This window comes from Salvelinus sp. IW2-2015, linkage group LG19 (genome assembly GCF_002910315.2).
Source record: "Salvelinus sp. IW2-2015 linkage group LG19, ASM291031v2, whole genome shotgun sequence".
Taxonomy (NCBI): domain Eukaryota; kingdom Metazoa; phylum Chordata; class Actinopteri; order Salmoniformes; family Salmonidae; genus Salvelinus; species Salvelinus sp. IW2-2015.
The window spans coordinates 28,683,819-28,755,907 of NC_036859.1; the positions used below are offsets into that span (position 1 = coordinate 28,683,819).

The 72,089-nt window shown below is 41.3% G+C and overlaps 4 protein-coding genes across 9 annotated transcripts in view; 3 read left to right on the forward strand and 1 right to left on the reverse strand.

Moving 5' to 3' along the window:
• Positions 1 to 13,884, reverse strand: part of LOC111979057 (calponin-3-like) — a 39,072-nt gene extending 25,188 nt beyond the window's left edge. Inside the window, exon 1 of the mRNA XM_070449102.1 lies at positions 13,611 to 13,884. Coding sequence (XP_070305203.1) covers positions 13,611 to 13,667 — 57 coding nt within the window. The 5' untranslated portion in view covers positions 13,668 to 13,884. The remainder of the gene's footprint in view (positions 1 to 13,610) is intronic.
• A 14,089-nt stretch (positions 13,885 to 27,973) lies between these two features.
• Positions 27,974 to 35,349, forward strand: LOC111979229 (TLC domain-containing protein 4-B). 5 transcript variants are annotated; one of them, XM_024009622.3, is made up of 7 exons: positions 27,974 to 28,278; positions 30,747 to 30,913; positions 31,162 to 31,251; positions 31,356 to 31,414; positions 31,518 to 31,612; positions 33,498 to 33,571; positions 34,521 to 35,349. In XM_024009622.3, the coding sequence occupies exons 2-7, from the start codon at positions 30,759 to 30,761 to the stop codon at positions 34,834 to 34,836; spliced, it is 789 nt and encodes a 262-aa protein (XP_023865390.1). In that variant the 5' UTR covers positions 27,974 to 28,278; positions 30,747 to 30,758; the 3' UTR covers positions 34,837 to 35,349. The 5 variants fall into 5 exon arrangements, with proteins under 5 accessions (XP_023865390.1, XP_023865387.1, XP_023865385.1 ...); XM_024009619.2 differs by having other exon boundaries at positions 28,138 to 28,278; positions 30,803 to 30,913; XM_024009617.2 differs by lacking the exon at positions 27,974 to 28,278 and adding an exon at positions 28,314 to 28,891 and having other exon boundaries at positions 30,803 to 30,913.
• A 4,595-nt stretch (positions 35,350 to 39,944) lies between these two features.
• LOC111979647 (holocytochrome c-type synthase) lies at positions 39,945 to 44,889 on the forward strand. Its single transcript, XM_024010257.2, has 7 exons — positions 39,945 to 40,279; positions 40,735 to 40,886; positions 41,054 to 41,253; positions 41,585 to 41,733; positions 41,882 to 42,001; positions 42,480 to 42,566; positions 44,201 to 44,889. The coding sequence occupies exons 2-7, from the start codon at positions 40,778 to 40,780 to the stop codon at positions 44,397 to 44,399; spliced, it is 864 nt and encodes a 287-aa protein (XP_023866025.1). The 5' UTR covers positions 39,945 to 40,279; positions 40,735 to 40,777; the 3' UTR covers positions 44,400 to 44,889.
• Positions 44,890 to 45,980: 1,091 nt separating this feature from the next.
• rwdd3 (RWD domain containing 3) lies at positions 45,981 to 56,903 on the forward strand. 2 transcript variants are annotated; one of them, XM_024010502.2, is made up of 4 exons: positions 45,981 to 47,200; positions 49,582 to 50,048; positions 53,322 to 53,434; positions 53,622 to 56,903. In XM_024010502.2, the coding sequence occupies exons 1-4, from the start codon at positions 47,116 to 47,118 to the stop codon at positions 53,731 to 53,733; spliced, it is 777 nt and encodes a 258-aa protein (XP_023866270.1). In that variant the 5' UTR covers positions 45,981 to 47,115; the 3' UTR covers positions 53,734 to 56,903. The 2 variants fall into 2 exon arrangements, with proteins under 2 accessions (XP_023866270.1, XP_023866271.1); XM_024010503.2 differs by having other exon boundaries at positions 49,585 to 50,048.
• Positions 56,904 to 72,089: the final 15,186 nt, after the last annotated feature.

Consider the following 72,089-nt stretch of genomic DNA (forward strand, 5'->3'; position numbering starts at 1 on the left):
GTTCAGACACTACATACAGTGTACCTGGATATCAAGGAGAAAATCTGACTCTTACAAGGTCTTTGGACAGGAAAATGCAAACCCTATTGATGGCTGTGTAACAAAAATGCAAATGTTCACAATTTCCCAATACAACCTCAGTGTGGAAATATATAAATAGATATTTTTTTTAAATGAATTATTATTTCACTAAATATTTCACAAACAGAGATTGTGAGCCATGGGCTATTGACTTCCATTAAAATGTATGGAATAAAAGGTTAGGTATCGAACCTGAACCATACAAAGATATCTCAAAGTAACAAAACCTCCAAGTTTTTATCAAGCTCAAAAACAAAAAGCCATTGGCAATACCACTGGTCTGTTTTCATTGTCTGAGTCAAGCTACCACAATGTCAAAACAGACCCTCTTCAAGGTCTGTGTCTGTGTGTGTGTGTGTGTGTGTGTGTGTGTGTGTTGTTGTGTTGTGTTTAGCTGGGAGGAGCCGAGGTAGATCCAAGAGATCCCTCATCTGCAATTTATTAAACACACACGCTGCACTTGAGTGACACACACACACACACACACACACACACCACACACACACACACACACACAACACACACACACACAACACACACACACACACACACACACACACACACACACACACACACACAACACACACACACACACAAACCAGCACCTCTTGCTGCCTATGGTGAAAATAAGCAAACAAGTAGAGGTTTTCCAGAAGTGTTCCAGAGCCATCTGTGATAGGCCTAATCCTCCACATTCAGAGTCTAACCTCAGCTGAAAGAAGTTTTCAGTTCTCTCAGAAAGACAGAGGGCTGAAATCCCATCAACCTCACACATAACAACTCCCACTTTAACTGTTTCTAACAGTTCATCACCCTTCACACACATAACAAACCAGACTTTTGTGCCTAATAGTTCATCACCCGCCAACATGAGAGTCTTGACAGAGTCAAATCTGAAATCTGTCATCAAGATGAAAAGGGAAAACAATTATTTCAGTATTGCTCAAAGGCTGTGTGTAAGAAAGATGGCCGCCGTTCCTACAAAGACCAGCAGTCCTCAAAAAGGGCAAAGAGTCTTTAATGTGATTAAAAGGAGGGGAAAGTTGGGCCTCCCGGGTGGCGCAGTGGTCTAGGGCATGAGAGCTGCGCCACCAGAGTCTCTGGGTTCGCGCCCAGGCTCTGTCGCAGCCGGCCGCGACCGGGATGTCCGTGGGGCGACGCACAATTGGCCTAGCGTCGTCCGGGTTAGGGAGGGTTTGGCCGGTAGGGATATCCTTGTCTCATCGCGCTCCAGCGACTCCTGTGGCGGGCCGGGCGCAGTGCGCGCTAACCAAGGGGGCCAGGTGCACGGTGTTTCCTCTGACACATTGGTGCGGCTGGCTTCCGGGTTGGAGGCGCGCTGTGAAGCGCGCCTGAAGAAGCAGTGCGGCTTAGTTGGGTTGTGCTTCGGAGGACGCGTGGCTTTCGACCTTCGTTTCTCCCGAGCCCGTACGGGAGTTGTAGCGATGAGACAAGATATTAATTACTAGCGATTGGATACCACGAAAAGGGGATAACATTTAAAAATAAAAATAAAAATAAAAAAAGGAGGGGAAAGTTGATGTGATGTCCCTGAAATAATTAATCCGACTTCGATACCAAGCTGGAAGGGTCAGAGTTCAATGTGAAAGGTAGATAAAGGAAAAAGTGCCCCTCGCAACCTTGTGTCGTGCCAAACAAGCTACGCTATGCTAGCCGTTGCTATGAGACTCAAGTCCCACACAGGGAGTCCTTTTAAAAAATGCCCAATGCAGCCATTTTTCTCTCAATATCAAATCATTTCTGGGTAACAATTAAGTACCTTACTGTGACTGTTTTCACTTAAAATGGCCAAAAAAAGTACAAAAATAGCTTCTTAACAAAGTGCAATTTCTTAAGCAAGAGCTTTGCTAGAACTGTCTGGGAGAGGTCTAAGTGGGGAAGGGAAAACAGAAAATGTGCCATTATTGGCAGAAAGGCTTGGAACTGTTACTTATTGGTCTAACTAATTTACGCATGGTGATGTCACTGTGGATGGTCAAAACTCCATCCTATGGAACGCCGTTTGGGTCTTTGCCTGTCAAAAAAGATACACTTGACACATTAAATAAGCTTTTAATTTTACATGTCAAATAACACAATTCTATTATAGAATGTTGTGTGTGCTGAATTTGCATGTGCACTGTCAAAGCCGTGCAAAAAAGTCTGCAAACAAGCACACACCGGTCACGAACGATGTGTTTACAATACCGCATTGTTAATAAGTCATTATTTGTTTGACCACTACTTCTGGGGTAGCTAGCTAGCTTTAGCTTGGGACCTAGCTAGCACCAATACAACCAGCCTGAAAACAATGACCAGTAGAAACTGCAGTCATTTTCATTATTCTTAGCAATGATTTAGGAATCCTTGCGGGTAAGTATTACCTAGGTAGCCACGTGTTGTTCGCCTATTGAAATGTAACTTCAGTTCATGAAAATAAATAGCTAGCCAACTACGTAACCCCGTTGCCCAAAGCTAACGTTATAAACAGCCAGCTAGCTTCATCTGGTACCTATTTGAAAGTGATGCAGATGGTTACAATTKGTGGAATCATGCCATATTTAGACTAGATAATGTTAAACAAGGTTGGAATGTGAAGCAATGAAATGGGGTATCAGTCTACTCAGTGACACCCACAGAACACAACTGTGAAGAGTTTAGCGTTATCGTGGGACTGTAGCTCTTATCGCGGGATTGTGACTGTGTGAAATCACCTCCCCAGTCAGCCTATTTGTCACGCCCTGACTTTAGTTACATTTGTTTTCTTTATTTTTTGGTGAGGTCAGGGTGTGACAAGGGTAGTTTGTTTAGTTTTTGTATTAGTCTAGGGGTTTTGTCTTGTCTAGGGGTTTTGTCTATCTATGGGAATTTGGTATGGTCTAGGGGATTGTAGGTTTATGGTGGCCTGAATTGGTTCCCAATCACAGACAGCTGTTTCTCGTTGTCTCTGATTGGGGAGCCTATTTAGGTTGCCATTTTTCCATGTTGGTTTTGTGGGTAGTTGTTTTCTGTTTTGTGTTGCTGCACCTTACAGGACTGTTTCGTTTTCGTTCTTTCTCTTTGTTATTTTGTTTAGTGTTCTGTTTTAATAAATATAACATGAACACGAACCACGCTGCGCATTGGTCCGACTACTCTTCATCCGACGACGAAAATCACTACACTATTGTGTGTATTGGTATTCATATTGCACTGTACAGCTTTACCTAAGGACTGGGGATCAACGAAATGGAGTACCACTCTACTCAATACCCAAGATATTTTTWATAAAATAAAATAAAAATATTAAGAAAAAACACAAGGAAGGGGTAACATTAAAGTATTAGAACATGAAGGACAAACAATACAGCATCACTATCAAACATGTATCAGTCTTTCCGCAGCAGAGCCATCCTTATGTGTGAGGGTGCGTGTGCATGTGCATGATAATGATATAAAATATATGTCATAGTTTCCTTTTTCATGATCACAATCTTGTGAAACCCGAACCATCCAAGATCCCCCCACAGTTCCCCAATAGCTGTCCATCAACCATTCGAGACCCCTCCCACAGTCCCCCCTCCCCAGAAAAAAATAAAAATACAATGAATTCCATTCCCCAYCCCCAAGAACCCCCCAATGCACCAACAACCAAGAGAATGAACTAAAGAGAAAAAAAGGAAAAGACAGAAGAAAACAGCAAACAACAATACACATTTTTATTTTATTTTAAATAATACATTTAAAACAAAGGACATCAAGTACAACTGAAATCATAACAGCAATGCCAACTGTATATGCTTGTGGGGATCAACGAAATGGAGTATCAGTCTACTCAATACCCAAGATATTTTTTCCCAACGTCCTCCTCAGAGTTATCAGACTCCAAAACATCCATGCAGTATTGTTTTTCCTCTGGAATAACACTCAATATACATAGTAGGTTGACAATAAATGTGGCTCAATTCAGTTGTTTCATAGTCCCGCAATAAGAGCTACAACACTAATGTTCTCTGGGTGTCACTGAATAGACTGATACCCCACGTCATTGATCCACAATCCATACGTAAGGCTGTACAKTGAAATAAGTATGCCCCCAATGCAATTCTAAAGTCTAATACATCCAGTGTGATCTCAACAGATTTGTTTGTCTTTTGTTGATTTTATATAACCTTGTTTATTATGATCTATTCAATTATAGCATAATTATACTTTTTGTATTCATTTGCATCACTGTCAATGACATACTTTTAATTTGAAGGCTAACCGCAAAGTCCACTATTGTGGCTAAGCCTTATTGTGGCTAGCTTCACATAGATGGTCCGACCTCCATTAATCAAATAACAACAGTTTCATTAATTAGGGTTATTTTTGATGATGACACCTAGCTATATAGTTAGCTAGCTAACTATAGCTACTGAAACAGATTATGTTGTTTTGCTAKGTTTTTGGGGAAGAACATTGTTTGCATCCATGAGCTAGCTAGCTTTTTTAATGACCAGCACTGTAGGTGCGCGAGACAACTTTACCAGCATCATAGCATACGTATCGATGAATCGTTGTGACATGAAATACGAGTGATAGTGTAATCAATGTGTAACAACTACGTAAAAAAGTAATGAACGCGTTAAATTATTATGTGAMGTGCAGTCATATTCAGGTCCTGATTGGTCAACAATAACACGATTTGATGTGTATCTTTTTTTTCTTTTTTACACGCAAAGAACCAAACAACGTTCCAGAATATCCCACCAAAACAACCTGAAATTTCAGGCCGTCTTTTCAACCAGCTCTTACACTAAAAAGTCCATTATCATAATTTTCACAAGTTCACAGTATTATTCCAATCTCAGTGTGGAAATATATACAAAGCACAGGGAAATCACGTTTTTGACTGCCTGGGCCTTTAAAACTTCCCGTGGATGGCTGACAGAGGGGAGTGTGAACAGTTCCTGTTCGGGTCTAGCAATCTCTCCTCTACAGCACAACAATAGCTCCAGTGTTCTTGGGACTTGATAGAGCAGAGCTAGCTAGGCATTCAGAGAGGAAAGAGGGGGAGTAAAGCAGAAATTGATTCATCTTTCTCTTTTCTCAGGCATGCAGAGAAAGAAACCCCCTTGTCTTATACTACCACTCCTGCCCACGCAACTGGAATCATTTCCTGATGGGTCTGGGAAATGGAGAGAACATCTGCACTGAAAAAAGAATGAGAGTGCCGTATTGTAAACGGGCCGCTTCTTATGGATACGACTTTACTGTACTGCATGTTGCAAAAATCACAGGCTTTGTCCTACAAAAACCTCTTACTGTTTGTTACCACAAAACCCACAATCTGTCCAAATATTGGTTATCCATTTATTGGAGAGGAAATAGCATTGAATGGAGCCTTGACAATAGAGACAGCTGGTGAGGCGTTAATAAATTATTAACCTTCCGTGGCTCTGGAAAATGTTCAATGGAGTGGAATGATGCAAGGATGATGAGCGTGAGGTGAGGTAGAAACAATTCACCATGTCTGTTTATGTCGCCCTAGGCCCATTGTCATATTGCTGTTTGTTGTAGTGCTGAGCGATTCACCCATTTTTCCGTTTTTAAACACCTAATTGACCAACTCGGTTCAATTATTTGAATTTCATTTATTTTTTATTTTTATGTGAGCTCAATGCGCACATTGCAAAGTTTCTCTAGAAATACATCAGATCCAGCCTGAACTGTGCCATGTAGTAGAGAGTTGTAGTTTCCAACAGGCCAATTTTCTGCATATATAGTTTAGTGCATAAAACATGGTAATTAACTTCAATGAACATAATCCATTGTGCATCTACGTGTCCGGTCTGTATTTATTTACGCCTGCTACAGAAGAGAGAAGAATGCGCGATCGTAAGGGGATATAGAGAGCAGCTTTTGCTTCGCAAGGTATCTCTACCTRGAAATACATAATCCAAGTGATTGATAGTTGGTATTTATTCAGCAGTCATAAAAGTATGCCTTACTTACTTTGAAGAACTACAAAGTAGTGATTTTGTCAGACAGCAGCTCTATAGAGATGATGAAATAATAAAGTCATCAAATAAAACAAATGTAATATACACCGTTACTGAAATATTGTATTAAAGTAACGTGAATAAATGGTTAATAAGTGATAAGCAGTAATGAGCAGTCACTACCATTATGGGACGTATKAATTGTTTTATTCTGTGTTGTTACAGCACTCAACCCAAATAATCTAAACCAAAATCGAAAATGGTGATATTTTTTTCATAATCGAACCGACTTTAAAAAGCACTAATTGTTCAGCACTAGTTTGTTGACATACAGTAAGAACGTGTTAACATAGTCTCAAGTAAAGCTGGAAGGCGGCCATTTTCCACATTGTGTGAACAATAACGTTTTTCCTTTTCCAATTCAAATCTATCCATCCTCAAAAGTGAGCCATGACTCAAAATGTCACTGTTRTCCTTAGGACATATCCTCCTGACCTAAAAAKAACCAGAAAGGAGAAAAAAAAGGCTACCAATATGTCACAAACAGAAAGTGCTGCTGCTCCATCCTGTGTTTTTCTTGAAGGGCAATTATAGCCCGTGTTTATTTAACAGCACTCAAGGAAGACTCCTTCCTGTTCTCCTTGAGGTGTCAGCGTGGGGTTTAAAGGGCCACTCTGGGACCTCCTCAACGGAGGGAGGATGGCCACGTCAGCACTTTAGAGGAGCGTCAACAAAAACATGACATTCCCTCCCAACAGCCATGCGTGTTGTGGTGGTAGAGTTCATTAAAAAGGGAAGGCTCACACGTGCACACACATAGCCCCCAGTTTGATTAAATATATGAATACTTGAATCTTTTGCATTTACATTCAATTATGCAAAACAGAACAAGTGTCGGGTCTTTCCTGGCAGTTACATGCAAATATTTCCCGACTGATACACTTGAGCATAATCTCTTCAGTCCTCTCTCAAACAACTATCTGCCAAGCCAACACGACAAAACATGTCTTTGTTCTGTGTGGCTGGACATGGGCTACCATTATATACTGTTTTCAGGGGATATATTTTAAGTCCTATGTATGAGGCGTGCACCGTGCACATGATGTTCACCGCAGCCTTATCTGTTGTGAGCAGGAGAGAAAAGTAGCTGCAGACACATAATGCTGCAGATACGATACAAGGACGGTGTGATGAGAGGAGCTTGGCCAAAGTAATTTGAAGTGCGAAAAGGTGTAGGGAAGGTGGCTTGAATTCATCCTTATTGAAAATGACGCAAGTTGCGTCTTCGTAGTGAGATTAACCAGTATGTGTGGAATGTTGAATGTTCACATAAAAGAAGGCACATTCTTGATTACCCTTCTCTTTTCTACGGCCTTCACTTCTTTCTATTTGTTTCCTCGTTCGGTTATTCATGATGTGGATACGTTTGTAGCGGTATAGCCCACTTCTTCTGTATGTACTGTAACTCTGTACTGCATCTCTTAGTAGGGGTGTAGGTTACAGAGGGGGTATAGGTAGGGTGGCAGGTAGCCTAGAGATTGAAAGTGTTGGCCCAGTAACCGAAAGGTTGCTGGTTTGAATCCCGAGTCGACAAGGTGAAAAATCTGTCGACGTGCCCTTGAGCAAGGCACATGTCCATGTGTCAAAACTTCCAGCCTGGTTTTCATAATTGCTGGAGGACTGAAGGTTTAAGCGTCCTGTCCTTGAGCCAGTGCAGATGTCAGGCCATCACAGCACCACTTTATTAAAGTCCTCACTGTGAAGTGACCATACTTATCGTAGGCTTTTGGCTGATATCGTTCAGTACGATAAGTAGCCTATACTAGAGATATGTGAAGTTTGAAATCAAATAAGATTGCTAATATGGGTGATTGTTAATGGGACAATTGTTGGCTACAACCATCAAACTAGTAGTATTTAAAAGGATAATAAAAAATGTGCACATTAATGTTATAAACTTATTGTTCTAATTATTGTGAAAGCATCAATTCAGGCAATTTATTGCGATATGGATTTTAGTCCATATCGCCCGGCTCTACTGTAGCACTAAAGAGAAAGGTATAACCGCAACAATTTCAGCCCTGTATCAGATTCATAATTCCAGCTATTGGCAAAGTTGAAACGTTTTGGACGGTATCAGATAACACAATGCAGGAAGCCACAACTTGCGATATGGCTGAAAGCCAGGGAGAGGGTAATTTACAAAGCAGGCTAATTCACTTTCATCTTTGTTGCAATTACTGGACAAAGCAACGTCCTTTGTAGTGTAGAGCTCTATTGTACTCATGCATGTTAAGTATTCATAAACAGCACAAACAAGCATTTCCTGAGAATTTCCAAATTAATCAAACTGTTAAAGTGCATCACACTAATAAAAGCTAAAAAGGTACATTAAACATTACCTTTCAACATGGAGAACTCACTTAACATGCAAAACCAATTGACAGAGGATGTGTTGAGCTGCTAACAAAAACATAGGACGATGTCAATGCCATTTCAAGTAAGTCAATAATCTATTTCCTGAATCCACTGAGTTGAAATGGAATAGACTCCAATCACCCAAGCCTGCTACACCAGTACAATGTCCTACGTTGTTGCTGTTTGACACAGCCATAGTTGTGAAGATGCTGTGTGGTGCTTTTTAACCATCAAAGTAATAAAGGCTGTGTAAGGTAATGCTGACGACAGCCTGTGACACACACACCAAAGCTCCCACTGTGGTATTGACGTCCAAGTGATGGGAGCCTCCCACTGTGATCAGCTATTTACTTCCTGGAACACATCTGGGTGCCAGCCTGCCAGGAGTTACCATAAGAACCATGACCAGGAACCCATGTGGAGGGCTCTACTGGGGCTTTACTATACTATTACGGACAGTTTCCCAGACTCAATTTAAGCATATTCCTGGCCTAAAAAGCACTTTCAATGGAGATTCTACCTTGAGAATGCTTAAGTCCAGGAGTAGGCTTAATCTGGGTCTGGGAAACCGCCCCAAAGGCTCTGCCTGAACTGCATTACGTAGATCTTCACTAGAAAGAAATACTAAAAAGTTATAAGGGAGGTTGGCTATGAGGTTTTTGTGCTCCGCTTGACAGTTCAGAGACATTCATGGCACTTCCTATGAAACATAATTATTTTCCACAAGTAGACCACTGAAGGGCTGGCATATCTCCGTCAGACTTCTAATAAAGCGTATCTTCTGGCAGACAACGTGGAAAATGTCTCCGCTCACACTGKCAGGCAGTGGGGWTAGGGATGGAAGTTCATGGAACCACTGCTTTGCATGGATGGAATGACACACTTCGAGATCCAATTTAAAAGGGAGTGAAATGACAAAAAGTGTCACGTTGTATAAATGATTGGAGACAGGCGCAGGAATACGTAATAGGGGGTTTTAATACTCCACCCAAAAATACAACATGCCATGAAAAGGCACGGGGACAAAGTCCAAAACAAACACAAAAACACAGGGATGTAACCCAAACAAAAGAGCGAGGTTAAACCTCTAATAAATACACAGGATGAGACCAGTAAAAACAATACACGGGACGAGACCTGTAATAACAAGTGCACAACAATACAAGGGATGAGACCCGTAATAACGAGTACACAATACACGCAGCACGAAAGCCAAAACAAAGCGCAGGTACAAGACCAACGGACATGGGAACAATAACAGACAAAACAATGGTGAACAGAGGGCACATGTATACAATTACTAATCAGGGGGAATAGGAACCAGGTGTGCGTAATGAAACAGTTCAGTGACGCCTAGAGGCCGGTGACGTAGACCTCCGGAGCTGGTTCACGGAATGAGCAGCAGTACCAGGGGAATCTGTGACATTACCCCCCCCTGACGCGCTGCACCAGCAGTGGGAAGACACCAACCTCGAGGACAACCACAGGGACGCGGTGCGGGTCAGTCAGGGCCAGTTGCYGCTGCCGAAGTTGCGTCGGCGTCGGATGGGCCAGTTGCAGCTGCCGAAGTTGAGCCTGCTTTGGACAGGCCAGTTGCCCGAAATTGCGGCGGATTCGGAGGGGCCAGTTGCAGCTGCAGAAGTTGCGGCTGCGTCGGACAGGCCATTCCCGCTGTCTCCATTTAGGGTCGGTTATTCTGTCACGTTGTATAAATGATTGGAGACAGGCGAAGGAATACGTAATAGGGGGTTTTAATACTCCACCCAAAAATACAACATGCCATGAAAAGGCATGGGGACGAAGCCCAAAACAAACACAAAAACACAGGGATGTAACCCAAACAAAAGACAGAGGTTAAACCTCTAATAAATACACGGGATGAGACCAGTAATAACAATACACGGGACGAGACCTGTAATAACAATACACGGGACGAGACCCGTAATAACGAGTACACAACGCACGCAGCACGAAAGCCGAAACAACAAAGCACAGGTACTCAAAAGACCAACGGACATGGGAACAATAACAGACAAAACAATGGTGAACAGAGGACACATATTTATACAATTACTAATCAGGGGGAATGGGAACCAGGTGTGCGTAATGAAACAGTTCAGTGACGCCTAGAGGCCGGTGACGTAGACCTCAGGAGCTGGTGCATGSAATGAGCAGTACCAGGGGAATCCACCGGAGAGGAGCTGRTGCATGGAATGAGCAGTACCAGGGGAATCCACCGGAGAGGAGCTGTGGATATCGGTATAAAAAGATAAAGATGACTGGGGAAAGTTTTTTCAGACTATGTGGCTTGACCTGGGAAAACTATGGGCCATATATATACGGTAGCTATAAGTTGGTCAAGTTAGGTGGTCAGGAAAAACTCCTGGTGTACTGATGATTTCTAGTAGATTTGTACCCAGACAAAGGGAGGTGATCCACCTCTTTAGTTCATGGGACAGACTGTGTGTGGGACAGACTGAACGTGTGGTTGATAGTGGTTGATAGACCTCTGGGCCATCTGGGGTTCTCCCCAGGAACAATGTGCTCAATTGAACAGAAGTAGGGTTGTGCGATATATCAAATTCATTCGATTAATTAGAATTTATGTTTTTGTGCGATGTTCCAAATGCCTGCATCGCAAGAATCTAGTTAATTTTTTATATGAGCGTTTATATCTGTTTGTTCTCATGTTGTCTTTTTTTGTCTCGTCTCCTTCTCTCCTTGTGCTGTGTTCACCTTCTCATTTACACCAGAGATCTGTATATAATGACGAGATGCTCATATCTCCGCTCTAACAACGGGAGTCGTTGTCCCAAAGGCAGAAAGGCAGACGACAAGCTTAGATCCAAAATAAGCCCATAGAAACGCATTGGGCTTATTTGGGACAGATTTTAGCGAGAGTGAAACCTCTCACTTCACCTCTTCCTGTGTGCGTAATCCTGCCATTCACACCAACAAAGATGGGAGATCACTTCTTCCTCTATGACAAGCGGTTTCATCTCGCTATTCGCATTTGGTCCAACAGAATCGTTCATATGGACACCAAAACACATTGAGACATTATTTTGCCGTAATAGTGGAGAAGTTAACCTATTTAACGATACCCTTTTTATGTCTCAACTACTCAAATTGTGCGCAGAGCAGACACTACTCAAACGAGAGTATCTATGAACCTTGATTCTGGAAAATKAATGCTCAGTTTGTCGCACACGGCATTCCAGTAGCTAGTATGGCCTACCGCTAGCAGCATTTTTGCCAAAGACTTATATACTAGCTGTCTAGTCTGTGTTTTATAAATGTACAATAAGCATAAAACGCTATTATATAAAGAATCGGCAACTTGTTCTCATTCTGAGAAATCAGGTAGGGCACTTGATTTCAACATCTGAACAAAGTGGACAGGCATGCTATGCTGTTCAAACAGTTGGAGGCAGACAGAAGGGTGTGTTCATAACAATTAAACTGTTTTGCCTTGTTAGCTAGCAAATCGATCCAAGTTGGCTAAACTTGAAATATAAAGTTTACTCACTAGCATGTGGGCTTATGCTTGAGAGATTGTTTATGAGACCTGAGTTAATTTTCTATAGCTTAATGGATGCTACAAGAAATTAGTCATTATTAGTGAATGTACATTATGCATGGTAACTGTTAAATTTGTAACAAAAAAGGGCATTTTCATAGACGGACTTGAAAACAAGATAAGTGATTATCGCAAAAAAAGCAGGTTAAACTATTTTGACTATTTTATCCTAGTGGTTAGAGCGTTGGGCCAGTAACCGAAAGGTTGGTGGATTGAATCCCYGAGCTAACAAGGTAAAAATCTGTCGTTCTGCACCTGAACAAGGCAGTTAACCCACTGTTCCTAGGCCGTCATAAGAATTTGTTCTTAACTGACTTGCCTAGTTAAATAAATAAAACATATTTTTCTTAGGTATAACTTCATAAACCCTGAATTCATTTGATTATTGATGACTGTTTGAAATGCAGTGTATCCCGTGCGGCTCAGTTGGTAGAGCATGGCGCTTGCAATGCCAGGGTTGTGGGTTAGTTTCCCACAGGGGACCAGTATGAAAATGTATGCATTCACTACTGTAAGTGGCTCTGGATAAGAGCATCTGCTCTTATTCAGAGATATATATTGTGAATAGCCCATAAGTTTGAGAGAAAAAAAATGTTATATAATTTTTAGGTCATATCACCCAGCCCTAAGCAGAAGCCAAGCCAAGAAAACATGGAGGACTTGGCAGGGGGCCCAGCCCATCATTCATCTATTCAAAGCTGAGCTGCATGGTACATCTAACGGGACCCTTTAAAACAATAGTAGCAAACTGATTTCATATGAGATAAGGTCTGACAAGGAAGGCAATGCTGCAGCTTTAGATGGTGTATAAAGTACAATAAACTACAGAGGGGTCAGACGAGGAGAATGCATTGTCGAGGATGTTGTCTAGTACTGTAGACTTCACTCAGCAGTATAGGGGCCCCTACACCGCCCATACAGGCTCCACCTACTATGGTGGAGCAACAATGAGTTGTTGGCCTTGCCATTCATTCATGAAGCTTTCATCCTTTCCTTTGACATGAACCAGAAGCATCAAATAAGATCATAAAGGAATATTGTACATTTGTACATCCCGCATCACTGTGTAGCCTAATTAAAGGTTGCATTTGTGAAAGGTCTGGGAAAAGGGGCCCGAGAATGGACATATTTTTATTACAGCCTAGTTGGTGATGTGTGTTGATCACTAGTTTCCAAGGTAGTGTTCCAAAACAGACATATTCTCAGTGCAGATTCATTATGTTGAAGACATTAAATCACAACCTATTTGCAATTTGTTGTGCGGGGTATTCTGCACTATGTAACCTGGTAGACTATCCCTTTCAGGACAAAATTTACAAGACAAAGGGCACATTGACTGATCATCATTCATATGCTTCTGAAGTACGTGGCCATTTGCCATCACACATTTTCCATAAAAGGAAAACCAGTTGCAGGTCGTATCGAGGGAAATGAATGCACCAACTGATGCGAAGCAGTTTCACGTGGGCCAGATGAATGCAAATAATTCGTTTCCTAAATAAAAACGTACAAAAATCTAATTRCATCAATTTGATAGGTAAAATGGTAGTCCTAATAGTCACGCTTACCTTGCTTCTCAATTCTGCAGTCAACCCGTACACTGGTCCCTTGTTGAATTGAGTCATGGTCCTTTGTTTTGCAAATGTAAAACTGTGTCAATTATTTGCAACAAAAGTTGCTGCTTCTTCCAAGTTTCCTCTTTTACAAAGTAACAAGTTCAGTGCAACAGTGTGAAACTTTCAACCTTCTAAACCGAGATAATTTGCTTCCTCAGCGAGCAGATGGGGAGGGAGAAAGGATCTGCGTTCGTACATAAAGTTTGAGTTGCAGTAGCTCCTCTAGACCAAAAAAAGTGTGCCGCGCGAGAGATACCTGCGGTAAGCCAATCAGAAGCCTTGAATTTCCCTGCGCTCGCTTACTGTTAAATGGAGGATAGATCTATGGATAGCGCTGAATATAAGGATGTAAGAAAGAAAGCCTTCGGACAAACAAAATGTTATTCACAATAACAGATTCAGAATTTGTTTTGTCAAGTTTCCCCTGATTAGGCTATATTATACTTATACCTTTCGATAATGTTGCATATATATCCCAATGTCATCAAACATATAATTAAACGAGAATTACAAACAATCAAACGTATTTATGAAGTTATATAATTTGATTATAGTAGGCTACAAGTCATGAAACATCTGCCTATTTACCTCAAAAACATGGATTAGAATACTAAAGCAAAGTATGGGGGTGACAGTAATACTGCATCCTTCCACAATGCATTGGGAAATGAGAATAAGTACATTTCCATTTACACTGAGATCAGCTCTAAAAATAGTAAAGGATACCTAAGTCTCTGTGTATCCTATCTCTACATTTGCTGTCAGAATGCAAACAAATCCTTTCATCCCAAATCCTCCATCCCTCCCTCCCTCATTCCATGTGTTTCCTGTCCATTGAGCAGTGCTGTCAAGGGACACCAAACCTCCATAAACATGAAGACTGTCCACAATAGAAACTTGCTGCTAGAACTGCTCATCCTGAAATAAACACAAACAGAGCTAGCCCCTGAAGAACTCCCCATGCTATTCCCACTATGAGAGCTAGCTAGGTCTTTCCTCTGAATAACCTAGGGTAGTCTAGGGCTAGTCTACTAGTCTGTTTATACTCACAAAATAGTTCTGGGTTAAATTTCTGAAGAAAAGTAATTTGAAAGGTTGAGGAAATATACAACACTATTTTTTTCAGGATGACAGTCACATACTAATACTGTACATTTGCCTCATAGAAAGATTCAAGTGTTTGTTATTATTAATGTTGTATTGAGTGTTGGGTACACACCGAAAAAGGTTATATTGCTTGCTTCATATATGGCACCCCTAAAGGTTATATATAAAACCCTTTCTTCACTGAACCAAAATTTATTCCATATAGAACCCTTGGGTTCCATATAAAGTTCTATATGGAGTCAATTTAAGTACTATATAGAACATTAAGCGCTGACATATACTGTATGAAGCAAGCATAGAACCCTTTTTGGTTCTATTCAGAACCTTTTTTTTTCTAAGAGTGTACTGTATGTCAAACATTTTCATTCTGTATATGAAACATGCTGAAACATGAAACATAATCATGCGTATGATTCCATTGTTTTGGTTGTAACGTAGGTGATGAAGAGAAAAAAAGTAAGGGAGAGAATTGKTATTCACCTAGGTAGGTTAGAGTTTCCACAAAAGAGAAAAACAAACTGTGAATGGAAATTCAATTGGCTTTTCTCAGTCATTTATCCTGCGTGTTTGCACAAGCAGTACAACTGTAAAGACTCCACTGATCTTACTCAGCTCTTGTTCCTGTTTAACCTGTTGCATAATTATTACTGTGCATAATTTTTTGTTCACCAACAACTACTGCCAACGGCACACTTACTGCAGGTAGTGTACTACTAAATGCTGAAGCAATGTGTAACGGAATTCTTCGTCCTCCTCTGACGAGGAGTAAGAAATGTCGGACCAAGATGCAGCGTGGTGAGTATCCATTTGAATATGAATACTTGAAACAAACAAAATAACGAATAAACTAACGGGAAACAGTCCAGTAAARTGACAACACAAACACAGGAACACAGTAACAGGAACAATCACCCACAACCCACAATACAAAACAGGCTACCTAAATATGGTTCCCAATCAGAGACAACGACAAACACCTGCCTCTGATTGAGAACCATATCAGGCCAAACACATAGAAATAGACAAACTAGACATAAAACATAGAATGCCCACTCAGATCACACCCTGACCAAACAAAACATAGAAACATACAAAGCAAACTATGGTCAGGGCGTCACACAATGACTGTTAACCGTCGTGTTTTTCCTTAGGAAGGAAGTGAGACAGTTAAGACTTTCAGTTTAACGAAAAATGAAAGTGTTTTCCCAAATGACAAACATCCAGTGGTGACCTGTCATTTAGGGCTGCCCCACCTTTTTATTATGATGATTTTTTTAAATACAACAATTTTGGGGGTTGCCTGTTTTGCATGTTATTTTGACATTAATACATGTAACAAAATTCAAAAGGCACTCGCACATCTGAGCAATCTTATTTGCAGGTGCATGGCAACAATTGAACAAGATGAAGGAAAAAGGAAACCGCACACTGCTCTTGATAGTATCACCGATATTTAATAAGCTTACGTAATACTCTGAGTAAAAGAGAATGTTTTGGGATTTTCACCCTCCAGACATTATTTCCTAAAGGACTTAATGATGAAATGCCTATGTACGTTATGTTGTGAATTTGAACATGAAATATGTGTCTATTGTAGATTACTCTGACGTTTTTCGTACGATGTACCCAATGACTAATGAAAAATTGCTATGTCCTCATTGAGGTTTTACAGACATGTTCAATACGCCTTATTTATACACTTTTGTAATATTTATGAAATGCATATTGTTATATTTGGTAGCACTTATTTGTTTTTCCTTTGCCTCCAACCCCCTTCGATGTGTAGAACGGATGTGGGTGGGTCCAGGTCTACATAAGGGTGCAAATTTWAAAAAATCAAAAAAGCTCTGACGAAGGGCGTGAGGCCGATACGTAAGCTTATTAAATATCGGTGATACTATCAAGAGCAGTGTGCGGTTTCCTTTTTCCTTCATTAATACATGTCACATATCAGTTTGCAAACAATGTAAAAAAAATACAAATAATCTTTCAGTTAATAAAGCCGCAAAGAAACCGGGTCTCTTTTTTGCTTTCTTGAGTAAGGCAGCTTCAAAATGCAGGTGTTTCAGCCTAGCTCAGTGCTTTCTGTTGTGGTGGGGCAGCCAGTGGAAAATATGGACCATAGGGGTTGGTATTGTTCTCTAGTTGTGCCGTGATTGGCTCAGCGTTCTGTCACTCATGGGGACACTGCGTCACCGCAAAATCTAAGGGTAGAGAAAAAAAATTCAAGCCACTTGGGTGCTGCCACAGAGTTACATTAAAAGTGCCCATCCAAGAAGGCTCAGGGTCATTGGCCACAGATAAAATGACGTCAAATCACGTTATATCTACAGTAGCTCTGATTGGACTGATCAACATCATACTTTCAAAATCTTAGCTAGCAATCTAGCAGTCATCATCATGAATCAAGTCGACAATCTCCTGGAAAATTATTTTTTAATCCTTGTCATATGAAGAGAAATTATAGTTAAAACTTTTCAGTGCTCATCAGCCATTGGACATAAACATTACACAAGTTGGAAATTGCAAATTCAACAATGAGTGGTTTGGAAGGAATCAGTGGCTAACTGCAAGCATTGCCAAGCAATCACAAGCCTCCTATTCAGTGGAGTGGGTGTGTGGTCCCTAGTTTGGGTTTAAGGGGTCTCTTTTCCAATCTTAAAAGGATACATTTTCAACATTGGCCAAGCTGTCAATCTAGCTTGACTTCTGCTGCGCTCAAAACAACTGGAAACTGGAAACTGGCAAATCTGACTTCAGTGGGTTCAAGACAACTGGGAACTCGGAAAAAAATTWGCTCAGACTGGGAAAATACTTTTGAACCATCATCCAACTCGAAATTACATGCCGGGAACTCGAGCCATGTTCTAGAGCTCCGACCTGAAGATCACTGACATCATCATGATTCGATCTTGAAAGCACCATAAATCAGACAATGCCAGACTTTGATGACAAAATTTGCCCACGAAGGACCGTCGCGCCACCTTCCTGTTCAAGTGAACACAGCATAACAAGGTGAGTCCAAAAATGTATTGTATGCTGCTGCATAAAATATTTAATATGCTAGGGAGATATGTATACTGTAGCTAAGAAAGTAATACTAAGTGTATGTTGTGTAGTAAGCTGTTAATAGCCTATGTGCCTCACCCTAATAATTTGGTCCCTTTTCCACTCTTAATTTCACCTACTGTTCTGATTTGGTGGTGCACATGTGGCCTATAGCCTGTTTTAGAGAAATGTCATCATCGAATATTGTAAGAGCTTTCATTGTCTGCTTATATGCCCCCTTTATGTATCCTACGGTTCTGACTTGGTGTACAGGGAGAATATTGTAAGAATGGCCCATGTTCTGAATCCTGTCGCTGTACATTTCAAAAGTGCTGAACAAATAGTTATATTGACTACATCCGTTCTAGCTCGCTCATTAATGTCTTAATCGAAATTACGGATTGCCTTTTATCCACTCATCATCCCCTTATGCCATAGTTTGCACATCTCAATTGTCAGTAGAAACCAAATTTGTTTAAGCAAGTGAGCCATATCAGCTTTGTTTTCTTTTAAGGCAGTAAATGASGCTGAATGAACTGTTTCGCTGCCAGACAAGGCTCCGCTGATAGCCAGGTGTAGCAGTTGTAATGTTTTGGGACTGCTGTTGGGACTCTTTTGGGACAGCTTTATGTAGGCCCTAACAGTTTGTGGTCACCGTTTGTCAACGTTATAGTGCAATTCATGTATTGTTTAGTGTTGTGTTGTGGCTTTGCTGGCATGMATGTAAAAAAAAATGTTGCCCCACCAAGATTTACATGCTAAAATCGCCACTGCAAACATCTGTCGAAGACATTTCTCATGAAAACTGTCAGTGGGCTTATTTCAGCAGGGCAGAAACCTATATTGTAATGCCAAGACATTTACTGTGAAGTCCATCAGTCATTTTTGTCTCTCTCTACATCAGGTCCTGCCGGCAAATACATGGCATGGATCTTTATTGCTGAGTGTTAAAAATGGGGAGAAAGATATATGTTTTGCATGTGTGTGTGTGTGTGTGCCTATAGTGCTCAAACTCAAATCCAAAATGAGGAGAGCAGAGTACTGGCAACTAGCCATAGTCCGTCAAATACTACCCAATATAATAAAACACAATTTCCCATCTTTCCCATGATGAGAATAGCTCCCACTGGCAAAGATAGTACTGACAATGTCTGGGCTTCTTAGGATTAAAGTACAGGTACTGTCACGTTCTGACCATAGTTCTTTTGTGTTTTCTTTGTTTTAGTGTTGGTCAGGACGTGAGCTGAGTGGGCATTCTATGTTGTGTGTCTAGGTTTCTGTTTCTATGTTTGGCCTGATATGGTTCTCAATCAGAGGCAGGTGTTAGTCATTGTCTCTGATTGGGAACCATATTTAGGTAGCCTGTTTTGTGTTGGGTTTTTGTGGGTGGTTGTCTTCATGTGTCTGCACCAGACAGAACTGTTTTGTTTTTTCAAATTTTTGTTCTTTTTGTATTTTGTAGTGTTCACGTTTAGTGGCTTTAATTAAACATGATGAACGCTAACCACGCTGCGCTTTGGTCCGATCCTTCGTCCACAGAAGAAAGCCGTTACAGGTACTTTAAGTACATATCTCATGATTTATTTCAAATGCCCTTGTATGGTCATCACATATCTGGGAATTCCATGTTTCCCTCTCCTATGCAGTTAGGTCCCCATCCCAACTCGGAATTCTCCCCAACTGTGGCCATTGGGCCTACTGTCATTTATGATTTAGTAGAAACCAAACGAGATCCTCCCAGATTCAGGACTAGATGTATTCAAAAGCCATTTTGACACATTGAGCATCAGAGTATATTTTAGTCATTTAGCAGGTACATTTTAGTCATTTAGCAGGTACATTTTAGTCATTCAGCAGGTACATTTTAGTCATTCAGCAGGTACATTTTAGTCATTCAGCAGATGCTCTTATCCAGAGCAGTTACGTTGTGCCTTGATCAAGGGCACATCGACAGATGTTTCACCTAGTTGGATTAGCGACTCAAACCAGTGACCGGAGTCGAGCGGTCCTATATGCTCACTACAATAGTTGCGTAGGGCTCCGCAAATTACGCAAGKGCCCCGCCTCCCCCTCGTGTCAATGTTTATAACTTCGATGAGAGGATGAAGCGGAACTATCCTTCTGGTCACGAAAAGAGAGAGAAAAAACACAATGAGAGTGAATTGCGGGAACAGAAATCAGGTAAACTTGTGTTCTCTCCTCTCAAAGTTTGATGTCAGCAAATAACAGTAACGTTAAATTGATCTGCTAACTTGCAGTGCATCTCTCTAGTCTGTCTGTCTTGCTAACCTAGCTTGGCAGTGCATCTCTTTGTCTGTCTGTGTCTTGCTTGCTTGCCAGCCACTTCCAGGGCTGTGTTCTGTGACTTTGTGCCTGACAAAAGTGAGAGTGAAATACAACTAATTATTACGTTCGATAAACGCCAACCGGCAACGGCGTTTCTAAACTGCAGCTCGGAAAAGATAACCGCGTTGTGCGTGAACATGCATTTATATGCGCGTGCACGAAATGAAACTCGCGCTTTCCAGCAGCAACCTCTGTGGGGACCAGTCCAGACAATATATGGGCGTGATTGCACTCCTCATAGGCGCACATTMTTTTAAAACAAGACAATGATTATCTAGTTTCTCAGTCAATGTTTAGTTACAACTCTRGACTAATGCAAGACGAAAAGCAATGGATTGACATTGACTATTGATTTATATATTGAATTTAAAATGTTGATTAGCTGGGCAAACTGGGCAATATGGATGCACATCTATCAGTAAAAAAATAACCATCAATTATTCAGCCAAGCCGTAGTATAAATAGTATTTTATATTTGAAAATGTATAAAAGGAAATCTGGGGGAGACAGTTTGAATGGGTCTGATGCAGCTGATAAAATGTATAATAGTATTGTTATCTATAATTTACAGGTGCTATGCTTAAGTTTGTCAGTAGAGGAGATGCTGGATCATCAGCCAGGACAACCACAGACTCAGTACCTGCTGAGGTTGGATGTGGATCAACTAACACAGACCCAGTACAGCCGGCTTCAGCCAGTACTAACACAGACCCGGTACAGCCGGCTTCAGCCAGTACTAACACAGAACCCGGGTACAAGTCTGCCGTTTCCGGAAGCTTCAGCCAGTACTAACACAGACCCGTACAGCCGGCTTCAGCAGTACTAACACAGACCCGGTACAGCGGCTTCAGCCAGTACTAACACAGAACCGGTACAGCCGGCTTCAGCCAGTACTACAACAGACCCGGTACAGCCGGCTTCAGCCAGTACTAACACAGACCCGCTACAGCCGGCTTCAGCCCAGTACTAACACAGACCCGCGTACAGCCGCTTCAGCCAGTACTAACACAGACCCGGTACAGCCGGCTTCAGCCAGTACTAACACAGACCCGGTACAGCCGGCTTCAGCCAGTACTAACACAGACCCGGTACAGCCGGCTTCAGCCAGTACTAACACAGACCCCGGTACAGCCGGCTTCAGCCAGTACTAACACAGACCCGGTACAGCCGGCTTCAGCCAGTCCCACTAACACAGACCCGGTACAGCCGGCTTTCAGCCAGTACTAACACAGACCCGGTACAGCCGGCTTCAGCCAGTACTAACACAGACCCGGTACAGCCGGCTTCAAGCCAGTACTAACACAGACCCGGTACAGCCGGCCTTCAGCCAGTTACTAACACAGACCCAGTACAGCCGGCTTCAGCCAGTACTAACACAGACCCAGTACAGCCGGCTTCAGCCAGTACTAACACAGACCCAGTACAGCCGGCTTCAGCCAGTACTAACACAGACCCAGTACAGCGGCTTCAGCCAGTACTAACACAGCCCAGTACAGCCGGCTTCAGCCAGTACTAACACAGACCCAGTACAGCCGCTTCAGCCAGTACTAACACAGACCCAGTACAGCCGGCTTCAGCCAGTACTAACACAGACCCAGTACAGCCGGCTTCAGCCAGTGCTAACACAGACCCAGTACAGCCGGCTTCAGCCAGTACTAACACAGACCCAGTACAGGCAGCCTCAGCCAGTACTAGCACAGACCCAGGTACAGGCAGCCTCAGCCAGTACTAACACAGACCCGGGTGAAGTACAGGCAGCCTCAGCCAGTACTAACACAGACCCAGGTGAAGTACAGGCAGCCTCAGCCAGTACTAACACAGACCCAGGTGAAGTACAGGCAGCCTTCAGCCAGTACTAAACCACAGACCAGCGGTGAAGTACAGGCAGCCTCAGCCAGTACTAACACAGACCCACGGGTGAAGTTACAGGCAGCCCCAGCCAGTACTAACACAGACCCAGGTGAAGTACAGGCAGCCTCAGCCAGTACTAGCACAGACCCGGGTGAAGTACAGGCAGCCTCAGCCAGTACTAACACAGACCCAGGTGAAGTACAGGCAGCCTCAGCCAGTACTAACACAGACCCAGGTGAAGTACAGGCAGCCTCAGCCAGTACTAGCACAACCAGAGGTGTACAGCCAGCATCAGATACAAGCAGCTCAGACCCTAATAGAACAGTTGCTGCTCCACCAAATGATCCAGATTGGCCCTTAACAGACTTTATAAGTCTTAACAGACTTTATGAGGACTGAGTTAGTGCGTAGAGGTCCATTCAAACCAGGACTGGGTTTTTCTTACCCTAAAGACAATTCTAGAAAAGGTTTCCWTTCAGGCTTATTACAGAGACAGCTGTCWAACRGGGAAAAGATTACCAGGAGCTGGCTTTCATATTCAATCTAAAACAACGCTGTGTATTGTTTTTGCTGTAAGCTCTTTTCTACAAAAGACTACAAAATARTAAAGGAAGGCGTGAATGACTGGTCAAATATCAACACCATTCTGAAACACCATGAGGGTAGTCCTGAACACACAAACAATATGATTAAGTGGAGAGAACTTGATCTGCGCCTAAGTCGGGGACATACTCTTTACCAGATACAAATGACAATTTTGGAGGCTGAAAGAAAGAGATGGTGGGATGTCCTTACACGTTTAATAAGTATCACCCAGTCTCTGGCTGACAGAAACCTAGCATTAAGGGGTTCATCAGATAAACTCTTCCAACCAGATAATGGAAACTTCCTAAAAGAGGTTGAATTACTGGCAAATTTTGATCCCGTTACAGAAAATCATCTCAGCAAAATTTAAAGATGGAGAGACACATGCTCATTGCCTTGGTAAGCGCGCACAGAATGAGCTGATACAGATTGTGACCAATAGTGACTCAAGGAAGAGACTCAAAGTACTTCTCAATTATCTTGGACTGTACACCTGACATGAGTCACCAGGAGAAAATGTCCATTATTCTGAGAAGCGTTGCTTTAAAGGGAAAGCCAGAGATCAAGAAGCCCTTCCTCTGCTTTGTGAATGTTGAGGTTACAACAGGCTTGAATCTGTCCACTGTCATCTTAGATAAGCTGAACGAGCTGAAGATTCCATTTGAAGATTGCAGAGGGCAAGTTTATGATAATGGGGCCAACATGAAGGGAAAGCACCAAGGAGTAAAGCCAGACTGCTCAAAAAAAATCCCAGAGCCGTGTTCGTCTCATGTGGAGCACATACTCTAAATCTTGTCGTTGCAGATTCTGCCAAATCTTCAAAAGATGCAGTTGGGTTTCTTAGGCATGTGCAAAAGCTCTTCACCTTCTTTTCAGGTGAACCAGGTGAAAACCAAATATGGAGTGCTGCTGAACTTTAGCACTGCCTCTCCGATGTCCAGTGACTCTTTAAAAGCTCACTGCATGGAAGTTGAAAACACTCTTAACCTTCAGAGATGACTGTGACAACAGTGGAATGGATCTGACACATGAGATTCAGAATTGACCTGATCTGCCATCAGATAAGATGACTGCCTTAGAGCTGCTTCCCTTTCTCTGTGAGAAAAACCTGGAGGAACTCTATCCTAACCTTTGGATAGCCCTAAGAATTGCAGTCACCCTACCAGTAACAGTAGCATCGGCAGAGAGGAGCTTTTCAAAWTGAAAGCTCATCAAAAGCTACCTGAGKTCTTTCATGTCACAGGAACGTTTGAGTGGTCTGGCCATCATGAGCATAAATCATGACTTGGGGAAACACATGTGCTATGATGACATCATTGATGATTTTGCCTCAAGAAAGTGCAGAAGAGGAAYATTTTGATGGTAAGATTTTAATTCAAACATTAAAATGTTTACACACTTAGTAACGTTTAAAATTGTATGGCAGAAGTACATTTGTGTAAATGACTGCTTAACTAACTATGTGACATACTTTCTCAATTTCTTCCAGACAGTCCAGATAGACTGGTGTCCATGCTGATGCTGAAAATGCCCAGGCTGTAGAGGGAACCAAAGTTAATCACACAGCTGTAAAGGCTTTATTTGACTATTTTGAGACATATACATGTAGCTGCAGCCATAGACTATAGGCTTTGGTTTACATTGTATAGCCAAAGCTAATCACACAGCTGTAAAGGCTTTATTTGACTATTTTGAGACATATACATGTAGCTGCAGCCATAGACTATAGGCTTTGGTTTACATTGTATAGCCAAAGCTAATCACACAGCTGTATAGGTTTTATTTGACTATTTTGAGACGTATAGCTGCAGCCATAGCCTATAGGCTTATGTTTACATTGTATAGACAAAGCTAATTGTATAATATTGTGAGGACTGGACTAATTACCAGGCAGCAGAGCCAAAGCTCAGTGTTATATTTGATTATTTTTTACATTTTATATTTTCTACAATTTCTTGTTAATGTTAATATTCACTTATCTTAAGATCCTATAGAAAATATTATATTCAATAAATATTGTTTGTTTAAACCTCATTCTGTTCTGTATAGGTCTACTTATTCTTAGACCGACAGGATGGAGCAAACTGTTTTAAAGGAGGGAGGATTGTAGTGGGAGCACTGGGGTGTCAGGTGTGACTGTGTGGCAATGGTAAATGGTTTACATGGCTCACGGGTCAGGTAGGAGGGCCCCTTAGCAGAATTTTGCTTAGGGCCCCACTGAGGTTAGGGCCGGCTCTGCCAGTGACCTTTCTGTTACAGGCCCAGCACTCAACCGCTAATCTACCTGCCACCGTTGCGGGATCTACCTGTGGCCATTTGACCCACAATTTTCAAAAATGTCGAGAAGCATCTAGCTGCAGATAATGCGTGCTGATGCTATGTGGTCTGCGAGCCTCAAAGAGCATGCGCTGCGTTTCAGATKGTATTTTTGCATCTCAAATGGTATGTGCACTCAAAGTCGACATTTGTTGGTCTCGTGTATCGCATGAGTCAGTAGCTTTGTTCCAGGGAGTCAGTGTGTTACACCCATACCAGTCGGCACACTAGCTCTGGTCCAGGCCATTATGTTAACCACGGTTGCTAGTACACACTAGCTAAATAGCTTGCTAGTACATGTTAGCTAGCTAGTACACATTATCTAGCTAGCAGACACTCTAGTTAATACACACTAGCTCAGCGTTTCCCAAACTCGGTCCTGGGGACCCCAAGGGGTGCATGTTTAGTTTTTTTGCCCTAGCACTAAACAGATGATTCAAATTATCAACTCATCCTCAAGCTTTGATTATTTGAATCAGGTTAACGCACCATCCTATCTGGCACCATTCGACATTTTGTATACWTCTGGCCCTTCTTTGGACACTGTGTTAACTAACCGCCAAACGAGCTTCCGTGGCCTCCAACTGCTCTTAAACGCTAGTAAAACCAAATGCATGCTTTTCAACCGTTCGCTGCTCGCAGCCTTCCGCCCGACTAGCATCACTACTCTGGACGGTTCTGACCTAGAATATGTGGACAACTACAAATACCTAGGTGTCTGGCTAGACTGTAAACTCTCCTTCCAGACTCATATCAAACATCTCCAATCCAAAATCAAATCTAGAATCGGCTTTCTATTTCATAACAAAGCCTCCTTCACTCACGCCGCCAAACTTACCCTAGTAAAACTGACTAACCTACCGATCCTTGACTTCGGCGATGTCATTTACAAAATAGCCTCCGACACTCTACTCAGCAAACTGGATGTAGTCTATCACAGTGCCATCTGTTTTGTCACCAAAGCCCCATATAACACCCACCACTGCGACCTGTATGCTCTTGTTGGCTGGCCCTCGCTTCATATTCGTCGCCAAACCCACTGGCTCCAGGTCATCTATAAGTCTTTGCTAGGTAAAGCCCCGTCTTATCTCAGCTCACTGGTCACCATAGCAGCACCCACCCATAGCACGCGCTCCAGCAGGTATATTTCACTGGTCATCCCCAAAGCCAACACTTCCTTTGACTGCCTTTCGTTTCAGTCCTCTGCTGCCAATGACTGGAATGAGTTGCAAAAATCACTGAAGCTGGAGACTTATATCTCCCTCTCTAACTTTAAGCATCAGCTGCCAGAGCAGCTTACCGATCACTGTACCTGTATACAGTCAATCTGTAAATAGCACACCCAACTCCCTCATCCCCATATTGTTATTTATCTTCTTGCTCTTTTGCAGCTCAGTATCTCTACTTGCACATCATCATCTGCACATCTATCACTCCAGTGTTAATGCTAAATTGTAATTATTTCACCTCTGTGGCCTATTTATTTCCTTACCTCCATACTCTTCTACATTTGCACACACTGTACATAGATTTTTTTCTATTGTGTTATTGACTATACGTTTGTTTATGTGTAACTCTGTGTTTTGTTTTTGTCGCTCTGCTTTGCTTTATCTTGGCCAGGTTGTAAAGGAGAACTTGTTCTCAAATGGCCTACCTGGTTAAATAAAAGGAAGAGGGTTAGGGTTACGCCTAGCTACAATGCTACAGTTGTCAACAACTGGTGTCCCCGACGCGACTACTAGATGGCGCTGTATGCCTATTCCATTTAGCCACAACGGTAGAAACGTAAACAAACCATCTGTGGCGAAAACCATCATTATAATRTCGGTTCCGATCACTTCTCTTAACAGAAAGGCTGCGTTTAGACAGGCAGCCCAATTCTGATATTTTTTCCCAGTAAGTGGTCTTTTGACCAATCACATCAGATCGTTTTACATCAGCTCTTTTTCAGAGCTGATCTGATCGGTCAAAAGAACAAGTAGTGAAAAAAGATCTGGTTTCGGCTGCCTGTCTTAACGCAGCAATATGGGCCCAGAATTTAATAGAGCATCTGACCAGTTACACAATACTTTACTTCTGTGTTAACCGAGATTACCTCATTGATCAAGGAAATAATGCAGAAAGTAGCCTATTAATCATACATGATGTGACACAGAAAGAGAATCCTACCATCTAGTGGTGATTATAAACAGCTGTACAGGAGAGCAACTGAATGGATGCTGKTCATAATGGGGGCACTAGAGTTCACACAGCACTGTCTCCTTATATGGCTGGTTCAATGACATGCTATGGGTGAATGACAGTAGGCTTGTTCGACATAGCAGGCGACAGTGCAGGCGACTGCTGACTGACTGATCTTCAAACAACCTTGCATCACATATAACTACTCATTATTATGTGTAGATCACCCACGATACATTACGGGTTTGATGCTCTCGAACACCGCCATACAGTAGTAGTACGACACTCCTCCCTGCTCTATTGCCACGTTCAAGACAACTCGGAACTGCAACTCAAAAGCAAGGACTGACACAATTGATTTATTTTGGAGGTAATTCAGTTGTAGATGCCGTAAACTCGGGACCTCTGAGTTTAAATGAACGTTATTGGCATAGAGCTTCCTATTGGTTGATTCTGACACTTCCCAAGTGGAGAACTCAGGTATAATTTTCTATAACGCGTAAGCAAGTCGGAAAGGTCTGAGTTTCCGACATGACCTGAACGCGCCACAAAGATGAGCCCAGAGTTTCCCACTTGGAAAGTATCAGAGTCAACAAATAGGAAGCTCTACGCAAATGTATAACTTGGAGGTCCCGAGTTTCCGAGTTGCCATGAAAGCACAATAAATCCTGGCCCTTGTTCAGTTGCCAAACATTGCAGATAGAAATTCCACAAAAAGAGCCAAAGTGATTAATATTCTACATGTCAGAGAGGCATGTTTATTCTACATAGCCTATTTCTATCTGAACGTTCCAAAACGTTGCGTCCTGCTGAATGCGACCCAACTACAGCAATCTTGTTTCGTCATATCATACCATCTATACACACACACACGCACGGACGTACACACACCGGACACACAGATGGAGAGAGAGGGGGGAATGGAAGGAGGAGAGAGATATGACGTTAAAAGACAAGAAGAGACTATAAAAAACATCAGGTTACAATTATCAAACATCAGATGAATTAATCCCCCATAGCTGATTTCAAAATAGGCATTTTGGGGAAACAAAGCCACAAATGAATAGTCATTACAAATATAGCTTGTATTTTAGCAACCATATTCTTTTAAAATATGGAAAGGCAGCTTTATGATTAGGCAATTTAAAATCCATTCCGTTCTTATCATTGGCTATGTGAAAACAAGGTAAGTTAACAGCTTCACTATTGTAAGCAAACCAGTGTTGTTTACATTTCCTCCTGCGTGTAGATATGCGGATGTCATTTTAGTAATTTTGCTTAAATATGTCGTGCAACCAGTTTTACGCTTTTTTACCAAATTCAGKTAGGTTCCTCCACGTTTCGTTTCGTTTGCTTGCGTTTAAGAAACGTTTTGCAACATAATCGTTGTAATGAATAGGTTTGTAGACAATCTGCGTTTCGGTGTGGAGTCATTTTGGGTAAATATGTCGGCCAACCAGTTTTACGCGTGTTTTTCCAATTCAGTTTCTCAGCCAAGGTGTAGCATAGCCTGTAATATATGTCCTTAACACGACCAACGCCTCTTGTACACATGCTGGGTTTCGACATCACGGGGGGATATTTATATCTCGGGATATGCTGCTCCCCTTGAAATGCACTTGTCGTTATCGCGCTTCGGTATCGCACGATGACGTCAAGGTTAGTATAGGGCGTCATTGCCTGTGCAATGGTGTGCTATATCGACTGAGCAGGCGTCAGAGTCGCCAATTACTCCAACATTTTGTATCTGTACGCGGTGGAATATATAATTTCTTAGAAACTAGTGCGGTGACTGGAGTGTAAGTACAGTATGCTTCTGTCAGTAATGTACAATTTGCTTGCCTTGTATCATCATTTTCTGCCTGTCAATTGACCTATCACACTTTAATGGTGTTACTCTCTTATGCTGCCAATACAGTATCTACCATCATAACCTACTACTACAGTATACTGTAGTCAATGTTTCTGTAGAGATCTTGTTTTATTGTACAGTAGTTATTCATGTTTTAGTTAGTTGCGTCTACTTAAAGCAGATCAGCTGTTCCGATTTCCTGTCTGGCAACAATGTAGGGTATTCCACAATATGCTATAGTTTCTCACAGTTATTGGCTATTTCAGACAGGGGCACACTTGTGATCAACAACTACCTGACCAGACACTTGATGAAAGCATGGAGGTCCCCACCAGGTTGAGGTTTGGGCTGTGGGGACATGTATAGGGATCAACTTGTGCCACTSTATTTAGTTACAAACCGTCAGCGATTTTGACACAGAGCCAGACAAGGGTTGTCATTAGTTACCACAGCCACAAAGTCAAAATGGTTTCTATCGTAAAAATTCATAAAAACAAACATTTACTTTTTGATCGTAATTTAAGGTTAGGCATACGGTTAACAGTGTGGTTAGGGTTAGGTTTAAAATCAGATTTGAATAAGAGACATTGTAGAAATAGGCGAGGTTTAGCCAGATTTATGACTTTATGACTGTGGTAGCTAGTGGCGACGCAAACGTGATCCCAAGAGTTGAGTATACTTTCCAGAAGTAGCCTATGAATGGTTGGTCCACACTTGTTTGCTGAAGGTGAGGTTCGTTTTATTCAACCGTTTCGTTTCATTCAACCGTTTTCTCAAGGGCACTAGGAGGAATGCTTCACAATTTCGAAGAAACTACACAGTATTTCGAAACGGACATGTTATTCTTAGTAGGGCAGGGGTCAGTTTATTTTTGGGAGCAGAATGTATGAGAGTTGTTCTATGAAGAAGAACTAGAAATACTGCAACAATTCAAGTAACAGTGAAGAATGCATTTTGCCATACAGTTTCGCTTCCCTCCAAAATGCCTTGCAAGGTTACAAAATGCCTGGTTTTAAGTAATGTAATGTAATGTCATGTGAACAGAATGTCAGTGTGGCCCTTACAAAAAATATTTCAGTTTCGAAACTGCAGTAAACTTGCAGTAACTACAGTCAACTGTGGTATTTTGGACGCAGTCATTGCAGAATAACTGCAGTGTACAGCAGGGGGTCCACTACAACAAAGGTAGGATCTGGTGACCACATAAATTAGTGTGACTGGTCTATTTGTAAAGGGGGGGGGGGGGGGGGGCATTAGTAGATTGGTATATGGGCTGACCCATGACCTCAACGTGATAATGCAACTAAATCAACAAATATTCCCAACTGTTGCAAGGCAGCCGGTGGTAAATACATGGGTCCTGGCCTGAGATAAGTTAAGCAGGTGTTGACATATTTGGGTATATAGTATCTACAGTTGGTGATACCATATATGTACTGTACAGTACAGTAAAAAAGACACCATAAATGCTTTAACATGCAGCTCTGTTCTAAGCATGCCAAAAATCAAGTCAAATACAAAGTTCAGTTTACGGTCTGTTGCTGCGTGCTCTAGATGTTAGCTACTTTATAGCCAAAACGGTGTCAATCATACACTGGTATTGTAGATTTCAAGTCAGGATTTCTCCCTTTTTGCTCACTGCTCACAGGCCTACAGGTACAGGAGCAGAATATCAGTCAAACTCCTATTGACATGATTCAGTGCATGATGTAGGCAAAAGTCTGACTTACTCTACTGTACGGGTGTTTATCTCACATTCCTATTTGCTTCTCTACTATGAACTGTGTGTTTTTCTCTCTCAGTAACGAGTGGTAATGGCAAGCTTCTCTCCGCTGGTCCTGTCCATCGCTGCCACCAGCTTTGTGACGTTCCAGTGTCTGTTCCATTTTGTCAGTCCCTGTGTCTCTGCTCGGTTCTGCCCTGGGTACCGCCGTCTCAGCCCTAAACACACCATAGAGTGGAACTCCAGGTACAGCATCAGGAGACTGAGAAGTGATATTTTGGTGTTATTCAATCATGTAATTCAAAGCTCCTATCAGAACACATATTGGATTATCATTTTCCCAGTCAAAGTACATTTCTGAGCATAGACCCTTTCAAATATCCTTGTTTAGCATTTTTCCATGGCATGGAATCCCACAGCTGCCACCAAATGTCAAGTTTAAGTTAGTATGCTTTTATGAGTATGTGTGTCTGTTTTTTGTGATATTTTTCTAGAACTGTGTCTACATTTCACGCCTTGATAGTGGGCCTTTTTTGTCTCTACATATTACTATTTGATGATGCCGTCAATGAAGACCCAGTCTGGTAAGAATCTCCCTGACTGCAAAGTGTGCAATTCTTGATATAATCTTATATTTGGAACATTTATCTATATTTTAAACATGTGCTTTGTGCTTTCTTACCAATAGGGGAGATCCGTCACTGGTGAAAATAAATGTGGCCATAACCTGTGGCTACCTCCTATCAGGTGGGTCTCCACTTCAAACATGTCTAACCCTTGTATTACTTTGCATATTTCCATGGATTATGTTGACCCATACAGTGAGCTATCTCCCTTGTCTGTCTTGCAGATATGCTGCTCATATGTTACTATTGGCGGGCGATAGGGGACAAGTTTTTTGTAATCCACCACCTGGCAGCACTGTATGCTTACTACTATGTACTGGTGAGTTCTCTACTGACCCAGAGCAGAATGTGCAGGCAAGATGGGGAAGGGACAAGGGCTAAGGGTGAACAGCCATGTAGTTTGATGGGATTGGTTAGAATGGATAACAAAGTGCTTGTCAGGGATGAAATAGTTTGGTTCCACTTTACATTCAGTATCCTTAATATGTGTAGACCTATATTTGGAACACTTTGATTTACAGTGTTGTTATTGACCTATAAATACACTGCTATAAGTGTTATTACTCAGTTGTTTTGCTGTACTTCGAGTTATTACACAGTAATAGAACACTGTAAACCAGGGGTAGGCAAGTAGATTCAGCCGCGGGCCGATTTTTGTCGGAGCGAATGGTCGACAAAAATGTGTACATTGCAAATTGACCACAACTAAGCCCCAAAAGAGATTGTATTTAAAAATAACAATAATTTCATACCTTAATTACATTGAGACACGATTACACATCTCTTTTTTATTTGTGGGAATACTTGAACAGATTTCCTAAAATAACACATTTTTAACTGAATTCCTGGTGATTTGAGTCTTTTTGAGCAAAAATGACCCCCCCCCCCCAGGTTTAGGCCTGTTTCCAACCCCTGCTGTTGCCGACCCCTGCTGTACACTAAAGTGTTACCCTCCCCTCTTCGGGAAGGTACAGTGTAAGCAAGCGCATATATTGTTCGAAAGTAGTTACAGTTGTAAAACAGTTTTGATATATGGCTTGCCGTTGACGCACCACTAAAAGCAAGACAACCATGTGATGTAGATGTTCACTCTTGGTCCTGTCCTGTGAATCTATTCTGGGCCATCAGGTTCAGTAGCTGCTAAAACTAACGATGACAATGATGAGGACGGGGACCATGTTTTGCATGGAATACGATGATGAGTTGTTGAGCCCGTTTCAAAGCCACAGATTCAGACCAGTCCCGGAATAGAAAACATGCTCACTGGAGAATATCYATTGAATATCATTTTTTTTGTCCCAGACTAGGATTAATCTGTGTCCAGGAAACCAGACTGTAGAGTTTCTGTGCATAATGTATTCTCTTACTTCTCTCAATCTGTGATGGTGATTGGTACATGCTGCCTTTTGGTTGTTTTGACCTTTTGAGCCTATACCCTAGACCCTATACATCACTACAAAGACAGGGTCTTCCTCTCATTTCATTTTTTAAAATCACCACTGACTTTTCTTAGTAAAATGTACTGGATAATTTCCAGTCCCTTTTTTGGGTAATGTTAGAATGGATTGTAGAGTACATGTTTTGAAATGTATATTTAGATATTAACTTAATAACAGCATCCACATAGTTAGTCCATATATTTTTTATTTTCTCTAGAATGTTTTTTTATCTTCTTCAATGTTGGGATGGGGGCTTTTAATGGTGCCCATTTTCACTAGTTGCACATTTCTTCTGTTTAGGTATTTATGTCCATGTCTTTCCTCCACTTACATGTGTGATAAATGAACCCAGTCTTGTGTCTCTAACCTGCTAACAATACAGAACATGCAAAAAATGTCCTAAACAAAGAACAGGTCCGTGTCAAATGGCTATAGAAGGGGTCCCTTCCTATCTTGTCTGTAGTGGATTCTGTTGTGGTACATAGAGCACATGTTGCCTAGTAACAGTATGGATTTACCAGTACATAGAGGTACGAGCATGCACTGCTGGATTGTCACCACCAATTTTTGAACACATTTTGAACATTTCTATGTGACCCAAGTTTATTAACCGTGTCATAACCCCAGTAAGTACACCTAGATGTTWAAATTTTTTGGGATCGTACGGTAGGTTTACGATCATGATGTATCATGAATTCACATATTATTGAAAGTACTTCTCTTGCCATTATTTTCTTTGCACTTTGTTCTGTCTCTCTCTTTTAGAGCATAGGAATGTTGCCTTATTTTGCTAACTTCCGTCTGGTCGCAGAGCTTTCCACTCCTTGTGTGAACCAGCGGTAGGTAACCTCTGTGCCAAATAGACTCACGCACACAMAAACAGAATGTTTACTGGGAAGTAGAGGGAACCTCATAAAATACCCATTTATTTGTCCTTACAGTATTTGCCAAGTGGCTTTTGTCATTGGTAGTAGTGCATTCAACCGTTTCAGAAACACTATTGACCGTTAATGTTTAACTACTTATAGTGAGTCAGACCAGTTACACCCAGCTGAAAGCTCGTACAGTATCTGACATACATCATTAGAGACACGTGTTTCATACTTAATAATACATTTTCAGTCACATACATTTCCAATTGTATACTATTATCCTGATTTAATCCAACAAATACAAAATACAGATTCAATGTTAAACATTTACATTTATATTTTAATCATTTAGCAGACGCTCTTATCCAGAGTGAATTGCAGTTAGTGCATTCATCTTAATATAGCTGGGTGGGACAACCACATATCTCAGTCATAGTAAGCGTATTTTTCCTCAAAGTAGCTATCAGCAAAGTCAGGGATTAGTAGAAAAAGAGTCAAGTGTGAGTGTTAGTTTAACAGGTAGGATTTCAGACGTTTTCAGAAGTTGGGCAGGGACTCTGCTGTCCTAGCGTCAGGGGGAAGCTTGTTCCACCATTGGGGTGCCAGGAAAGAGAAAAGCTTTGACTGGGCTGAGCGGGAGCGGTCCTCCCGTAGGGTTGGGAGAGCCAAGAGGCCAGAGGTGGCAGAACGGAGTGCTCGGGTTAGGGTGTAGGGTTTGAGCATAGGCTTGAAGGTAGGGAGGGGCAGTTCSMTAAGGAATTGTACTTAAAACCTTTAAGTGCTGGGTATACTGTAGATATGTTTTAAGTGTCACCTATTCTGGAACAATGCCAGTTGATATCCATGACTCCATTACAATTGAGTCCAACAACTGCTATCTCACTCTGTAACTATACTAACTGTATCTATCTTTCAGCTGGTTCTTTGAAGTGCTTGGTTACCCAAAGAAATCATTACCAAATATGGTCAACGGAATTGCCATGACGCTATCCTTCTTCCTGGTGAGGATAGCGGTCATGCCGATGTATTACAGCCGGATGTACGCCGTGTACGGGACAGAACCTTTCTACCGGGTGACTTTTGGTGGCCGTTGTGCCTGGATGGGCCCCAGTTTCTGTCTAGACATTATGAACTTCATGTGGATGCATAAAATGGCCCGCGGCTGCATTAGCGTCCTGCGCTCTCCCGGAAAGGTAAAAGTGGAAAAGCTACAGAATGGGAAAGTGCACTGAGAGGTTGCAAAAGGCTATGGTGGAGTTATTTTATTGTATGTCTGATTCAAATGGTTCATGGACATTTTTGGATCAAATGGTTCATGGACTGGAAATGTCTTGAGACTCTCTAGGATCCCATGACCAGCCCTAGGTCAATTGTGTACCACTATACTAATTTGCCCAGAACACTGCCAATTAAACAAGCTCTACAGTCCTCCAAAATGATGGGAGGGGACATGGTAAAGGCCATTGGATTTGCGTCTCCTCTTGGTCCTTACAGATGGAGGAAGTGGATGGAAACAAACAGACAATACTCTAAAGCACAGCTTCTCTTGTCTGTTGGACCCTTTGTTTGTAAATTGTATATGTCCACCCAAAGGTGTCTTGTGTGTATTGTCACAATTACGTGAACTGACATGGAAGAGAATGTTAAAGGAACTCACATAGTTTTGTAATGTTTATGAAGCCATATAGATGGCTCTTGTACAAATATCATGAGATATTGTACGAAAATAAAATCCTTACTTGAAATCTGTGTTTTCACCAGCATTAGGATGTAAAATAAGTATATTGTCAGACTACTGAAGTCTATGCTCAGGAGCCTGCTCATGCAGTAGGCCTAGGAAATATTAGTCATGCACATAAAGTATCAGGGTAGATTTAGACAAACCACAGCAAACAAATGCCAGAATGTATTGTAATTTTATCTCTAGAAGTGACCTTACTGAGTGTGATTCATGATAACTGCAATAAAAGTGCACTTATGTCTAACCGACACACCCACACTATAACTTCCCACAAGCATCTCCACAAGGTTTACAAATTACAGATCAAACTTCAGAAGTCAAGCTTCATAATGTAATGTGAAAAATGTAATTAAAAGGATACTGCAAGATTCTGGCATTTAATCCCATTTTCTGGTTACCCAGAGTCTGATGAACTTGTATGTCTGCATGCAGTATGAAGTTAGAATAGCAATGCTACTGTACCTTTAGACTTCCAGTCCTTGTGCTATCGCTAGTTAACGTTGGCTAGCTAAACTACCGCTATTTCCATCATACTGTGTGCAGAGACATAAAAATGGTATCCACAAGTTCATCTGACTCCGGGTAAGCAGAACATGGCCATAAATGCAAGAATCTCGCATTTTGCCTTTCAGGTTTCCGTGTTGGATCTCTGGGTGAGAATATGCAAGCTATTTATTGTGACATTTACAGCTATGTTAGTTATAATATTTCATTTAAAAATATATATTTTAATAATGTACTCTTTGAGTTAGTTGAAGTGAGTGATTTATTAACTTAATTTTCATACTTGCTTTGATTGTCTTCAGACGACAACACTTGTCTGCTGCTGCTCTCTTGTGGAGACAATGCGGAACTGCACACATCCCCTCAAAAGGAGGATACAGTGGTCAATGAGTTTTGAGGAATATTAATAAAAAAATTATTGATGTTAAAACCTTGGTTTGGCATCATTTGGTCATCACATTGTTTTCTAAAAGTCCCATACCTCTGGCTACTTTTGCCACCATTATCACCTCTGGCTCTTAAAGTATAGATAAAAATGTACAACTATGGATGTAAAAACTTACAATTATGCTTGTTTTTTTTATTTTATTTCACCTTTATTTAACCAGGTAGGCCAGTTGAGAACAAGTTCTCATTTACAACTGCGACCTGGCCAAGATAAAGTAAAGCAGTGCGACACAAACAACAACACAGAGTTACACATGGAATAAACAAACATACAGTCAATAACACAACAGAAAAGTCTATATACAGTGTGTGAAAATGAAGTAAGATTAGGGAGGTAAGGCAATAAATAGGCCGTAGTGGCGAAATAATTACAATTGAACAAATAAACACTGGAGTGATAGATGTGCAGAAGATGAATGTGCAAGTAGAGAAACTGGGGTGCAAAGGAGAAAATAATAAATAAAWAAATAACAATATGGGGATGAGGTAGTTGGATGGGTTATTTACAGATGGGCTATGTACAGGTGCAATGATCTGTAAGCTGCTCTGATAGCTGATGCTTAAAGTTAGTGAGGGAGATATGTGTCTCCAGCTTCAGTGATTTTTGCAATTCGTTCCAGTCATTGGCAGCAGAGAACTGGAAGGAAAGACGGCCAAAGGAGGAATTGGCTTTGGGGGTGATGTTTGGCAGCATGAGTGAAGGATGCTTTGCTGCGAAATAGGAAGCCGGTTCTTGATTTAATTTTGGATTGGAGATGCTTAATATGAGTCTGGAAGGAGAGTTTACAGTCTAACCAGACACCAAGGTATTTGTAGTTGTCCATATATTCTAAGTCAGAACCGTCCAGAGTAGTGATGCTAGGCGGGCGGGCAGGTGCGGGCAGCGATCGGTTGAAGAGCATGCATTTAGTTTTACTTGCATTTAAGAGCAGTTTGAGACCACGGAAGGAGAGTTGTACGACATTGAAGCTCGTCTGGAGGTTAGTTAACAYAGTGTCCAAAGAAGGGCCAGAGGTATACAGAATGGTGTCGTCTGCGTAGAGGTGGATCAGAGAATCACCAGCCGCAAGAGCGACATCATTGATTTATACAGAGAAAAGAGTCGGCCCGAGAATTGAACCCTGTGGCACCCCATAGAGACTGCCAGAGGTCCGGACAACAGGCCCTCCGATTTGACACACTGAACTCTGTCTGAGAAGTAGTTGGTGAACCAGGCTAGGCAGTCATTTGAGAAACCAAGGCTGTTGAGTCTGCCAATAAGAATGAGGTGGTTGACAGTCGAAAGCCTTGGCCAGGTCGATGAATACGGCTGCACAGTATTGTCTTTTGTCGATGGCGGTTATGATATCATTTAGGATCTTGAGCGTGGCTGAGGTGCACCCATGACCAGCCCGGAAACCAGATTGCATAGCGGAGAAGGTACGTGGGATTCGAAATGGTCGGTGATCTGTTTGTTAACTTGGCTTTCGAAGACCTTAGAAAGGCAGGGTAAGATAGATATAGGTCTGTAACAGTTTGGGTCTACAGTGTCTCCCCCTTTGAAGAGGGGGATGACCGCGGTAGCGTTCCAATCTTTGGGGATCTCAGACGATACGAAAGAGAGGTTGAACAGGCTAGTAATATGGGTTGCAACAATAGCAATGGATAATTTTAGAAAGAGAAGGTCCAGATTGTCTAGCCCAGCTAATTTGTAGGTGTCCAGATTTTGCAGCTCTTTCAGAACATCAGCTATCTGGATTTGGGTGATGGAAAAATGCTTATTGAAATTCTCGATTATCGTAGATTTATCGGTGGTGACAGTGTTTCCTAGCCTCAGTGCAGTGGGCAGCTGGGAGGATGTGCTCTTAACAATGTCCCAGAACCTTTTGGAGTTTGTGCTACAGGATGCATATTTCTGTTTGAAAAAGCTAACCTTTGTTTTCCTAAATGCCTGTGTATATTGGTTCCTAACTTCCCTGAAAAGTTGCATATCGTGGGGGCTATTTGATGCTAATGCAGTATGCCACAGGATGTTTTTGTGCTGATCAAGGGCAGTCAGGTCTGGAGTGAACCAAGGGCTATATCTGTTCCGGGTTCTACATTTTCTGAACGGGGCATGCTTATTTAAGATGGTGAGGAAAGCACTTTTAAAGACTAACCAGGCATCCTCTACTGACGTAATGAGGTCAATATCCTTCCAAGATACCCGGGCCAGGTCGATTAGAAAGGCCTGCTCGCTGAAGTGTTTTAGGGAGCGTTTGACTGTGATGAGGGGTGGTCATTTGACCGCGGACCCATTACGGACRCAGGCAATGAGGCAGTGATCGCTGAGATCCTGGTTGAAGACAGCAGAGGTGTATTTAGAGGGCAGGTTGGTCAGGATGATATCTATGAGGGTGCCCAAGTTTACAGATTTGGGGTTGTACCTGGTAGGTTCCATGATAATTTGGGTGAGATTGAGGGCATCTAGTTTAGATTGTAGGACGGCCGGGGTGTTAAGCATATCCCAGTTTAGGTCGCCTAACAGTACAAACTCTGAAGATAAATGGGGGGTGTTAATCAATTAATTAACATATGGTTAATCAATTAATTAACATATGGTGCCCAGGTCACAGCTGGGGGCTGAGGGGTGTCTGTAACAAGCGGCAACGGTGAGAGACTTATTTCTGGAAAGGTGGATTTTTAAAAGTAGTACTTAAACTGTGTGGGCACAGACCTGGATAGCATGACAGAACTCCACCCCCTTTGGCAGTTCTATCTTGGCGGAAAATGTTATAGTTAGGGATGGAAATGTCACAATTTTTGGTGGCCTTCCTAAGCCAAGATTCAGACAAGGCTAGGACATCAAGGTTGGTGGAGTGTGCTAAAGCAGTGGAAAAAACAAAGGGGGCTTCTGATGTTAACATGCATGAAACCAAGGCTTTTACGGTTACAGAAGTCAACAAATGATAGAGCCTGGGGAATAGGAGTGGAACTGGGGGCTACAGGKCCTGGGTTAACCTCTACATCACCAGAGTAGGATAAGGGTACGGCTAAAGGCTATAAGAACTGGTCGTCTTGTGCGTTGGCAACAGAGAATAAAAGGAGCAGATTTCTGGGCGTAATGAAAAATGATGGGATTAAATGGGATAAAGGTGAGTTGAGACTGATTGATCTACAAATCACCTTGCATCCTAAATGACTACTCAATACTATTTCTAGATCATTCACGTCTGTCATAATTTACCAACGATACATCACGGTTTTGATGCTCTCGAACAAAGACAGTACAGTATGAAGATTTGCAGAAACAGCTTCTCCAATAGACATTCCCATTGTATACGATGTCATGGCGACGTTGGATAGCTAAACTCGGTCGTACTAACGCGTCTCTCGCGCCGTCAAATCAAAGACTTGTTTTTTGACGAAAATGAAAACGTGTCAGTTTATCACTTTCAGAGGTTGGAGTAAGAACAATTGTAACTTCTTAAGACACTGGATCGCATTTAGGTGGTGCCTTTCGAGAAAATGAACAACTAAGGGGGAAAAAATAACTTCTCCAATTGACTTCTCAAACCCCGGCCTAGTCTGCTTGGTCTGTTTCGCAAGCGTGTCCGGAAATTGGTTTAAAAACTCTTTGGTTATGATGCTCTCGAACACGAGCATCAAAACCGTGATGTATCATGGGTAAATTGTGACAAGACTGTCTGGTTCTCTCCTGTCTGACCTGCAATGGTTTTTGAAGTCGACCGTTCTTTGTTCTTTATACCCATAGAGATAGATACAGGACTCATCTTTATATCTGTGCCATTATAGCGTATGTGACAGTTTAGGAATGGAAAGCGCCATTGCGGCTACAACTCATAGGAATCCCGGTTAATTTCGTTCTCTGTTGGAGAGGACGCAAAGTGGAGACAATTGAGATTCTCCCAAAAGTAACCAGAACATTCCCCCAATGCATTGTGGGTGTGTAGTGTTTGCTAACTTTCACGRCATTGCAGCATAGACGGACTACCTTCATCAAGGTAACACGTTTATATTTACTAGATTAATCCATAGTAAAATCGTTTGTTTTACTTATATATTTCAAAAATAGGCAACGAGTTTAGTCATAAAATGAGTCTGTCATTTCTAAACCAATTTCAAACCAGCATGGGATGGGAGTACTACCGCTGCAGTATCAGGCAGTTGATATGGTCTAGAGTGCATGCAAGGTCGTGATATTTACATAATCGTTGCTGTTGCAATGCTAATTTCAACAGTTACTGTAATATTCCATTTAGGACAACTGTCATGTGTTACAGACATATGGAAATAACAAGCTAGGGGTGCTGTTGTTTCAATCTTTGACCATTAGCTGTATGACTGGTTAATTAACAGGCTAGATGTGGGATGAGCTAGCTATGAGGCATAGCAGGAATTAATGACCCTTTACACATTTCTTCTTTCTTAACGTTAATATCTGTTATATTGCTGACAGGTCTGGGGTATAGACCTTTCCAGTGACTAACTTGTCAGGTAGAATGGATCCCATGTCCGGTTCAACAGTTAAAGCAGAGGACTTTGTGGTCGCTCACCCCTATGCTGGCTCACCACCCCAGGGATGCCCCATGCAAAAGGAGACCAAACCAAGTAAGTCTCTTCAACTGTGTCAGGTTGATACTGTTTGTGTTTGTCTATTGGTTCTCTGTTGTCTGCAATTTATACCCATAACCCCATCAGCTGTCACACCTTGCATAGCAATAACAAAGCAGATATTGTTTTTCATTGTACTAATGTATTTTGACCTGTCCTCTCAGGTGCACCATTACCACCACCAGAGTGTCCCATGCACAAGGCGTCCGCCCCGGCCCAGGTTGAGAGCGCGGCCCCCCCAACAACCCCAGCTTCAGACCAGGCAGGGCCAACACATCAGGATCGGGCATACGAGTTTGTGGAGTGCCCCATGAAAGCAGCCAACAGAGAGAAATTTGTGTCTGACATCGATATCGCAAACATGGTACGCAAAGCAGCTAAAATACTTTTACATGCACTGTGTATTATTCTTACTACTATGTAATTACAATACTTGTTACTCCTACAACTATAATTACGCTGTGATAAGAACACTAAAGTGAAGTGTTACAGAGTTTTTAAATAAACTAATGTACTAAATGTTGTTTTAGTGTACCTCTCTTTTTTCATAACCCAGGAACTGGTTGACTAATAGGCTAAAATCGAATCAAAACCAGTCAATTAGGAGATATATGACACTACAGCATATATTGATGAGACTTAAAACCCTGAAGGCTACATCTCATCTTTATGTTTTGTTATTTCTCTTTATCCAGATGCCCCCACCCAACCAGCAGCCTGCCCCAGGTCAGCCCTTTGATCTGTCAGTGAACAGAGAGGAGTCCCAGATCCCCCGGGGTGGTACGGTTCAGAACTGGGTCTACCCCTCGGAGCAGATGTTCTGGAATGCCATGCTGAGGAAAGGGTCAGTCGACCAATCAGAACACTGAAGAAATATGGCTTGGGCATAGAGATAGAATGTATTGAATTGATAGAACCTATAGTTATATCTCTATGGGCTTGGGTTTAGGGTTTCTACTGTTGTGTACTGACTCATTAAAATTGTTTCACAGATGGCACTGGAAGGATGAAGATCTTGGTCAAAAAGACATGACAAACATCATCAAGATTCACAACCAGAACAATGAGCAGGCATGGCAGGAGATCCTCAAATGGGAACAATTCCATAAGAAGTGAGTAACCTCAGAGAACAATCAACATCTCAGACTCTGGTACAATACCATGTAAGGTTGAGCGCACTTCAATCAATCAATCAAATTTATTTGTAAAGCCCTTCTTACATCAGCTGATGTCACAAAGTGCTGTACAGAAACCCAGCCTAAAACCCCAAACAGCAAGCAATGCAGGTGTAGAAGCACGATGGCTAGGAAAAACTCTGTATAAAGTCCAGAACCTAGGAAGAAACCTAGAGAGGAACCAGGCTATGAGGTGTGGCCAGTCCTCTTCTGGCTGTGCCGGGTGGAGATTATAACAGAACATGGCCAAGATGTTAAAATGTTCATAGATGACCAGCAGGGTCAAATAATAATAATCACAGCACTTTAATAAGCACTTTACTGACGCTTCAAATTAGCCCTGAACGACCAGTGCATGTCATGAAATGTGTGCCATACCAGATATGTGAATTGTATTTAATTTCTTTCTTTCTAGGGAATGTCCATGCGGACCCTCCCTGTTACGGTTTGGAGGCAAAGCAAAAGAATTCACTCCAAGAGCCAGGTTTCGCCACTGGATGGGGTGAGTTTTTGGTGTAAACAGTTCTGCATGGAAGTTACATGAACTCAGCAAAAAAAGAAACCTCCCATTTTCAGGACCCTGTCTTTCAAAGATAATTTGTAAAAATCCAAATAACTTCACAGATCTTCATTGTAATGGGTTTAAGCACTGTTTCCCACACTTGTTCAATGAACCATAAACAATTAATAAACATGCACCTGTGGAACAGTCATTAAGACACTAACAGCTTACAGACGGTAGGCAATTAAGGTCACAGTTATGAAAACTTAGGACACTAAAGAGGCCTTTCTAYTGACCCTGAAAAACACCAAAAGAAAGATGCCCAGGGTCCCTGCTCATCTGTGTGAACGTGCCTTAGGCACATGAGGACTGCAGATGTGGCCAGGGCAATATATTGCAATGTCTGTACTGTGAGCGCTACAGGGAGGCAGGACGGACAGCTGATCGTCCTCGCAGTGGCAGACCACGTGTAACAACACCTGCACAGGATCGGTACATCCGAGCATCACACCTGCGGGACAGGTACAGGATGGCAACAACAACTGCCCGAGTTACACCAGGAATGCACAATCCCTCCATCAGTGCTCAGACTGTCCACAATAGGCTGAGAGAGGCTGGACTGAGGGCTTGTAGGCCTGTTGTAAGGCAGGTACTCACCAGACATCACCGGCAACAACGTTGCCTATGGGCACAAACCCACCGTCGCTGGACCAGACAGGACTGGCAAAAAGGGCTCTTTACTGACGAGTCGCGGTTTTGTCTCACCAGGGGTGATGGTCGGAATCGCGTTTATCGTCAAAGGAATGAGCGTTACACCGAGGCCTGTACTCTGGAGCGGGATCGATTTGGAGGTGAAGGGGCCGTCATGGTCTGAGGCGCTGTGTCACAGCATCATTGGACTGAGCTTGTTGTCATTGCAGGCAATCTCAACGCTGTGCGTTACAGGGAAGACATCCTCCTCCCTCATGTGGTACCCTTCCTGCAGGCTCATCCTGAAATGATCCTCCAGCATGACAATGCCACCAGCCATACTGCTCGTTCTGTGCGTGATTTCCTGCATGACAGGAATGTCAGTGTTCTGCCATGGCCAGCAAAAAGCCTGGATCTCAATCCCATTGAGCACATCTGGGACCTGTTGGATCGGAGGGTGAGGGCTAGGGCCATTCCCCCCAGAAATGTCTGGGAACTTGCAGGTGCCTTGGTGGAAGAGTGGGGTAACATCTCACAGCAAGAACTGGCAAATCTGGTGCAGTCCATGWGGAGGAGATKCATTGCAGTACTTAATGCAGCTGGTGGCCACACCAGATACTGACTGTTACCTTTTGATTTTGACCCCCCCTTTGTTCAGGGACACATTATTCAATTTCTGTTAGTCACATGTCTGGGAAACTTGTTCAGTTTATGTCTCAGTTGTTGAATCTCCTTATGTTCATACAAATATTTACACATGTTAGGTTTGCTGAAAATAAACGCAGTTAACAGTGAGAGGACGTTTCTTTTTTTGCTGAGTTTGCATGAAAAAATATATACATTTTCTTGACAGACCTAGCCCAAGCAAGTACAACTAGCACTCTTTTTCTGGTTGTTTCAATTTGTGATACACTAGATCATACGACCTCATTTTGTGTTTGCAGGTATGGCTTACCGTTTGACAGGCACGACTGGATCGTAGACCGCTGTGGAAAGGAGGTGCGCTATGTGATTGACTATTACGACGGCGGTGAGATCAATAAGCAGAACTTTACCATCCTGGACGTGCGTCCTGCCTTTGACTCCCTCAGCGCCATGTGGGACCGTATGAGAGTGGCCTGGTGGCGCTGGACCTCCTCTTAAACCCCAACACTCCCCACACTAATAGCCTGATCCCAGATCTGTATGATGTCATGCAATTCAATGATAGTCAGAGAAGTTGGCTAAATCACATACAGATMTGGGACAAGGCTATCCACTACCACTTAAGATTCACAGGGTTGAATACCGTCTCTATGTTCTCCTTCATTGATTTGAGGGAGTACTAATGTATTTATTGACCAGACTCTGGCACTCTGCTAATAACTCAACTTTTAATTGACAGCTAGATTGGCTTCATTGCTTGAAGTGAACTGTTTTGATTGACTCTGAGTCCAGACACGCAATCACATGTATATTTACTCACTGTAATAATTGTTTGTTTGGGAGGACATACTAATTGGTGGCTTTTCTTAAGTGATTCTATTCTCCTAAGTTGATAAGATGGAACTGTGTGCTATTTGTATCCCATATTATGTTTAAAGTAAAGGCATGTTTGTATGGTGTTGTTTTAAGTTAAAGGGAGGGATACTGTAATTGTGGGCTTGTAGCRTGTATTTAAAGTGTCTCAATGACTAAATGCATCAACTCCCAGGTCAATGGAAGCAACCATTTGGAATGGACTCTCAATGAAGACAAATTGATCATGTATTTGTCCCAGATAAAACAGGTTAATGTGTATTCTTTGGCTTGAGTTTCAATGCAACACACAGTTACCTTTTTTCATCATAATTTTGTTAAATTCAGGGCAAATTATTTGTTTTATTTAGTATAGTATAAGCTTCTGTCTTAAGCATCTTAAATAGCAGATTCAGATTTTGAAATAGTAAACTTGAAGGCAAGCATGATATGTGGACTTGGTATTCCAACTGACTATAGGCTACTGAAGCCAACGACTGAAAATGTGAGCGAGGCTTTACCAGTGCGCCACGGAGTTTAGATGAAAACAGTGGAGAAAAGCTGTCTATCTGATAATCACACGCTGCTATTTATTGTTGACCATCAGATGTGGGGCGGCAGGGTAGCCTAGTGGTTAGAGCGTTGGACTAGTAATCGAAAGGTTGCAAGTTCAAATCCCCAACCTCACAAGGTACAATCTGTCGTTCTGACCTTGAACAGGCAGTTAACCCACGGTTCCTAGGCCGTCATTGAAAATAAGAATTTGTTCTTAACTGACTTGCCTAGTTAAATAAAGGTTTAAGAAAAAAATATGTGATTAATGTGTATTGTGAACAGCTCTGAGTAATTAACAGTTTTTCGGTAAAATTGAGAAGRGTGCAACTGCAGCCTCGAAATTCCAGGCATTCCTGCATGTGAGCATTCTTGCATCTGCAAGTACCCTCTATACTTGTATTGGTCCATTTTTAAACTATGACTCCAGTACGATAGATGGCGGTAATGCACCATAACGTTGGATGCCAACTGCCGATAAACCACAGAAGAAGAAGATTCGGGGAGTGTCAACGGTATCTAGCTAAAGCTAGTACACACCGGTAAGTGTCCTTCGCCCACTATTTCCCCACAGTTCTGTTAACAATGGCATGTGTTCGGCAGGTGGGGGCGAAGGACACTGTTTACCGATGTTGCTAGCAAAGAGGACTCCGGTACACAGCGGGTAAAACTCAGATAATACTTTTATTTCCCCTTTGACCCAATAGGGGGGATTTCAGCCACACCCGTTTCTGACAGTTGTATAAAATCGAGCACACATGCAATCTCCCCAGCCAAACAATGGCCTTACTGAAGAGCTCAGTGACTTTCAATGTGGCACCGTCATAGGATGCCACCTTTCCAACAGGTCAGTTTGTAAGATTTCTGCCCTGCTAGAGCTGTCCTGGTCAACTGTAAGTGCTGTTGTGGTGAAGTGGAAACATATAGGAACAACAACGGTAGGCCACACAAGCTCACAGAACAGGACCAGTATGCTACACAATCTCACAGAACAGGACCGCTTAGTGCTTAAGCACGTGGTATGTAAAAATCGTCTGTCCTCGATTGCAACACTCACTACCGAGTTCCAAACTGCCTCTAGAAGCAACGTCAGCACAATAACTGTCTTTGTTCCAGTGAAGGGAAATCTTAACATTACAGCATACAATGACATTCTAGACGATTCTGTGCTTCCAACTTTGTGGCAACAGTTTGGGGAAAGCCCTTTCCCCAAGCTCAGCATGACAATGCCCCTGTGTACAAAGCGAGGTCCATACTGAAATGGTTTGTTGAGAACGGTGTGGAAGAACTTAGACTGCCCTGCACAGAGCCCTGACCTCAACCCCATCTAACACCTTTGGGATAAATTGAAAGGCACACTGCGAGMCAGGCCTAGTYGGCCAACATAAGTGCCCAACCTCATTAATGCTCTTTTGGCTGAATGGAARCAAGTCCCCGCAGAAATGTTCCAACAGATTCTAGTGGAAAGTCTTCCCAGAAGAGTCGAGGCTGTTATAGCAGCAAAGGGTGGACCAACTCCATATTAATGCCCATGATTTTGGAATGAGATGTTAGACGAGCAGGTATCCACATACTTTTGGTCATGTAGTGTAGTTGTAATTACAAGTTGAACTAGCTAGCTACACTACAAGTAAATCAGCTCTTTTGACCATAGTTTTTTTTCTGGATACGGGTGGAACCAAAAATAGGGACTTGAAGTACTTCGGACATAAACAACAAGCACACATTTAACGCGTACATTTTTTTACAAAATGAGTAAAATAAGCACTAATTTCTTTTGAGATATTTTGAATGACAGTTGTAATTTGAAATGTCTGAGATGGCATTGGATGAAATGTCCGTTTTATCAGCAATATACTGTGAAAAGGACGAATTTGAGCTACTTGAGAAATCAGGTAAATTGTTGAGYTAGCTAGCTAGCTAGATGTGTGTCTCTACACAATGATCTGCCCAGTAACTCAATTCCACGTTGATTTCATCCACGGAGTTGGGCGCAGATGATACTTTTTTAAATGAAACGCAGACTCCTTAGAAATGCTATGCCAGGGATCATCAACTAGATTCAGATGTCGATCCCAGAACATCATTACAAATAATTTGTAGGCTAGCAACAAATTGACCGTAAGAAGCCGAAACAGATATACTATTTGACTGGTTCCACTTGTATATAGGSAAGTTTGTTACTCAATGTGTATTTATTATTACGTGTTTTACCTTTCTATTATTTCTCTATTTTGTTTCTCAGCATTGTTGGGAAGGGTCCCTAAGTAAGTGTTTCACAGTTAGTCCACATGTTGTTTACGAAGTATGTGACGAATACAACTTTATTTGATTTAAAACATAATTTCTAACCTTGCTTACATTTTGTATATGATCGCATACACTCATTGGCCAGTTTATTAGGTACACACATCTAGAACTGGGTAGGACACTGCTTTGGCTCCAGAACAGACTGAATTATTTGTGGCATGGATATTGTTAGTAAAACGTTTATTGGAGACAGGAGATCAAGTAGAGACATAGGACGAGGTGGATTATTATATAATAAGGCCTTTTATTAATATGTAAAAATATCTTTAGTAAATCGTACAGTACGGCTCCTTTCTGTCTGACTCGTATGGAATCGTCGGATAAGAGACCCTCTAAACAGTACATACAGATTATATAGGCAACAAGCAAAGTAGGTTGATCTTGTCGTCTGGCCTTCCGATTGGTCGATCTGGGTCGTGGGTAGTCCTGTTCGGCCTGATGTCGACGTTTCCATTGGCCCTTCCCACAGTTCATTGTCTTAAAGTCTCATCCTTGAGCAGAATGCATGTGCATCTGTTTTAACAGAGTCCTATTCATGGGGGAGGGTTGAGTATGTGGGTCTGTGGTTACTTAACAAGGTACAAAATGTGGGGGTATAGTGGGGGATGGGTGGATGTTGTGCCAAGTTATAGCTTATGTTGAGAAGTGGTTAAAACAAGTTACCAGTATCTTATACAATTTCTTACAATATGTTGCTCAATTGATATCAAGGGATCTAACGTGTGCCCGGAAAACATTCCCCACACCATTACACCACCACTGCCACCATCCTGTACCGTTGACAGCAGGCAAGATGGAGCCATGGACTCATGCTTCTTACGCCAAATCCTGACTGCCATCAGCATGACGCAACAGGAACCGGGATTTGTCGGACCAGGCAGGTTCCCCTCCTCAATTGTACAGTATTGGTGGTTGCATGCCCACTGGATCCACTCCTTGTTTTTAGCTAATAGGAGTGGAGCCCAGTGTGTCATTCTCTTTCGACCAATCATCAACGAGCTGTTTTTTGCCAACAAGACTGCCGCTGACTGGATGCTTTTAGTTTGTTGCACCATTCTCTGTAAACCCTAGACACTTATCATGCCTGAAAAGGCCAGGAGGATGGCTGTTTCTGAGATACTGGAACCTGCACCTGGCACCAACAATCGTACCACACTCAAATTTGCTCGTTTTGCACATTCTAACGTGCTGCGATTCCTGTCTGCCTGCTTAATACAGCAAGCCATGGCCACATGACTCACTGTCTGTAGAAGCAAAAACATTTTTGAGAATGGGGTGGTGTACCTAATAAACKGGCCACTGAACAATAATCTCTTTTAAGCGTGGGAATATTTTGGAACAGATTTCCAAAATTAAAATCACTCGTCCAACAATTAAAATATCATATTTGCTAAAAAAATTTGAGGCCAAGTGAAATCACCCCGCAGGCCACCAGTTGGGGAACCCTTCAAAAATGTATATTCTTAAACCCAGACCTTGTACATATGTTTGTCTTCTGTTGCATGCCTTATTTTGTTTGCTGAAATCTATACTTWTAAATACAACGCTAGTCAAATACAATCACCGATGGCAACTCGGCGCGAATCTCAACAAGGAAACAGTCGGGGGTTGTTTTTGATTGTTTGCTGAAATCCATACTTTTTTATAAAATAAAGGCATGCAAAAACAAAGGACAAGCATAGGTACACTGTAAGGGTTTAAGAATTTACATTTTGATGTATCGACTGCATGCGTGTCGGCGGCTAATTTCCCAAACTAGTCTGCGCTCAACCCCGTGGATGAAATCATTGTGGAGTTAAGGTACTTGGAGTTGGCAATTCCACAATACATTATGTACACTGTAGCTAGAGTTTTTACTTTATGTTAGCTAGCTGGCTAGCCTAGATGCTAGCGATGTATAGCTAGTAGTATTTTACATGTGGTGTGACGTTATATGAGATACTTGAACATGTTAGTGTTTTCACAGCAGAAAAGGGACTTGTATTCCGCATCCAGATGAAGGTGGAAGCAGCCACCAGTGAGAGAACTCTTTTGAGTCTCCTCTTCCAGTTGCCGACAGAGTACCCCCACTGTGTCCCAAAAATAAGTGTCAGCTCTGAACAGCTCTCCAGGAAACAATGCCAACACATCAAGCAGAGTCTGCTGGAAAAGGCCTCCGCACTGGAGCCAGACCCCATGGTTCATGAACTACTGCTGTGGCTCCAACAGAACTTCACTGAACTTACTTTAAATGACCAGTCGCTGGTGGAGGTGCAAGAGGAGGGTGGTGAGGAGGAGATGTGGATAGCTCTTTTTCTAATAGACCATATGAGGTCCAAAACAAAATATATAAAGGCAATTGAAAAGTGGAGCTYGGATTTGGGGCTCACCGGAAGGCTGTTCTTGGGGAAGTTGATACTGGTCCTTCTGCAAGGCGCAAGGAGGAGTATCAAGGTAGTGTAGAGTTTAGACTTCAACTGATGCAATGACGTCTCTTCAGATCAGCTATAATACTCATGATAAATAATGAATATGATGTACAGTTGAAGTCGGAAGTTTACATACACCTAGGTTGGAGTCATTAAAACTTGTTTTTCAACCACTCCACCAATTTATAGTTAACAAACTATAGTCGATTAGGACATATACTTTGTGTATGACACAAGTAATTTTYCCAACAATTGTTTACAGACAGATTATTTCACTTGTAATTTACTGTATCACAATTCCAGTGGGTCAGAAGTTTACATACAGTAAGTTGACTGCCTTTAAACAGCTTGGGAAATTCTAGAAAATAATGTCATGGCTTTAGAAGCTTCTGATAGGCTAATTGACATTATTTTAGTCAATTGGAGGTGTACCTGTGGATGTATTTCAAGGCCAACCTTCAAACTCACTGCCTCTTTGCTTGACATCATGGGGAAATCAAAAGAAATCAGTAAAGACAATTGTAGAACTCCACAAGTCTGGTTCATCCTTGGGAGCAATTTCCAAACGCCTGAAGGTACCACGTTCATCTGTACAAACAATAGTACGCAAGTATAAACACTATGCCACCATGCAGCCGTCATACCGCTCAGGAAGGAGACACGTTCTGTCTCCTAGAGATGAACGTACTTTGGTGCGAAAAATGTAAATCAATCCCTGAACAACAGCAAAGGACCTTGTGAAGATGCTGGTGGAAACGGGTACAAAGTATCTATATCCACAGTAAAATGAGTCTTATATCGACATAACCTGAAAGGCCTCTCAGCAAGGAAGAAGCCACTGCTCCAAAACCGCCATAAAAAAGCCAGACTACAGTTTGCAACTGCACATGGGGACAAAGATCATACTTTTTTGAGAAATGTCCTCTGGTCTGATGAAACGAAAATAGAACTGTTTGGCCATAATGACCATCATTATGTTTGGAGGAAAAAGGGGGACGCTTGCAAGCTGAAGAACACCATCCCAACCTTGAAGCACGGGGGTGGCAGCATCATGTTGTGGGGGTGCTTTGCTGCAGGAGGGACTGGTGCATTTCACAAAATATATGGCGTCATGAGGAAGGAAAATTATGTGGATGCATTGAAGCAACATCTCAAGACATCAGTCAAGAAGTTAAAGCTTGGTCGCAAATGGGTCTTCCAAATGGACAATGACCCCAAGCATACTTCCAAAGTTGTGGCAAAATGGCTTAAGGACAACAAAGTCAAGATATTGGAGTGGCCATCACAAAGCACTGACCTCAATCCTATGGAAAATTTGTGGGCAGAACTGAAAAAGCGTGTGCGAGCAAGGAAGCCTACAAACCTGACTCAGTTACACTAGCTCTGTCAGGAGGACTGGGCCAAAATTCACCCAACTTATTGTGGGAAGCTTGTGGAAGGCTACCCGACACATTTGACCCAAGTTAAACAATTTAAAGGCAATGCTACAAAATACCAATTGAGTGTATGTAAACTTCTGACCCACTGGGAATGTGATGAATTTTTCTGACATTTCACATTCTTAAAATAAAGTGGTGATCCTAACTGACCTAAGACGGGGAATTTTTACGAGGAATAAATGTCAGGAATTTTAAAAAACAGTTTAAATGTATTTGGCTCAGGTGTATGTAAACCCTCACGATATGTTGGATATAATGATGTCATGTACACTCCCTTCCATATGTTACATTTTGTTCTTTACTTCAGCATTTTGGATTTGAGATGAAATGTTTCATGTGAGGCGACAGTACAGAATGTCACCTTTATTTAAGGGTATTTTCATACATATCTGTTTTACCATTTAGAAATGAAAGCACTTTATGTATCTAGTCCCCCCCCCCCCATTTGAAGAAGTCATAAGTATTTTAACAAATTCGCTTATAGTGTATCAAAGTAGTCAAAGGTTTAGTATTTGGTCCCATATTCCATGACTACATCAAGCCTGTGACTCTACAAACTTGTTGGATGCATTTGCAGTTTGTTTTGGTTGTGTTTCGGATTATGTTKTGCCAAATAGAAATGAATGGTAAATCATGAATTGTGTCATTTCAACATTTAATGTGAATGCTACCATGATTACGGATAATCCTGAATGAATCGTGAATAATGAAAGTCAACAGGGGAGTGAGAAAGTTAGAGGCATAAATATCTTATCCCCCCAAAAATGCTATCCCCTGTTATTGATAATGATGAGAGGTTATTGTGTTTTGGGGGCATAATCACTAACCCTAACCCATTATTCACGATTCATTCAGGATTATCTGTAATCATGGTAGCATCCACATTTATGTAGAAGTGTTCAGAAACAAATTCTATTCTTATTTACAATAAAAGTGACTCCAAAATAACACTACGTTATTTACCATTCATTTCTATTGAGCACAACATAATCCGAAACAGAACCAAAACAAACTGCAAATGCATCCAACAAGTTTGTAGAGTCACAAGCTTGATGTAGTCATTGCGTGCTAGGAATATGGGACCAAATACTAAACATTGAGTAAAATGAATTCTTATGATACCTTCAAATGGCTGGACTAGATACATAAAGTCCTTTCATTTTCAAATGTTAAAACGTATGTATTAAAATACCCTCAAATAGATGGTAACATTGTGTACTGCCACCTCATATAAAACGTTTGATGTCAAATTTAAAGTTTTAGTATTACTGTCCAAATAAATACATAGGGGAGTGTATGAAAATACCCCAAAATAGGTGACATTCTATACTGTCACCAAATGTAAAACATCTTATCTCAAATCTAAAATGTTGGATTATAGAGACAAATAAAAAATGGTAGCTTCACTGTCCAATTTCACTCCCCTCCATATGTATGTTATGTTTTAGGCCTAATCCACTCTTTTAAATATGTGGTGTTCATATTTCATCTGAACCTAAATTAATGACTGAAAAAGCACAGTATGTCATTCCACAAAATGTCTGTGTTGTTTTCCACTTTTCCTTTGTTCAGTAATTAATTGTGCATGTAAAGAAAGTTGTACTGAATATGAAAGTTGGAAAATATAATTCAGACAAACAGTGTTGGGACATGTTGACTTGGCACCTTAATTATTGCAACATCATACAATACATTTATTGATCATTATTACCCTGCCTCCTTCATCATTTGCCAACCAGGAATAACTACTACCCATGCTAAACTTGTACTTGAACAGTATTAATTAACTGCTGGTTTCACAGGTCATTATATTTACAAGCCAAATCCATGCCTGTTTGCTGTTTGTTTTCCCTCTGTAGGAATACATCCATCTCCAGAGAACTGTGAAAGTAGATGTGGATTCATCAGGAAAGAGATGCAAAGAGAAGATGATGAGAATTCTTTGCGAAACCCAAGTCTCAGACCTCAAACGGTTAAGGATTTCCTCAGCTTTTCTATATGAATTTGTGTCATAACGTGGGCATTTTGCAATTGTACATTTGAGCTTTGTAAAGGTCTCTGGCAATGTGTTCAAGAACTCACTGTAATCAGTCTTTGATTTGACTTACTGCTCCTCACTCTATCATCCCTCAATGTGTTTTTTTTTCTCTCATTCACAGGATCTCATCTTTTGAAATCAAAGAGTTTTTGTCCCTCGAGGAGCTAAAAAGGGAGTTTGAGCAAGTTGGACTATTGAAACTGTACCAAGAGTTTGTGCCCACATTGCCGTAGCCATCATGGCTTTTGTCAAGTCATGCTTTTCCAGACTGGTGCAGATTATGTGAACTTTATACTTTCCATATGACAGTCAACGGAAGKACTAATCTTAACATCTGATTAACATTCAATTATGGGTTACATTTGTGCATTGAACATGTAAAAGGTATTCATAAGGTTTTTCTACCAGCCACATGATGGCAGCAAAGTCTACCATTTGAATCAAAGATTTGTAAAGTTGTTAGTTTATTCAAATCTTTTTTCAAATTGTCACACACTGGATAGGTGCTTTGAAATGTGTTGTTATACAGGGTCAGCCATAGTAGCATGGCACCCCTGGAGCAAATTACTGTGAAGTGCTTTGCTCAACAGCACATCGACAGGTTTTTCACCTTGCCAGCTTAGGTATCCACTTAGGCTATTCTCTAGTTGAAAAGTTGTGCCTTGCTTTCAACTCCTGACAGATTTGTTCCTCCCTCTTGTACCTCTTCATCAGATGAAATACATGAAGGTTAAGGTCATATGGAAAAACTTATATAAAGTGGTGCACAAAACTCTGATGTTACATGAAAGTTGCATCATAGGACTTAGCTTCGGACTGCGTCTAGGATGTTGTATACAGATGCATATCGTTCCGGTGCCTAGCATCTGAAATTAATAACAGTTTTAGCCTTGCGAGCCACCCTGTTCTCGCAGGCTTATATACAGTGCATTCGGAAAGTATTCAGACCCCTTTTTCCACAATTTTGTTACGTTACAGCCTTATTCTAAAATTGATAAAAAATAAACATTTCTACACAGAATACCCAATAATGACAATACCTTATTTACACAAGTATTCAGACCATTTGCTATGAGACTCGAATTTGAACTCAGGTGCATCCTGTTTCCATTGATCAATCTTGAGATCTTTCTACAACTTGATTGGAGTCYAGCTGAGGTAAATTTAATTGATTGGTCATGATTTGGTAAGGCACACACCTGTCTATATAAGGTCCCACAGTTGACAGTGCATGTCAGAGCACAAACCAAGCCATGAGGTTGAAGGAGTTGTCCGAAGAGCTCAGAGACAGGATTGTGTCGAGGCACAGATCTGGGGAAAGGTGCCAAAAATGTTTGCAGCATTGAAGGTCCCCAAGAACACTGGCCTCCATCATTCTTAAATGGAAGAAGTTTGGAACCACCACAACTCTTTCTAGAGCTGGCCGCCCGACCGAACTGAGCAATAGGGGAAGAAGGGCCTTGGTCAGGGAGGTGGCCAAGAACCCGATGGTCACTCTGACAGAGCTCCAGAGTTCCTCTGTGGAGATGGGAGAACCTTCCAGAAGGACAACCATCACTCCACCAATCAGGTCTTTATGGTAGAGTGGCCAGACTGAAGCCACTCCTTAGTAAAAGGCACATGATAGCACGCTTGAAGTTTGCCAAACGGCATCTAAAGGATTCTCAGACCAGCGTCACTGACTTGCCTAGTTAAATAAAGGTGAAATTTAAAAATAAAAAAAAGTCACGGCTGGAAGAAACCTGGCATCATCCCTACTTTGAAGCATGGTGGTGGCTGCATCATGCTGTGGGGATGTTTTTCAGCGGCAGGGACTGTGAGACTAGTCAGGATCGAGGGAAAGATGAACGGCGCAAAGTACAGAGAGTTCCTTAATGAAAACCTTCTCCAGAGCGCCCAAGACCTCAGACTGGGGCTAAGGTTCATCTTCCAACAGGATAACGACCCTAAGCACACAGCCAAGACAATGTAGGAGTGGCTTCGGGACAAGTCTCTAAATTTCCATGAATAGCCCAGCCAGAGCCTGGACTTGAACCCGATCAAACATCTCTGGAGAGACCTGAAAATAGCTGTGCAGCGACGCTCTCCATCCTGGCAGAGCTTGAGAGGATCTGCAGAGAAGAATGGGAGAAACTCCCCAAATACAGGTGTGCCAAGCTTGTAGCGTCATACCCAGTAAGACTCAAGGCTGTAATCGCTGCCAAAGGTGCTTCAACAAAGTACAAGAATACTTATGTAAATGTACTATTTCAGTTTTTTATTTTTATTTAAAAAAAAATCAATGCCTAAACTTGTTTTTGCTTTGTCATTATGGGGTATTGTGTGTAGATTGATTAGGGGTTTGAGGGGGGGGGGACAATTTTAATCAATTTTAGAATTAGTCTGTAATGTAACAAAATGTGGAAAAAGTCAAGGGGTCTGAATACTTTCCGAATTCACTGTAAATGGTTAGCTGTATCCGTGTCGCGAAACCGAATGTAATCTCGCAAAACTTCCGGATGTTTGTACAAGGTTAATAAAGTGTACAGTTTAACAAAAAACAAAGATTCCCGTCGACAAAGGCATATCTATAATCTCTAGGAACGCTATCAAAAACATTTAAAAACAGATTTTATCCAGGGTCTTCCATTCTAACGATTAGCCTAGTATTGTCATTTTTCAACTGGAAAACACTTGCTTCTTCAACATATGTCCATACACATAAGGCTGTAATTAATTTCRGATGGCAGGTACAGAAACAATGCTCAACTAGGATGCTGTCTGTATACAACATCCTAGTGTCGATTCGAAGCTGCTTAGGACTATGTAACATGTCCCATAACCCTGTTCATGTCTACGTAACTGCCATTTAAATACATGGGTTTTATTTAGCGCCACTAAAAAATACTGAACTGAAAAGTTGTTGCAAAGTTTATCTGAAACTGTGGGAAGCATACAGAACCACTCATCATATATTCCTGCCTCCATCAGTCCATAAATAAAATAGAACCCTCAACATAACCATTACTCAGAGTTCCCTGTATGTCAATATCAATTGTTTTGTCCCTTACAGAAGGCCTGCAAATGAGGCCATTTAAATGTTAGGCAGTGTTTTATAGTTTTATTGATCTCATCTTAAAAAAGCTGCGTATTGGAAGATGGATGTCTTTTACCTTTCTGAGGCACATTCAATCATATTTGCTTATTCCTGTCCTGCCAAGCCATCAAGTTGTTATAATTAGAAATCACAAGCAGAGAAGTAGTCGTAACTGTTGTCTGTCCTACCTATTAACTAGCTGTCATGGGTATCTGCACTGAATTCCTACAGTTGTTGATAGGAAAGACTTTGAGAGATTTATAGGGTCACTGTCAATGGTACAGGTACAGAATGTTACATGAGACATGTTATTAAACAATATATAAGTACAGAAAGGTATAATAGTCTTTATGAATGGTATACTATACAGGTATAGAATTGAATCGGAGAGTGTCCGTATGAATGGTAGATAGGTCAATAACGGTACAGTCCGTATGAATGGTATACAGGTAGAATGGTATACAAGTCTCCTTATGAATGGTATAGGTACAGAATTGTATGTTGTCGGTATGAACGTTATACAGGTATTGAATGGTGAAGGGCAGCCATACGCAACTGGCAGACAGCGATCCGGACCCAGGACAGGGTCAATACAGACCGCGGGTCCAGACTTTTTAAATTTGATTTATTATTATTTATTATTTTCCTAGTGCATGGGCAGTTTTCCTCTTGTTATGTCATTCACTGACAGACCTTGGAGAGCTATTTATAACCTGTCAGACATGTCCAGTTGATCATCTAGCCCATGTTAGCTAGGTAGGTAAGTTAGGCAAACCATATATCTAAATCTTGTAGTTATCATTGCCACATTACGTGGGCAGGGGCCATTTGAGTTTATTGARTTACTCAGGTATATGAACTCAAATAAGACATGGCAAAATGTGTAGACTTGCAAGAAATTACATTTTGAAACAGCAACATTTTCTGTCCACCCCATTGCAAATTGTGTAGAATTGCAGGAAATATGCTTTAAATCTGAAACATTTTCTCACCGCCAACAAGAGGGTTGTGAACAGTTTAAACAGTTTAGGGTTGCAGGGTGGTAGTTTGTTTCTTCGCCGATAAATGACAATATCCATCCAGACCTCCTAGGAAATTTGCGTGAACGGACCTTCTCAAATAGTAGTTGAGTACCCCTGGTATAGGAGAAAGTACCTGTGAATGACATAGGGATACAATGTCTTTGTTTTTCTCAGTGATTTACCAGACTTTAATGAAACCCACTCACTCCAACACCTTTACCACCTCCTGCCCTGGACAATCAATCCACCTGGCCTGCCCTTTTCCCTGACACACAGTCCCAAATAACACTGCTTAAATGTCACTCACCTACTGGCATTTCATTGGAGTAAACAGGGCTTAGAGCAGAGACAGCAAGTCAGTCAGGAAATAGAAATTATGACAAAACTATTTTTGTCTGTTCAACCTCAAATCAGTATAATGTTGGATTTTTAAGCTCAGTGGTGGTTTCATAAATGTGTTGTATGAACATCTCTGAGGTAAGTCTTCTGCCCTGAGGTAAGACACCAGGAGAGGACTATGGCACATTTTAGTCAAGATATATCCATGTTAGTAGAGACTTATCCATCAATCATGTGGTATGCCCTGCCTCTGTTCCAGGAGATATTCCTCAGGTGGGCAGTCTCTTGTACTGTGGGCCTTTGGTGAGAGGCCTTCGTGAGAGAGACCTTCAATGTGAGTACTTCGATCGTAGCTTCATGCATACATATAGAACACTTTACTCATAAACTGCTGTGTATCAGAAGAAAAGTTCAACATGGCCTCATGTTTCCTTCTTTGTCCCATAGACCGTCCTAAATGTCATAACCTTTATCAGCGTGGCTGGGCTAGACTGGGTGGCTGGACTGTTGCTGGGAACAAGGTATAACCTCTGACCTATAGTTGTCTTGGGCTCAATAACCTTGAAGAGTAGTAACAACATACACTAATGCTGTTTTTGTTAATACTGTCTCTTGTTTCCCCTGGCACAGGATAGGAAGGACTCTTTCTCTGTATACGAATCGTGTCACGATTGAAGAGGGGTTGGATCAACACGGCRTAAGGTCACCATTTCTTTTACACCTCTTTTTGACTTGAAATAGTGTGTACATATGAATACCTTCCACAATAACATRAATGTCTCATATCCCCTTAACAGCCCTCCTTCTCTATCACCCTCAGACACCCACTCTCACCCTTCACCTTTCACCTTTACTTTACAAATAAATACGTATTCATTCATATGCTTGGACTGTCTGTGTCTGCATTCATTCAATTCCTCTACATTTTCAAATATAAATTTTGTTGCACATACACTAAACCGCACACAACGTTCTTCAAGCTTTATCAACATAATGACTTAGTGAACGACAGTCATCGAATGTGGCATTTCACCCTGAACTTACTGTGGCGACGCCGCTCTTATCTTTCTCATGAGCTGCCCCTCACAGCAATGGTAACAACAGACAGACAGACACAGACACAGACACACACACAGACACACACACAGACACACACACCACACACACACACACACACACACACACACACACACACACGCCTCAATTACCCTGGCATTACTGCTGCTCTCCCCATTATTGAGCTGGCTTCTTAATTATCCCTAACTCGTTAGCTCCTGAGTAATGCAGCTAGAGGACACTGGCCTTTTTAATGAAAGTAGAGTAGAAGGTTTTTAGGTGAGAGATAAACGTGTTATTGTCAGGGAAAAAAAGAAAAATGTGGGACAGGGCATAATGATTCTGATTGGTGGAAAGGGGATGAGTGAGGGAAAGGGCCTGAAAATATGTCTTTGTATGTCTGTCATACAGTACAATAGGCCAGTGTTTACAAACTCCAGTCCTCCAGTTCCCCAGCAGCACACATTTGTGTTGTAGCCCTGGACAAGCATACCTCATTCAACTTGTCGACTAATCATCAAGCCCTCAATGAGTTGAATGAGGCGTGTTTGTCCCAGCCTTCAAGAAAAATGCAGGCTGTTGGGGGAACTGGAGGAGTTGGGAAACGCGGCAGAATGTGGCTTTACAATGTGATTCAAGGCATAGTTGGTGACTCCTGTGTTGGTGACTCCTGTGACTTCAACCATGAGAGAAATTGTTTATTTTCAATGTTTATAGGGGAGAGTGGGGTAAGTTGAGCCAAAGGAGTAAGTTGAGCCACACTTGTTTTTTAGGCAGCATACGCAAAGTTAATCAGTTGGCCAAATATTTAAGAAGAAGTAATCATTTCATGGAGTCTGTGAAGTTAAAAACCACATGAAAAAAGGGGTAAGCAAGTTAGGTCCAGTCAAATTAATTTATTGTGTTAGAGGTTTCATGATGCTTGTGTMTAACTAAACCAAAGTAGATAATTTTAAGATTGTTCTATACACCAGTTGGGGTCTGTATAAACTTCAATATGAGCTGTGTGGACTAATATAGTCAAAATGTTTGTCTTGGGGTAAGTTGAGCCAATGGTTCAGCAAATTGAAATGTTTTCTTCCCAGGCGTAATGCAAGGCATTGTTGCTAGGATATGAGGTAACAGCAGGGCCTATGTTAAAAGTGTTGTTAAAAAAAGTACAAAGTGTTTGTTAGGTCTTAAGCCTGTGTTAAAAGATGCTTAAAATTATTCCAATTKTTTTTTTAAGTGTTTGTGTTGAATTTTGTTTGGGAWAYGAAGATAASACAAATTTAAACATGGTTTTAAAAAGGTAGTGGTAATATTTAATTCAGTAAAGAAATTAGATAAGACAAATATAAACATGGTTTTAAAAAGTTAACCCATACCCGGGGTTGTGCCGAGAGATCACTTTTTTCGGACAAGCTATGTTTTCAAAACTAAAGTTTACGTGAATTCTGATTATTTCCAGGGATACACAACATCCTGAAATATATGTAGATATCTTTGTTAGAAAGAATACTTTATTTCCCTTGACGGAGTGACGCAGGATGTAAAAAAAAATTGCTAAACTTAACCCACTCTCCTGCTTCACGGAGCTCTTATTCCGTTCACCCAGAGAAATCAAACAAGTCATGATTTCATTGGCAAACCAAGATAATATGTCATTTTGCCCTGTCGTAACCACTCCCCCACCAACATTTATTTTCCAACACTGTTCTCCACAAATTCAAGGGCAATCTTATTATCCTGGAGAAGATAAGACAGCTGACATGCTTGAGATGGGTAGGCAAACATTAGAGAGTCAATTAGGAGAGACCATTATACTCAAACCACCACGTGAGGTGAATGCACTGGTGTGTGTGGAGACAAACACACACAGTGCTGTGTCCCATGTCTCATTGTTGATGACACACAAATATGCATGTGTAATTTTCAGTGGTAACCTCAATAACTTCTTTATGGGACTCTATTTTGATGTCTTTGATATTCACATGAAAGAGCTGGAATGAAAGAAGAACACAAGTATTCCATACATAGACACAGTGAGTCGCTAAATATTTTAATAGTGCATGTATCCCCTGCCCCCTTAGCTCCGAATTAATACCAGCTTTAAAGTTGAAGCCTAAGCTATGATACTGGGGATGGGTGATTGACAGTTTAGGCCTTGAAAAACACACATCTATTGATGTGTGTGTGTGTGRGAGAGAGGGCTGTGAGTGTTAGAGAAGGAGAGAAAGAGAGAGAGAGGTGTAGAATGTGCAATTTTGCATCTGTAAACTCTTAGACCAGAACAGTACATGATTTTTAAATGACAACCACCAGAGGACACTGTTGTTCTTTACCAAGGCACTATTCCCTACACAGCCACAGGACACTGTTGTTCTTTACCCAGGCACTATTCCCTACACAGCCACAGGACACTGTTGTTCTTTACCCAGGCACTATTCCCTCCACAGCCACAGGACACTGTTGTTCTTTACCAAGGCACTATTCCCTACCACAGCCACAGGACACTGTTGTTCTTTCCAAGGCTCTATTCCCTACACAGCCACAGGACACTGTTGTTCTTTACCCAAGGCACTATTCCCTCCACAGCCACAGGACACTGTTGTTCTTTACCCAGGCACTATTCCCTCCAGCCACAGGACACTGTTGTTCTTTACCAAGGCACTATTCCCTTCACAGCCACAGGACACTGTTGTTCTTTACCAAGCGCACTATTCCTTCACAGCCACAGGACACTGTTGTTCTTACCAAGGCACTATTCCCTCCACAGCTACAGGACACTGTTGTTCTTTACCAAGGCACTATTCCCTCCACAGCCAGGACACTGTTGTTCTTTACCAAGGCTCTATTCCCTACACAGCCACAGACACTGTTGTTCTTTACCAAGGCACTATTCCCTCCACAGCCACAGGACACTGTTGTTCTTTACCAAGGCACTATTCCCTTCACAGCCACAGGTACACTGTTGTTCTTTACCAAGGCACTATTCCCTCCACAGCCACAGGACACATATTTTTTTATTCTGATGTGAATTGAGACAATGGATAATTATGATCATGATGTTTAAATTGGTTTCCTTCTAAAACAACCATTATAGCAGACATGAAAGTTAATCTAATGAGTTATATCAAAGTTATATCAAGGATTCTACCAACCTTTGAATAGGTCTGTGGGGACACTGTAAGTGTTTCTGCCTGATGTTTCAGAGCAGCAGTCGGCCACACCTGCCGCTCTCTGAGGCTTTGCTTGTAGCCTCTGGGTTTACAGTGAGGAAGACGGGTCATTACTAGACTGATGCCAGATCAGATCTGGATGTGCCATGCATGACATGACAACGATAGGAGGATTATACAGTTGTCATCATTCAAACACAGCAGGTGATTACAGATGGCAAAGACAAATCCCTGAGTTCGCGTCTCAAATGACAGCGTATAGTGAATTACTTTTCACCAGTCTCCCTGTTCCTTGGCCTGTAGTGCACTTATTTTGACCAAGTAGTTCACTATATAGGTAATAGGGTGTAATTTCCGAGGCATCCTATCTCTTCATTACCTTGGACAAATGATCATTACCTATGAGGTCACTGTCAGTCAAATGAACAGTGACTTTTGAAACAATCAATGGCAATACAATTAGGTCAGTCTCATTTCACTAGCTTCCATGCCAGGACGAGGCCATTTCCATGCCCCTTTGGCAGACATAGAGTATGATAAAACTCAATCACCTGAGATTTTCGGTACACTGCGAAACAACAACGTCATAGCAAGTGTTTTTTTGCTTTTCATACTCAGTGCTATTGTGTAGGTCTACTTGCCTTGAATTGGCATCAAAAACACATTGAGAAGTTGACCAAGCAACCTTTTTATTTTGGCGTTTGTTTGAGGCTCATTAGGTGATACAGTGACCCTTCCTAAATCTGTCTGCTCTCCCTGGCTATTGCTGCATATTTGAATTAATCGGTTTGTGAAAAGGCCTCTGCTTGTTCCTGTAAAGACAGAACAACCTTGTTTCCCTGGCATCTCTCTGACTAGACGAGCCTAATCTGAAAACAACACATCATTAACTGTACATACTGAGAAACACGGCTTGCGTATCTTCATGCCCTCTGCCACGGATACAGTGCAGGACAAAAGTGCGCGGTGCAAGGGAAGGTGATACTTTCTTAACTGTGGTGGTGAATGAGCAAATTAGTTGAACATCTATTGGAGAAAAGTTGTTATAATGCCTATGTAGATAAGTGTTAGTTACAAAAGAAGGCACAGTTTTATATTGTAATTGCACTGTACCTCTATGTAACTACCAAATAAATACCCCAGTAATTGCAACACTTTGTTGTAAAGTGGGACCGAAAGGTCTTTTAATCAGTACAGCAGGCTTACTTGTAAACAACAGAACTAGCATTTTGTCCCCCTCCCCCCAAAATCACACTATATGCATACAGTGGATCCAACCATGGTAGAAACCATGGTCTGACAGGCTCAGCGCTGCTGGAAAACAAGCAGGATAACAGATTTGTCCATGGTGCCCTTGAAGATGACGATGTGTTGTGCCTAATTGCTGGGAAGAGGATAATTGAGCCACCTGCCGGCTAAATGAAACATTTTTCCATGTTTCACCTTGCCTTGCAGAGACGCACAAATGTACACAAATCTGTCATGGAAATGGGATGGAGGGATGAGGAGGAGGGCTGTACTGTGGTCTTTGTCGGAAATTAGCTCAATCTCATGGCTAAACTGTACAGTATATCTTACCGTAGACATGTGTTCTAATGTAAATGCATTGCTTTTGACCCACAGTGTTTGTTTTTGAGAAATTAAGACAGGCTCTTATATGGACAGGATAAAGGTTGCAGTGGGAAATTTCAAGCCTCAGGTGGTAAAATAGGACTGCTGTTGTGCAAGTCTAGCTTCTGGCATAAAGGTTGCTACATGATACCTACTACTGCAGCAATATGGCAAAATGTCTCAGTGTTTGTAAACGCTTCCTTGGTCACGGCATCTTAAATCCTTAGTTTCTGGAGATTAGATGCTGACTAGATCATTGCGCCTCTATGTCTTTGATGTGCCACTGCCACCCATAGTCAGCTCAACTGGTTTCCTGGGAAAAGAAAGAATGGAAATAAATGAAAAGAATCCTATCGTTAGAGTAAATTGTGTTCCTCAAGAATAGAAGGATAGGAAACACACACACAAACACACACACTTCTTAAATGAGCTGTTGGAGTGCCTCATAAATGCAATTTGTCAGCTTATAAAACGGCAGGTGCTGCAAAGTGATAGTGAGTGCGGTGTGTTCGCTCTACCTCATCTGAGAATCTAACTAAACAGATACATCACCGTGGATTAGTGTCAAACCCTCCAGCCTGCTACTCCCCACTGGGACTCCCTCAGACACTGCCCTTTTTAAATATGGCACCAGCAAATATCAAATAGCTTCTTCATACTGCACTGGTGGTTAACCTGTTGGTGGGAATTTATTGAACCGTCTATTAGTGAGACCCCAAAACAGGTGATTTTTCCAAAAAGGAAAAGGGGTTTTGGAGACAAATAGAATGTCATACTTTTCAGGCCATCATGTTGACCACAGTATAGACACAATGGATCAGACAGCAGATTTGCAACAATCAGAGGCAATATAAAATCGATCCAGATTATCTTGGCTTCCCTTCGAACTCCCCAAGTGTACTTACTGTAAAAAAAACAACTAACAAATGCTCTATTGTTCAGAATCTGTCGAGAGAACATGCTGGGTACAATGGGTGTTTTCTGCTTTATTTCCAACATACAGTGGTTTGTGGTTTCACCATTTTAACTGTTGTTCCTAGCAGCAGGGAAGACATTTTAAGTCTTGTTCACAGTTTACGTAATCTAATTGAGAGTTTATTTGCACTTCTTTAAAGCAAGATAAGGGAGGACTGCAAGCATGCCAAGGTTGTACTTATTCAGAACCAGTGAAACATCTTACTTTAAATTTGGAAAGGAAAAATGTTGGGAGGAAAAGACAACATGCAAATAAATAATTGAAATTGATATTTGCCAATTTTTTAAAAAGTAGTTAAGGAATAGATTTTCAGGTTTTCTAAGGAAGGGACTTTAATCTCTTTGATATTATAACATGTGGTCTACCTCTCCATACTGACTCCACTGCATCTCTAAGATAATTAAAGGCAAATGGCAAATAATTAAATCATCATGAATGATCAATAATATGACTCGTGGAATAAAACTCACACTGAGAGCAGAAGATCGTTCGACATTAAAAGTTAGTCTTCGAGTATGTTAGGTAGGTACACCTATATTTGGAGCATCAATAACTCTTGTACTGAACATTTTCCTTAAATTTCTCTCCATTTACCTGTACAGAAATACACAACTTATTCAACATATTTAACTGTGAGAATTTCAAAGTTTCATGATGAAAAAGCGATGGTCCTTCGAGCCAGATATGAACCAGTGAAACACATTGCATATACTGTAATAGATGTGTTAGCTGAATAACAAAATCCCCTAGAGTTGGTTGTTTTAAGGAAAAGTGCAATAAAGATACACAACCAACTTCTTCCCATGAGCAGCAATTCTACCAGTAAGGTCATAGGTGAGTAGTTAGGAGGTGGTTTTCTATTACTAATATTGTGGTTTATGAATAGCTAAACACAGTAGGGACTGCTATTCGCATGCTGATCACACAGATAGTGAGACTTGTATCAGTTAATAATTCTAGGTTTGAGCTGACCTGTCTTGACCTCTGCGAGAGGTCACCCGTATGGCACGCAGACAAATGTGTGTGAGGGATGTTGTAATTTGCCTCTGGTTTAGTGGGGGAGAAGGCAAGACCAAGTCTCAGCGCACAGTGCTCTAAATTCTGTATTGTACTTCTATCTACCATGTACTGCAGTTTAAAGTGGAACTGACAACATTTTAGCAACATGAAATCTGATTAAAATATGTTCATATACTCCCCCAGGAAGAATATGACATTTTTAAAAACATTTTCTGACAAGCGGGCACTTAGATATGGTCATTTTCACGTTTTCATAAATTGTTAGAATGTTTGGGAATTACATATACTAATGCATTTGTGAAAATGTTGACAATTGTCTGCAGTAAATCCTAATAAAAACATCTGTCTCGTCCAGACAGATGACTAAGTATGACTTTTTTTGGCTACGTATACTGACACCGGTCGGTCATATTCAGTGGGTGTTGCACAGTCGTAAATTCATCAGTTAATTCTGTGCTCTGGCGCACTCAGACGAGAGTCCTCTGAAGTCGGAGTAGATAGCCAGAGTGAATTTGTGAACGTTCAAGTTCTTGCTAGCTAACCAAATGACACCTGCATCTCTAGCTGTGTACAGTATAGTCACTGAAAAATTATATGAGGGGAAAAAGTCAGTCACTCACCCACTCCTCCAATGACATGACATCCTCCTAGCAGCTAGCTAGCTGTCTAGCTAACGTTAGGCTCTGTGTTTTTAGCTTTCTACATGAATAGATATGCTAGCCTATTAGCCACGTTATGACTGACTTGTGATCATTGCCCTTTGCTAGTTTGATTGTATTGACATTCCCAGACTTTGTTACATTCGTCCGTTTTGTCCAAAATATTGAACCATTGAAACTGAAACAGTGCATCCTGAATGGCTAGAGGAAGTTAACAATGTACCAGGCCAGATGGGATTTACAACCTGATAGCAATATTTTTTGGAGTACCAAGAAATGTATTGGTGAATTATATCAATCATGCATTGAACTGCATCCATCTATTCTGTCAACAATGTCTTACTGTACGTCATGGAATGTTGAGGCAAATATAACCTATTTTTAAAACCTCGGTTTTGTAGCATAAACTGGGAATTTTATATTTTTTACTGATATTATGATTGTATGTTTGTTTCATATCTGCAAAGTAGTTAAAACTCTGTCAGTTCCACAGTTTACCTTTTGAATCCTGTACAGGAAAATCCTTGCAGATGAGAATTTAGACTACATTGAGGACATATTGGATGGTAAGACAACCATAGTCAGAGGAGTTAGCTAAAACATGCAGCTCTGGGACCAGGCTAGTGCAGTCAGCGATGCCTCCCATCTCACAAAATTGCCCAAACAGAATATTTACAGAGAGATAATTGTTCCGCTTTTTATGAAGGGTGGGAATGTCAACTCATTGCATAAAGTACTTTGATGATAATCTCAGCAATCACATTCAGTTGTGCCGCTGGCTCATTAGGTTTTTCATCAGTGGACTCTTCAGTTGTTCAACATTAGGGTTGTACGTCATTCATGATACACTCATAAGGACTGAGAGATGAGATGAGATGAGGAGGTACAGTGACCTGCTGAGTCAATGCAGAACATGTGAGAGTAGCTCAAGATAGATCAACCATAACAAATGCAATAGCTATACACGAACACACCAGCTTCTGTTCTGTGGCAGTGTGTGTGTGTGTGTGTGTGTGTGTGTGTGTGTGTGTGTGTGTGTGTGTGTGTGTGTGTGTGTGTGTGTGTGTGTGTGTGTGTTTTGTGTTTGGAAAGGGGAGCTGTGGTTCACTGAGTGAAAAGATAGCTCTGAGTGCGACTGTGGGAGAGCAGGGAGCGTGTGTGTGTGAGGCTTGACGGGGAAAGCTGATGTTTGACAGGAGCGTCGATGCATAGCAAAATTTTAATTATCATCAACCAACAACATCGCTTAATTATAAATATTCTCTGTAAGACACAGGACAAGTGATTTACTCGGGTATTCGGCAAACATGGTCAAATTACGTCTGCCACACATTGGATTTCTGAAGCCATGTCGTTGTATACTTTCCATCTGCATTGATTGTTGAGGACAACTATTATCATTCTAGAGAAGAAATTGGTCCACAGTTTCTGTATGTGTGTGTGTGTATTGGAACGCATAGCCTACATATCCATGTATAACATTACAATAGACTAACTCTCCTTTCTTTTTCTAGTACAGTCGGTTGGTGTGCTCCATCTCACCATGGGCTCAATAGTCATTTCTATGCCATACATCATCAAAATGGGATAACAGCCAATGATGGGTTGCTTATGAGCCATAAGCCTTCCTTTTGCATAATTCATGTTCATTCTCCTTTCCCTCCTCTGCCAAGCTTCGCCTGCCTGGTCTCCATGCTCACTGTGTCTCAGTGAAAAAAAAGATCATGTCAGGCAATGAGTTCAGACAGATAGACAGTAATTATTAGTCCAGGGGACTCATTTATAAACGTTGCATATTAACAAAATATACCTCAAAGCATGCGTACACCAGTTTTCCCGCAAAAGTAGGTATTTCCAAAACACTTACCTTTGCCAAATAACAAAATTGAAGAGATAAGCTCTATTTCAAAATATCACTTTTTCCAAGAATAACCACTGTTCCACGCACTCCACACGTGAGCATGTGGAAGCATATAGCCCAGGCTACTGAGGATAGATTTGTAACATAATACAATTTAAATACATTTTAAAAAGCAATGGTTTTCTAGTGTAATTGAGGCTTTTGTTGTAATTGTAATTTTCTAGTGTAATTGAGGCTTTTGTTCATTTAGACCATACGCAGGCCATATAAAGTTTAAACTTTGCAGCAGATATTCTATTTTGAGAATTGTATATTTATGTTTATTTAAAATATTTGATGATCTAAACAATATTGAATGTAAAGGTCTTGTTCTGTTATGTCGCTTTATAGGCTTTCATTAGGCAAGAAGGCTCAAAGCAATTTCAGTTGTCAATGTGACGCATCGCATAGTGAAAATAAAGATATATCGTTCTTAATTCATGGGTTGGTTTCCTTTTATTCAAAAGTTGAATAGACATGCATACAAATTAATTCATGCAGGTAAAGGGGATTAATAGCCTGTACTCTGGAGTCATAAAAACAATGAAATAAATTGATGTTATTTGGCAGGTAACGGATCGGCTCTCGGAACAATTCGATGCAGATGGATTGGGTTGCGAAGAAAAATCTGAATGGATGTGGCCAGCACTGGGCGGGTGCGCTCCAATAAGCTGATCCGTGCAGGACTCTAACATGGGTAACACAGTATTGGTGATTTTCTACTCATAACTAATGACTACAGTAAGCTATATGAGGTGATAGGGATGTTTAATAGTTATTTATAATTTAGCTTTAAGAAGTGCTTGCAAATCAATAAAGTCCTAAATTAGGAAATGCTTAACTTTGTAGACTTCTCAGTAGTCCTGCACGAGTCAGTTTTTTGTAGCCGCACCAGCCTTTATTCCTGCTGTGTGGTTTTTCCACTGAAAAACAAGTGTTCAAACTGCACACAATTCCCTTCAAAGATCCATATGTTTGTGTTTTTAAGATAAAGTACACCTGGCCTTATATTTAAAGTCTTTTGGAATCCACATTTTAAACAAAAAATAAGCAATATTTCCTGTGGACAGAAAAGGCACTGTAGGAATGACCTGCTTAGCAGCCTGGGCTATATGATGCTATATGATGCTATATGATGCTGCAGGCTCATGTGTGGAGCAAATGGAGCAGCACTTGTTCTTGGTAAAATATATATTTTTAAATAAAGCTCATCGCTTCAATTTTGAGAGTTATTTGGTACAGGTAGGTGTTTGGGAAACCCAGAATCTGCTCTTTCTGATAATGATGAAAATAGTAAAACAAATAAAATAAACAAGGTAAGCTTTAAATAACATATTTTTGAGTGAGGACCCATCACACCTTTTGTTTGTCTGAATTCACAGGTCTTACACACCAGACAAGCTTCGGGGAGAGCGCCATGGTCCCCTTTTGATAATGCAGTGCCTTCAGAAAGTGTTCATATGCCTTGAATTATTTTATTTTTTTGCCAACGATCTACACAAAATACTCTATAATGTCAAAAAGGAAAGAATAATTCCAACATTTTGTTTTTAATTATAGGAAAAATAATATTCAGTATTCAACCCCCTGAGTCAATACATGTTAGAATCACCTTTGGCAGCAATTACAGCTGTGAGTCTCTAAGAGTTTTGCACACCTGGATTGTACAACATTTGTCCATAATTCTTTAAAACATTCTTCAAGCTCTGTCAAATTGGTTGTGGTTATTGTTAGACAGCCAGTGGTCCCGTGTGGCTCAGTTGGTAGAGCATGGCGCTTGCAACGCCAGGGTTGTGGGTTCATTCCCCACGGGGGGACCAGGATGAATATGTATGAACTTTCCAATTTGTAAGTCGCTCTGGATAAGAGCGTCAGCTAAATKACGTAAATGTAATGTACATTTTCAAGTCTTGCCATAGATTTTCAAGCCGATTTAATTAAAAACTGTAACTAGGTCACTCAGGAACATTCAATGTCGTCTTCGTAAGCAACTCCAGCGTATATTTGGCCTTGTGTTTTTGGTAATTTCCTGTTGAAAGCTGAATTCGTCTACCAGTGTCTGTTGGAAAGCAAACTGAACCAACTTTTCCTCATAGGATTTTGCCTGTGCTTAGCTCTATTCCGTTTCTTTTCATCCTAAAAAATGCCCTAGTCCTTGCCGATGATAAGCAAACCCATGACATTATGCAGCCACCACTATGCTTGAAAATATGAAGAGTGGTACGCAGTGATGTGTTGTGTTGGATTTGCCCTTAATTTTAACGATTTGTATTCATGACAAAAAATGAATATTTTTGCCAAATGTTTTGCAGTATTACTTTAGTGCCTTATAGCAAATAGGATGCATGTTATGGAATATTTTATTCTGTACAGGCTTCCTTCTTTTCACTCTGTCAATTAGGTTAGTATTGTGGAGTAACTACAATGTTGTTGATCCATCCTCAGTTATCTCCTATCTGTAACTGTTTTAAAATCACCATTGGCACCATGGTGAAATCGCAGAGCGGTTTCCTTTCTCTCCAGAAACTGAGTTAGGAAGGACGCCTGTATCTTTGTAGTGACTGAGTGTACTGATACACCATCCAAAGTGTAATTAATAACTGCACCATGCTCAAAGGGATATTCTACCAATAAGTGCTCTACCAATACGTGCTCTTCTTTGCTAACCATTAGAAAACCTCCCTGGTCTTTGTGGTTGAATCGGTGCTTGAAATGCAGTGCTCGACTGAGGGACCTTACAGATAATTGTATGAGTGGGGTACAGAGATGGGATAATAATTTAAAATCATGTTAAACACCATTATTGTACACATAGTGAGTCCATGCAACTTATTATGTGACTTGTTAAGCACATTTTTACTCCTGAGCTTATTTAGACTTGCCATAACAAAAGTGTTGAATACTTATTGACTGGGGATTCAGCTTTTCATTTTTATTTAATTTGTAAACCTTTCTAAAAACACAATTCTACTTTGACATGATGGTGTATTGTGTGTAAATCAGTGACACAAAACCTACATTTAATTAATTTTAAATTCAGGCTGTAACACAACAAAATGTGAAAAAGTCAAGGGGTATACACTCTTAGAAAAAAAGGTGCTATCTAGAACCTTAAAGGGTTCTTCGGCTTTCACCATAGGATAACCTTTTGAAGAACCCTTTTTGGTTTCCAGTTAGAACCCTTTTGGGTTCCATGTAGAACCTTTCCAACGATATTTAGTTCTACATGGAACCCAAAAGGGCTCTACCTGGAGCCAAAAATGGTTCTACAGTACCTGCAACCAAAAAGGGTTCTCCTAAGGGGACAGCCGAAGAACCCTTTAGAAACCCTTTTTTCTAAAAGTGTACCCTCCACTTCACCACTGCATGCCTCATAATATGAAGTAAAAAAATCCAGGTTTCAAACAGTTAGGGAACAAGAAAAATAGAATAATGCTAATGATAGGCTTAACTAGCTACAAAGTGCCTACCTGGCAGAAGGATATCATGATTATTTGCATCAATCCAGTGGCCATGTGTTTTTCAAACTCCATCTCGTGCTACAGAAAGATCACTAACCAAAAAACAGTGCTCGTGAATTAAAGGGTAACTACACACACAATTTGAGTATCCCCACTTCTTCTTCAGAATTATCATAAACAAATAGCTGCATGYACTTTTTGCAGGCTGTGTAGCCATCTACCCGGTTGTTGTCCTTGTCCACAAGGACTCCAACATCTGTCCAAACTGGGGATTTCATTCGTGCAGCACCTTTTTCCACAATGCTGTA

Bases quoted from the DNA above. Each gene is read 5' to 3' on its own strand.
- LOC111979647 (XM_024010257.2), top strand. From the start codon at position 40,778: ATGGATCCCATGTCCGGTTCAACAGTTAAAGCAGAGGACTTTGTGGTC. The intron at 41,254-41,584 runs GTACGCAAAGCA...CTCTTTATCCAG, and splicing joins ACATCGATATCGCAAACATG to ATGCCCCCACCCAACCAGCA. The intron at 42,002-42,479 runs GTGAGTAACCTC...CTTTCTTTCTAG, and splicing joins TGGGAACAATTCCATAAGAA to GGAATGTCCATGCGGACCCT.
- LOC111979229 (XM_024009617.2), top strand. From the start codon at position 28,689: ATGCTGCTCCCCTTGAAATGCACTTGTCGTTATCGCGCTTCGGTATCG. The intron at 30,914-31,161 runs GTACAGCATCAG...ATATTTTTCTAG, and splicing joins ACCATAGAGTGGAACTCCAG to AACTGTGTCTACATTTCACG. The intron at 31,415-31,517 runs GTGGGTCTCCAC...TCTGTCTTGCAG, and splicing joins CTGTGGCTACCTCCTATCAG to ATATGCTGCTCATATGTTAC.